This window comes from Acomys minous (genome assembly GCF_964271855.1).
Source record: "Acomys minous genome assembly, chromosome: 10".
Taxonomy (NCBI): Eukaryota; Metazoa; Chordata; class Mammalia; order Rodentia; family Muridae; genus Acomys; species Acomys minous.
In genome coordinates this window covers 10,913,381-10,985,469 of record NC_140491.1, presented here as the reverse complement: position 1 = coordinate 10,985,469, position 72,089 = coordinate 10,913,381, and the positions used below count along the sequence as shown (strand labels likewise).

Sequence of the window (72,089 nt, the reverse complement as noted above, 5' to 3'; positions counted from 1 at the left end):
TTTTGTTTTTGTTTTTCTTAATGAATGCATTTTATTATACAATGTAGAAAAGACGAATTAATACAGATGAAAATTTTATAATTGAAAGTTATCACACCCACACAATTCTTTCTCATACCAGGGAATTCAATGCAGTTTAATTCAATACACACAGAAATAAGATATCTTTAAGGGCCATGCCTACTCTAGGTGGTAAATCCCTAGGCTAATAGACCTGGACTGTATAATTGAGCAGTTGAACCTCAGTCTGGGAGCAATCAGTGAGCAGCAATCGCTCATTGTCTCAGCCTCAAGTTCCCATCTTGCTTGGGTTCCTTTTCCAACTTCCCTCAGTGATAGACTGAATCCTTTAAATTGAAATAAAACTTTCCCTCCCCAAGTTACTTTTGGACAATGTTTTATCACTGCAACTGAAAAGCAAATTAGAACTCTAACAATATGCTCATCAAAAAATGAGAGAAACTCTTTCATTTTTACTCAGTATTAAAAGCTAGGGGGGAAGTTGCATGAGGGAACACTGAAGACGTAATTTTACACCTAAACTCATAGTCTGTGATTGCCATACAGCTTCCTCTAGAGTTAAGAACTATCCTTTGCTGTATGCTGGCTGGCTTTGAGAACTTAATTGAAATAGCTTAGAACTAGTGATATCCATTCAGACTCTTATGGCTGTTATTATGCACCTTGAAGCAGTCACTCAGGGATGGGATTTCCAAGCAAAATCAGTCACAACAGCCACCAAACCCGCTACACTGCAAGGGGCAGCTTTAAGCTCAGTTGGTGCCTTCAGTCCCATGGATGGGTGCAGGAAAGGGTCTGTGCATCTCTGCTGCATGCTGGCCCTGTCTTTTGACAGAGCCCTCATAGCTTCTTTATGAGTCACATTCAGAAATTTAGGTGCAACAAGATAGGAAAGCTGTTCTCTTCAAATCTGCCAAATACAAATAGGTAAAACACTGGGAATGCAACATTTATATAATTCCTGTTTGTTTCATGTATCTTCTTGCTACAGGTAGTTTATTGTATATATGTGTAATAAAATAAGTATATATTTTTAAAAAGAGGCTTCAGGGAAGAGGAGAGGTTTGAGCGTACCTAAATCATGATGCTCAACAGTAGTTGGGAGAGCACGCCGGTATCACTTGGATCCACCCGTCCATTGGACCTGGGACCCTGGTTGACAAGGCAGAGATGAAGTCTGAGACTACAGACCATGTGTAATACAGTAGTCTCAATGACAAATAAAGATTTTCAAGTGGTTAGGGAGATACCTCAGTTGCACTCTCCCAGGAATGTACGATCACAGATACGGGGACATGTTCAAAGTACTAGACCTCACCCAGCCATTGCATTCCTGTGTGCAGGCTGTCCTGTCAATAAAAAGACTGAAAAATATTTACAAATTCACATCACTGAACCCTGGGAAGTTTTCAGTTGAGACTGTCTCAATGGAAGAAGCAGATATGGGATGAAGGAGATGCTGAATTGCAATCACAAGAAGCTGTGGAGGAAGAAATCCTAAAGGGCAGTGTAATGAAAGGATTGTGGAATGCGTATGATGTGGAGGCAGAAACAGGACTCTCTATAGGAAGACTAGAGAACAGCCAGTGGAAGCCCAGGAGTCCAGGAGGTGAGTAGGAAAGAGAGATAAATTAGCATAAATTATAGTGACATTTAAATATGAAAATGCCATAGTGAAGCCTTTACTTTAAATGCTAATCTAAAATATATATAATATAAATATAAATGTATTTGGCACTTGTCACATATGAACTATAACAGCAAGAAGAACAGTATCTGTACTTGTTAGCTAAACTTTACATAGTATAAAACTGTCATTGTCTATCCAACATAATACTGCCCTTGTTGATTGTATTAGTCAAGGTTCTCTAGAATAGAGGAACTTGTAGAATGAATCTCTTTACACACACACACACACACACACATGTATATATAAATAGATTGTGCATATATATGTGGTGTGTGTGTGTGTGTGTGTGTGTGTGTGTGTGTGTGTGTGTGTGTATGGCTTTATTAGAAGCACTTGAAGTTTATGGTCCAATTATTCAAACAGTGGCAGATAAGAACTGAAAGTCCAAGGACTTAGAAGTTGCTGAGTCCACTAGGCTGGATGTCTCAAATGATCTTCAGTAGACGCTGGACCCCATAGTAGTCAGTGGCAATGGCAGTGAGGAATGCACTTCGTAGGAAGACAAGAGTAAGCATGCAAAGAACAAACGCTTCATTCTTCCGGGTCCTTATATTGGCTTCCAGCAGAAGATGTGGCCCAGATTAGACTTGTGTCTCCTTGCCTCATGATCCAAAGTAAAGACTTGTGCAATCCTGCCTCAAAGTTTGGAACCAGAAGTAGAGTCACCCTCTCCACACAAGACAAAAAAGTCTCTCTCATGTGTGAGCTCCATTTTCTGGGCTGTAGTTCATTCCAGATGTAGCCAAGTTGTCAACCAAGAAAAATTACCATTACAGTGCTAAAGATACACAGGTGAATATTAGCTAAGACACGGACTTCAGACGATTTTTATGATGAATGTGAAATCTAAGTTATGGAAATGTAAGCAGAAGATGATTGAACACAGTTTTTATTACCAATATAAAAAGTAAATTTATGTTACTATTTATATTTCTTATACAATGTTAAAGTGTTCCATATTCAATATGTTGACACATTACTTTCAGGAAAAATTATAATTTTAGTAATTGAAAATTTTCCTAATCTTTTAACTGATTTACTTTATTTATTTATTTATTTATTTATTTATTCATTTATTTAATCACTTTACAGCGTGATTTCAGCCCCCACCCTCTTTGCCTTCCAATCCTACCCTCATGTTCCCCTCCCTGCATTCTCCCCTCTCCTTCTTAGAGAATGGGAGGCCCCCAAGGGGTACCAACCCATTTACCATATCATTAATGCATATCCAATATCCAATACCCAATTGTCCTCTTACATACTACCCACCTGCAAACCATACTATAATAAAAATAATCATAATTTGCTTTTATAACAGTTTGCACATTCATTCATTTGAATCATTCAGAGAATAGAGATCATCTGGAATTTTTAAAAACGTCTTTCTGTATCAAAATGGAATTTCTGGTGACAATGCTGCTATTAACTACACTTGGGAAGAAAATTTCTGGACAGAACTAGTCCTCTGTGTTTTATTATAGAGAGCAAAATTATCCTTCCCTTGGAACATTTGCAAAAGGCAGATCTTGGAAAGTAAAGTGTCTCTGCAGGCTATTGAAAGGAAGCACACTGATCTCATGCTCAGAGCCACACAGCTGGTGCCATGGGAAAAGACAGTAAGATCCTTTCTAATGGAAAAATGAAGTCAGATCAGGCTTGTCTTTTTCTTTTACAAAATGTAATTATGTAAACTACAAAGCTTCATTATAGACAATGTTTATAATTAGTATCATTTTCCTCTTAATTTTAAATAAAGCATGTTAGTTGTGAATGTCATGCCAACACATTTCCTACAGATGCCATAAACAATGAACAATCAGAAAACCATTTGGGGTGTTTTTGTGGTTATTATTTCAAATTGTGAAAACTCATAATAAAAATCAATGTAATGAACAAACACCATTATATGTTGATAAACATCACACTCTTTCAATTTCAGACAAAGCCAATGAATATTAATCAGTGTGGACTGTAAAGTGATGACATCAAATGGGATTTCCAATACCTATTAGGTTTCTCCTCACTGTTCTGTTCTAAAATAAGCTCCAATAATGATTTATTGCATTCATATCTCAAAAGATTTCAGAGTAATATTACCATATTTATAAATTACAAAGGGAACTAAAATATCAGTTGATAATGAATTGACTTGATTTTAAGAGCTGGCTAGCCCCAAGGTAGTAATTTAATCTTTCACATTTCATTATAGGAAGTTCCACATTTCCTTCTTTTTTGGAGTTATAGAAATTAGGGTATGGAATTAGACAATGCAAGTTAAGAAGTGATTTATAGGCCTGTAAACGGAGGTGTACATTTAGATTCCAAAAATTAGAAAGCATAATTTGCTTTTAAAAACACTATCCTTGTTTATGCATCCATTCTGTTAGTCTGTGTCCTTTTATTGAAGAGTGGAGACCATTGATTTTTGAGATAAATTAATGACCAGTGACTGTTAGGCCCTTTGATTTTGATGGGTTGTGGGTAGAGTGTGTGCTTGTCTGGTTTTTGTTTTCTTAAAGTGAACTTATCTATTTCCTGTTATCCTGGGTGTAGTTAGCCTCTTTGGGTTGGTGTTTTCCTTCTAGAAACTTCTGTAGGGATGGATTGGTGGATAGAAACCTTTTGAATTCGGCTTTGTCATGGAATATCTTGTTTTCTCCATCTGTAGTTATTGAAAGGTTCACTGGGTATAGTAGCCTCAAGCGGCATCTGTGGTCTCTTAGGGTGTGCAAAACTTCTTCCCAGGACCTTCTGGCTTTGGGAATAGTGGTACCTCAAGAACCAGCTATACCACACCTGGGCGTATACTCAAAAGATGCTCCATCACACAACAAGGAAAGTTGCACAACTATGTTCATAGCAGCCTTATTCATAATAGACAGAATCTGGAAACAACGTAGATGTCCCTCAATTGAAGAATGGATAAAGAAACTGTGATACATTTACACAATGGAATACAGCTCAGTATTAAAAACAAGGAAATCTTGAAATTTGCAGGCAAATGGATGGAGCTAGAAAAGATCGTCCCGAGTGTGGTAACCCAGACCAAGAAAGACACTCATGGTATATATTCACATATAAGTGGATATTAGCCCAGAATAGATGTCCTCTGACAGTTTCCACTCAGTGGGGGATTGGGACAGATGCTAGAACTCACTGCTGGACTCCAGTTGAGAGTAGTATGGAAGAATATGATGATAGGAGGACCCGGAATGTCCAAGAGCCCCACAAGAAGACCATCAAGGCTGGCAGATCCAGACTCAGGTATGTCTGCACAAACTGCTCTACCAACCAAGGACAATAATCCACGCAGTAACCTAGCCTCCCTGTTCAGATCTAGCCAATAGACCACTCATTCTCCATGGTTGATGGGAGAGCAAGGACTTCCTCTGACATGAACTCATGTGCTCCCACTTTGATCACTTCTCTGCAGTAGGGAGGTCCAGCGGAACACAGGGGAAGGGGAAGCAGGCTATCTGGATGTGTCCTGATAGTCTGTGGTCATATGGTGGGTGAGGCGGTCCCCTCCTGCCAGAGGTCTAGGGGGGGAATAGGGTGAAAGAGTGAGGGAGGGGGTACAGGAAGATACAAGTGAGAGGATAACAATCATGGTGTAATCTAAATAAATATAAAACAAAATCAATGAAAACAAAACACAGTCTTTTCGAGTAGTGGAGACCCTGCTATCATTTGACCTGGTCTGTTATACATTGTGAAATTACAAGCACATATTTCATTGCTCTTGATTCTTACTTTCCTCATTTATATGATAAGAACTCACTAATATCAATGATTTTTTTCTATACCATTCCCTCATCTCTATTTTAAAATAGAAAACACTACTTTAAAAACTGATACTGTGAGTTTGAGACCACCAGGCTGGTCTACAAAGTGAGTCCAGAACAGCCCAGGCTACACAGAGAAACCCTGTCTCACAAAAATCAAACAAACAAACAAAAAAACTAAGAACAAACACAAAACTGTGGCTGTGGGTATGACTACACTAGAAGTCCAGCCCTTTAAAAGTTACTTTTACATCACTAGTACAGGAGTTACATACTTATGAAGATAGGTGGGTAATTATAATAGATTCGTGGTTACAATGCCATGAAAATTTTGAAGATTTTTAAAAACACTAATATAAACTGTTTTTTATTTTATAATTTTTAATAAACATTTTACATATACATTTATATTATTATACATATATATAATAAACTACCTACAGCAAGAAGAACCACAAAACAATACACACACACACACACACACACACACACACACACACACACACAGTGTTTTGCCTATTTGTTTTTGGCAGCCTTGAAGAAAACTTCTTTCCTATCTTGGTGAGTCTAAAATTCTGAATATAAATCAATATCTATCATAACTTGTCACTATCAATTGAAAACATCTATATAGACCTGAAAACATCAGATAAAAATTGTTTAAAATATCAAACGACTGTCTGCTGAAAACAATAAAAAACTGTTCAAACATTGTTTCATTCGTTGTTTTCATTCACTTAGACACTATGATGATTATAAGTGATTCTTATTTAAAACTTTAACACGGTTTTGCACATAGACAAACTTTAAATTTTTACTTATTTGTGATACATAATAATGTTATATATTGCATGGATTTATATTTCTCTTATGCTGCATTTAGCACCATTCTCAGGATGTCCTTACAGATAGATAGAAGAGATAAAAAATTAAATCACTCAGTGGTGCTTCTTGTAATAGCAAAATTGACAGATGCAGCATAAAACCACAGGAAATAACTTACTTGAATTTCAACTGTATCAAATGTGTTTATTCATTTTAGGCACATGTTTAGGCATTTACCAGAACATGCAAATAGTTTATAACAGTCCATTTCACCAAAAAGTTCCATGAAACAATAATAGTACACATGTGCATCTTAGGTATATTTACAATTTTGAGGCACTTTAACCCTTCTGTAATATTTCACAAATCCCATAGTGATATTTTAAAACCTAAGGTGTAACAAAATGACTACTCAATAAAATAGTTGTGGGCAGGGTGGGAATTTGGCTGCCCACTGTGAGGAGAACCAGACATTTTGCTACTATGGAAATTGTGTTATATCTCTTAGGCAGTGCTGCAGGAAGAGCAAAAGACGTAAAAGCCATGCTTTACTTCAACCCTTTTGATTATACTCTGCTATGATTTCTGGATTCTTTTAACTAATTACAAGAATGCCTATTTTAAACAATAAAAATAACACCTCACAACCTATTCTTTTGTTAAACCTAGAGAGTGGCTGACACCACATCCATGCACATACTGGCACCACTGGATGGATTTAGTGGCTTAAAAAGAAAAATAGATTGGTATGATGTGAGGGGAGTTACAGGGCAAGGAGTTACATATGAATTTGGTCAAAACATACTATATGCATCTCTAAGATTCTAAAATAATAATTTCCAACATGGCAAAGAAAAAAGTTGAATCCAAATATGAATTTGGAATTTGAATGAAAACTTTGTTTCCCCTTGTAAGCATTTGTAACTAAATAAATGAAATTTCAAAACCAGGGGAAATTAGAAAATGTTAGGTAAGTTATTCCTTTATATATGGTCCACTTATTCAAGGTAACATAAATTGATGAACCTTAAATTTCCACAGGCCTGCACTAGAATATTTCACGGTCCAGATTGGGAGTTACTATGTTTCCCACAGTACCACATACAATCTTGACTTAGTCCCTCTCTAGTGAAGGTTGATGGTGGTGTGACACAGATATAGTCTGGTTGCATTCTTGGGAGAAGACATGTGATTGTTATAGATATGGGAAAGAGCTCATTTGAATGGAGGTGATCCTGAAGAATACTTGAAAATTTTTACACCCCCCGAAAAAAAAAAATCCCAAGAAGTGAGGAGAAAGCAGCTACATGAGCACATAGTCAGCATTGAACTTACAACATATGGTTTTCTCAAATTTTATTTATAAAAGTTGAAAGATGAAATCATTAACTTTCAGGTAATTGGCAAAATATTGTACTCAAAATAAACCTTCTAGAATATAGAGGGATTGTGAGAACCAAAGATGTGGAAGACCAGAACAATTAATTCAAGACCATAGGGTTTGTAATCCTGGACTGGAAATTTGAATTCTTTTACTCTATTATTCTGATTAGCTGACATTAACTTAACATGTTCCTTATTATCTTATTCTCCTGTATCATAATTTATTTTCAGTGTATATTTCTGTTAGAAAGAACATGACTAGAAATATTTTATGTTTGTATTATTATAGAAGTCATTTTAGAATTATTATTGCAAAGTGTTTAATTGTCTCCATGTCTTTCTGAGGATAAGGTGCAAGTGAACGCAAATTATCACCAAGGGTCTGATTCTTCTACTTGTGTGCTGCTTGCTGTGGATGCTGGGAACCAAAGTTAAGTCTTCTGCAGGAGCAATGTGCCCTAAAGTTACTGAGCCAAGGGCTAGATCTATTTTAGTGAGAAATATTCTATTAAACTCTGTCTGTCATTAGTGAAAACAGAAGAAACTTATCACACAGTTGACATTTTCAGAGAACAAATGGCTCCCAAATATGAATATAATTTGAACACGGGGAATCGTTGGATTTTTCCTTCTTGCCTGCTCCTTCCTGTTGCCGATACAATCTCTTTTAAGTGAAGACTTTAATTTCTTATCTTCTCTATTTATATAATGGAATTCATTCCATATCACATTTCTGCCTTCTTATCAATAAAATTGATATAAAATATAATGATGTGCAATTATTATTTCATTCTAAGTTCAGCAGAAAGGTATTGATTGGTAGATCTTGCTCAAAATCATACAACTCTACTTCTTGGGAGCATATATTAAAAGTTACCAATGTAAACCAGAAAGTAATTACTTAAGTTAACTAATAATTACATGCCATAAATACAGAGTCTGATACACAAAAACACACTTGTATTAATTCTGGGATATAAAATGTAATGCATTTGATCCCATAGCTGTCAATTCCTGGGAGAAATTTCCTCACAATGAGTTGCTGCTTGAAGGTAACTGGGTGAGTTTCTGCTCCTGGTAACAAGGTTCTCTGTACTGTAGGAGTTTGATATGTTTTGTATGAAATGCACTGTAAGTACTGTTTACTCCTCAAATTTATATATAAAGGAAACATATTTTTGAAATACCAATAAATTTTTCTCTTTCTTTTATTGTATCTAAGAGATAGGATGGTTTTTAAACAAGCTCTATAGCACAGCATTTTAACAAAGAAAGCAAAGCTAGCTTCACTCCGCATTCAGCTGTGTTATGCTGTGCACTGGAGGGTACTCATCTCTCTAAATGGCATTCTTCATAGAAAAATGTGGAAAGTTCACACCAGAGATTTGGTAAACTGGTTGAGAGCACTTGATGCTCTTTAAGAGGACCCAAGTTCAGTTCCCAGCACCTACATCAAGTGGCTCACAACTGGTTGTAATTCCAGTACCAGGGCATCTAAAGGCCCTTTCTGTCTTCTATGGGCATCCAAACATTCATAGCACACAAACCAAGTCACATGCATGCACGCACACGCATGCACACACACACACACACACACACACACACTTATTTTAATGCTGAAATATAAAATGTAATGCATTTGATCCCATAGTTGTCAATTACATGGATTTCTGGCTATGATTTAGAATGTGGCAGAAAGCTCTGCAAGTCAAGAGAAGTAACAATATATGCACATATCCTAATCACCAAATTGGACTGCTTGTTCTAAGAAAACATGCAACATGATGTGAAATATTTCATGTTAAACAGTGCTTACTTCAGGCATGAGATGGGTAAGGAGAGTTATCTAAGTGGAACTGCTCTCTAGGGTTCTGTTGGAGAAAAACATGGTACTGAGAACCCAAAATGTAAATATTACACAGTTTTCAACCATAAATTCTCATGCTTTAAAATAAATAGTGGTGGTGGTGGTGGAGGAGGAGGAGGAGGAGAAAGAGGTGGTGGTGGTGGAGGAGGAAGAGGAGGAGGAGGAGGAGGAGGTGGTGGTGTGTGTGTGTGTGTGTGTGTGTGTGTGTGTGTGTGTGTGGTGGGATTTTGAAGAGTAATGGTAGTGTTAACAAAAGATCATGTATCTTTTACTTGTGCTTTAAGAGTGCACTTTTAAGATGTCTTTAAAGTGTGTTCAGATATTGTTAAATCTTAAGCAAATATGTTTTATAGCACATGAATATTTATATGTTTTCTGAAAATCAATGGATTATTTAATTTTGTAAATTAACTTACAAGGTCTTTATTTAGGATAACATGTTGTTTTCTATGGTATGATTTTAGAGAATTATAATCTTCCATTTATTTAGTTATGACTCAATTTTTGAAGGTCATGTAGTCATTGAATACTTGGAAATTAGCATGATTGAGTTCTGACTGAAAGATGAAAGATCGTCTTCACTATCAGATTCACTTAAGGAATTTTCCATAGATCTTGCATTCTTTTCCATCTTTAACATATCTGATCAGTACTCTCAAGAGTAAAAATTTAAATAGATATGCCTAATTTTGAATATAAACCATCTGCCTATATATAGACTCAAAGACCATAAATAAATAAACAAGCATTATCATTCATTTTGGGATATATTAAAATCCAAAATGAGCTTGATTTTTTTCAGATCTTAATTACTGAATGTTTATTTTGAGTTAGAACTCTTACAAAATAAAGTGGAATATTTTTGTGTACCTTTTATACAAATTACTCAAATGTGACTGTATACTTGTTGATAGTCTGTGACTTAGCATACTTGTGCATACATATGTTACACAGGTACTTTCTGTATGTTGGAAGTGATGCTCTCCAATTATGATATATTGTAAGTAAATATCATATTACTATAAATGGGGCCAGTGATTTTATGCTATCACTCTCTGGCTGATTTCACTTTGGGGATACTTTTCAGATAAATACTGGCTGTCCTGAATGCTTAGTGAGACAATTCCCACAATTTTTCAGTGTGACCAGGGAAGAGTAACTATATCATCATTGCAGGTTAGATTTGAAGCCAGCTATACTCAACATGAACGTGAGAAATTTTCTAATTCCTTTTTTATGTTAATTCTTTTTAAAAAATTTTATTAAACATTTTTTATTAGTTTACATATACATTTATATTATTACAGATATATGCAATAGATTATCTACGGCAAGAAGAACCATGACACAATCAGGAATTATATAAATGTTACATTCTTAGTGTTTTGGATATTTGTATTTGACAGCTTTGAAGAAAACATCTTTCCTATCTTGGTGCATCTAAAATTCTGAATGTAAATCAATCTCAATCACATCTCATCTTTATCAACTTAAAACATCTATCTAGATGTAAAAATATCTTAAATGTCTAATTCCTTAAATGTGGTTGTCTTTCCCACTCCTGCTATTTAATGAAATATTGTGTGATCCTGCTGTGAATGTCTCACTCAGCCATTTCTGGATAGCCTTTGAACTCAGTAGAAGAAGAGAGACTGCCTTTCACAGGTAGGTCCCCTCTCCACCCAACCTGGGGGACACCAGATCTTCTAAGGAGTGTGACATAGCCCTCAAGGAGATTACAAACCCAACCCTTTCCTGATAAACAAGCACCCGGCACTTGATGGAAACACCCTATGGTAATAAGATATGGTGTCCTGGCTTTCAACCAATGAGCTTTACTGTACCTGGAGTTCTTCCTCCACCCATAGGCTAATTAGGGCCAGTGTTCCCCTTCTGATGATAGGGCTTTGAAATGAAGTGCCCCTAGCCCAATGAATCAAACACATTCACCCTCAAAACCCCTCCCAATACTGAAGGTTTATAAGTACCTTTTCACACAAAATAAAGGGGGCAACATCATTTGTTTTATTAAAGATCATGTGATACTCATCATTTATTCTGGGGAAGGCAGAACATTCCTTTCACTTACAACTTCCCTTTGAGATCCAGCTTTCACCCAACCTGCCTAAAGGTCAACATCCCTGTGACCCACAAACCCACTTAAGGATTTTCCCCTTTATAAACCAATCTTGATTTTCCATTATGTCATTTATATAGCCAGTCTCACATTCTTGTGATAAGCAATGCTATGTATAGGTTGTACTGCATGGAGTGTTTTTTAAATGAAGTCAGTTATTGGTTGGTTATTTCCACTAGCTTTATATTACCACTGTTTTAGTTTGTTCAGATACAGAATCTCAGAGACCACTGCTATATACAGAATGTGACTGTCACCTATGAGGAAGAAGTGATGAGAGACATGAATGTAATTTAATATAATTTGACTATACTAAAAGATGGGCAGTTAAATACAGTCTCAGTAATGTTTTTTTTTATCATTTCCACTTATTTTAAATATACTAAATTAAGTCTATGTGAGATAGTAGGGTCACACTTGAGTTTTTAGTTCATTAATCAAGTCCTTGTATTTAAAGGTACATATAATATCGTTTGCTTTGTAGGCTCTATATAGGAAACAGCTCAGCTTCTCCATGTTCAATGAGTTGTGTAGGATTTCAGCCCTGGGACCTTGCTGTCAGAATGTGGAGAACAACCTACAGCAGGAAAATTGATTTATAAAATGCATGAAAAATAAAATTTACTTTCAATTTTATATTACTTTCTTCTATGTATTCTATAACTAATAAGAAAAGGCAACTACCTTTATGTCAGAAAAATGTTCTGATTTCTAAACATTGTATAGAGTTCATTCAAAATTCTTTGGTTCTAAAGAAGGACCAATGCAAAATTTAGGCACAGAATTTAAGACATTAGAAAAGATGATGCCAGTACTAACATTTAAGAGCTCTAAAGATGTAAACAAACTGTGAATTGATTCTATTCTACTGTGTGTACATGTGCAGAGTATCAGGATACATAGCTTGAAATCTTTTCACCTCATGGGTATACTTAGAAGAAAAGCACATAACGATTCTGGGGGGGGGGGGCGGAACTATGAACATGAAACACAAGAAACAGGGTATGTAAGAAACAGGGTATGATATGATCTGGATGCTAAAGACGACTAACTTCCTAAAAAGAATGTCTAAATTATATAAGAGCTGCCTGCTAACTCCTCCACTTTGTCCCAGAATTGAGGTTCTCTGAGTCTCTTGCCACTTGTTCTATCTTCTTTTGAAGTGCTAATTTAATCCTTCCCATCCCAGGTCCTGTCTGAACCAGAAAAGGCTGTTATTTTCAAGTTTCACAGTTATTTTTTTGAGTAAAAATTTACTCCCAATGGAAAATGAAAATTTTGTACAGGTGGAAAAAATGACAGATTAAAAAAAAAAACTGTTTGGGGACTGCATCTATTTGATCATTTTGCCAGCTGTGCTGGTACCTCTGAAGTGTAAAGCTGTCTGATTACTTTACTTTGTTCAGAGATTAGGGCAGTCTCTTTCCATAATAGTTGAAAGCTACGTTGATGCTAGCATTAAGACCATTATTATGGGCTGTTTTTTCCAAATCAAGACCAATTATTTTCACCTTGCATGCATAATGGAAAGTATAATCTGAGAATAGCAATGTAAATTAAAACTCCACATGAGTAAGCCCATGTTTTCCCATAAAATAGAGGTTGAATATTGCTTGTAGCTCATTAAGTCCCTTGTTTAATCTTCTAAATAATAAAAGAGACTAAAGGTCCATGGCAATTTAGATATGGTGCATTTATACAATATGGAACTTTATTCTACAAGAAGAAAGAATCTACATTTTAAAATCCAAGAAACATATGTTGCTGTATTTATTCATTTAACAAGTTCATTGCCATTTACTCAAACTAAATGAACTGAAGTGAGAGAACAGAATTCCATAAAGAGGAAGTGTAAGCATGACATGATGTGATGCTGCCATACACTGTTGCTAAAGTTTCTGCGAGAACAGAAAGAAAAAAATTAATTTCTTTGATGTTGTAAAAATGGGAACATTTCATAGACCATTGGGTGGTCAAAACACTTTAAGGATGAAAAGAATTTAAAGGTGAAAGTTTTCACTTTTAAATCTTCCTTAAAAGTAAGTGCTAACAATTTTACTTTAGTTGAAAAGTTAGGTTTTTCCCCCACAGGAAAAGTCATTTATTTAAATACAATTTCATGAACCATTCCATAAATGTGTCTAAGAACATCCCAGGGAATAGTATCATATATATATATATATATATATATATATATATGAGCCGACAAGGTCAACCAGCTTCTCTTTCCTTGAACTACAGTCCTATTTAGAACAATTCAAGTTTAAGAGTGTAATTTAATGCATCCTGGAAAAACAGAATTTGAAATGTATTTCTATAAGATTATGAATTTATATTATATTTAACTATAATTTAATAAGATACCCATTATAATTATTTCTCCCTTATCTTTAAAATAATCTAGTATAAGAATTAAAAAATAAAGATAAAAACTAAGAACAGAGATGAGGGATTTAAAAACTTGAGTCAGTACCCTGGATAGAGCTGAGGAAAGAAATTTCAACTTGAAGTTAAGTGAACAGGAATTGTATCAACATAAACATGAAACAAAACAGTAAATTGTTTCTGTTCCTGAAATCCAATCCCCCCACCCCAGTCTGATGCCCAATTCTGTAGCAGGAAACTCACTGTGGTCTCCATTTACTATCTGAGAAAATTCCTAATTCATCACAAAGATCTTCTTCCCTATTCTTCCTTCTCCCAACTCATCCCGTTATTCCAGTCCCTAACACCAGCACACATTCACTGGAAACATACCAGCTAAGCAGAACAGGGAAATAGGTAAGTAAACTGAAGACCCTCACTACTCTCTCTTCACCGCCAAATCAAATACTCTAGTCTCATCCTAAGTAGTGCAATAGAATACCAGCGACAGCCTTACTTTCCCCATGATCTTCTGTGTCTCCTACAGGCTGTCCCTTCCTAACATCCTTACCCTCATGCTGTTGCAGCATTCTAGCCTCAAACTACAACAGGCACACCCTTCTAATCCATAGAGCACTCCAGCCAGAACATCAGGGAGGCTGCCTTTAGACGTTGTCTTTTCTCTTCTGTTCCCTTAGACCCAGTTACCCAGTCTCATCCTCAGAGGTAAAGCAGAACACCCATGCCAGCCATTACTGGGCTCCTGGTTCCATCTTCTATGGACACCACAAATTTTCCCTTTTTAACCCATTCATTGCTTTGCTCCAGACCTGATCCCCAGCAGCCACCACCTCCTAACCCAAGGACCACTCCTCCTAGGGCAACAAGAGGCCTGAAGGTGGACCCACACTTTTCTTTTATTGCTCCCGAGATTCAATCACTCTAGTCTCTCTACCACCTCTATAGCAGGAAACCTGCTGTTATCTTCCTTTCCTCTTAAACCCCATCACCAATGCTCACAAGGACCTTCTCCTGCAAGCTTTCGTCCCCACCCATTCCCAGTATCCCCACCTCTTATACGAGCAGGCATTTCCTGTGAACACATCAGTTGAGCAGGTCAGTAAAGCAGACAGCACACAGCCATCACATTCTCAAACAATCAAAAGAGGAAAAAGAAACCAAGCAACAAAGCACCCAGTGAACAAAGACAAATGCCAAAATCAATACCTAGAGAAATAGTCATCCCAAACCCAGTGGTCCAGACACCAGAGCAATATGTCTCCACTAGATCCCCAAAGCAAACAAAAGTCCTCACAAAGCAAACCATGAATAGCCCAACATAGCTGAAACACAAGGAAAAGGCCTTAAGACCAACTATAGGAAGATGGAGAGGTGCTTAAACATGAAATGAAGAAATACTGAAAGAAATTTAGGAAAACACAAGCAACGGGATGAAAGCCAAGAGAACACAAAGAGTTGAAGGAAATGAATGACTTATTAAAGACCCGAAAGCAGAAATAGAAGCAATAAAGGAAGCAAAAGTGATAAAATTTTGGAAATTGAAAAGTTAAGAATTTGAACAGAAACTACAAAGGCAAGTTTCAGCAACAGAATACAAGAGAGAGAAAGTATCTCAGGCATTGAACACAACAAAAAAGAAATGGATACATTGAACAAATTAAATGTTAAGGCTCTAATCTCCTGACATAAAACATTCCTGGATATCTGGAGCACATTGAAAAGCCCAAGCTTAAGAAAATTAGGGAAAAATGGGAATAAAGAAAGAAGAAACCAAACTCAAAGTATCAGGTTTTTTCTTTAACAAATCAATAAAGAAAATTTTCTTGACCTAAAGAAGGATATGCCTAAAAAGAAAGCAGGAACATAAAAACAAACAAACAAACAAACAAACAAACAAACCACAAAACAGATTGGGCCAGAAGAAGAAAATCATTTGCCATATAATAAGACATTAAACATCCAGAACAATAATACTAAAAGCTGCAAAGAAAAAAGATCAAATTAAATAGAAAGTCAGACCTATTTTATCTATAACTGACTTTTCAAATGGAGACACTTCAAGGTAGAAGAGCTTAGACAGATGTGCTGTAGACTTTATGAGACAACAGATTTGAGCCCAGACTATTACCATCAAAAATGTTATTCAACATAGCTGAAGAAATAAGATTATGGAATATAAATTCAAATTTAAACAAATCTACCAACAATCTAGCCATACGGAAGGTGCTACATGGAAAATTCCAATGCAAGGAGGTTGATAACACCCATGAAAACACAATTAATAACTAATCTCGCAGCAGCAAAATCAAAAGAAGAAACACACACACACACACACACACACACACACACACAGAGAGAGAGAGAGAGAGAGGGGGGGGGGGGAAAGCTCCATCATCACTGTCACCACCACCAGCAATAAGAAAAACAGAAATCAACAATTATTGTTAATTGATATTTTTAAGAAAATATAGATGTCAACAATAGAAAGCTTACAAACTCATAGAAACTGAACAGTTCTCTAATGAATGAAAAATAGATCTATGCAGAAATGAAGAAAGAAATTTAAAGACATTTCAGAATTCAACAAAAATGAACACCTTTTAATATGGTTCCTTGTGCTGTAGTGACTCAAAACATACAACTACTTTTGTTGCTACTTCATAATGGCAATTTATCTACTGTTATGAACTATAATATAAATATTTGTGTTTCCCAATGGTTGTAAGATACCACTGTAAAGGGGTTATTTGACTCTCAAAATGGTCACATCCCAAAGGTTGAGAAACACTGTTCAAGTAAGCACACCTGAAAGAAGTAGACAGCAAGAAATAATCAAACTGAGGGTTGAAATATATGAAATAGAAACAAAGAAAATAATACAAAGAATCAAAAAAAGAGTTGGTTCTTAGAGAAATTCAATAAGATAGAAAAACTCTTATCCACATTAACTAAAAGAGAGAGAATTTTCAGATTAATAAAACCAGAAACATATTCACAGAGTATTAGAACAACCTTAAGGACTTGATTATGTGCATAAACACATGCACACATACTCTTATTTCAGAAAATGTGTACACATATATTTAGCATATATTGAATAACTATTAAAATACATTTTATTTATTTTTAATTTTTAAATTTTTAATTAATTTATTCATATTACATCTCAATGGTTATCCCATCCCTTGTCTCCTCCCATTCCTCCTGCCCTCCCATTTTCCCCTTACTCCCCTCCCCTATGACTGTGACTGAGGGGGACTTCCTCCCCCTTTGTATACTCATAGGGTATCAAGTCTCTTCTTGGTAGCCTGCTATCCTTCCTCTGCGTGCCACCAGGTCTCCCCATCCAGGGACATGGTCAAATATGAGGCACCAGAGTATGTGTGAATGTCATACCTCACTCTCCACTCAACTGTGGAGAATGTCCTCTCCATTGGCTTTAAAGTGAAGCATTAAAATACATTTTAAATGAAAGAAATGTAGTTGCTGTATAAAAATTGATTTTATAAGGTAAAATTTATTATCAGCATATATGAACACCAGAATTATCAAAGAAAGCTTTTCAGACATGGAAATATTTAAAAGATAAAAATTTTAACTATATTAGTGTCGGGTCCCAGCCCGCGGGAAAAATCGAATCAGGGTTTACCTGAAAGAAGGGGTGGGGATTGAAAGTAGGATACAGAGACGCGAGAAATAATGAATCAAGTCAGGACATTTCTGATCAAGATTCACTTTATTGCCGACTAGCAGGAACATATATAGAGCAAGGTCAATAGGATCTATTCTTATCTCACTCACCCTAGCCCTTAGGCAAAAATACAATAGCCTAAGGCGCTCCATGTAGAACTTCCTAGTTCTCTGAGTAGTTCTTTGTAAGAGCTTCCTAGATCCTCTGGGTGGTTCCACGTTGAGACTTCTCTACTTCTTTCAAAGGTAGCATTCCCAGTTTTCTGGGAAAGAGCCAAATTGATTTCCAAATCGGTTGTACAAGTTTGCATTCCCACCACTAGTGGAGGAGTGTTCCCCTTTCTCTACACCCTTTCCAACATGTGCTGTCAATTGAGTTTTTGATCTTAGCCATTCTGATGGGTGTAAGATGGAATCTAGAGTCATTTTGATTTGCAAGAATACAATAGCCTAAATTGCTCCCTGTAGAACTTCCTAGTTCTCTGAGTAGTTCCTTGTAAGAACTCCCTAGATCCTCTGGGTGGTTCCAAGTTGAGACTTCTCTCCTTCTTTCAAAGGTAAATAGTCCAAGGATAGCCTAGAACACAAGACCTCGTGGTGAGGTAAAGGTCAGCAACTTGAAGGTTCACAGAGTACAGCCTAAGCACAGGATTTCTGACATGGCAGAATTTGGCACAGGTCCCCAAATATTAGTACAAAATATCAGAAAATGTAAAAATTACCCTAAAGCTCCAAATCATGTAGTTTATTATGGAAAACTTAAATGAGGGTGACTGAAGGTTTTTAAGTGCACAACAGTTAATATAATTGTATCACTAATGTATGTAATCTACTAAAGAAAATTAAAATGCTTATTTTGAATTCTTGTTCTGCATCTTAAAGGACATGCATAAGCAAATGGGGGAAAAAAAAGAGTACTGACTATGCCATCAGTTTAAAAGTAATTCTCAAGAAGGATAAAATACCATTTTAATTTTTACTCAATAAACAAAGCACCAAGATGCAATGATAAAACTATGTCTAGGAGTATATATATATAAATAAATAAAACACAAAAATAGAGACAGTCTTTGTCCATGGATTGAAGGCTTACATGCATTTAAGATATTTGATGATTAAATTTTATATATAAATTAAACAGAGATCTAATCAATCTCATACTAAGTTATGTTTCAAATAGGTACATCATTAACTTAAAATTTATATAAAGTATTGAGACTTAATTGATAACATAGTATTGAAGAAAAGGAACACCATTAAAGAACTGATAAAGGCATCAAGATACACTAGACATCTGTAATATTCAAGTATTTTTGAAGAATGGATGAATGTATCAATGAAATTGAGTAGAAGGTCCAGAAGTTTCTCATGCAAGAGTCAACACATCTTTAACAATTATACACTAACGACCTATTTTAAAAACTACACTTTATTCTACTCTTCATGGAGAATTAACAAGTACATAAACAGATAGACACATAGACACATAAACACACACACACACACACACACACACACACACACACACACACACATTTCATCCTACACTGAATGGAATTTAAAACTGAACATAAGTTTAGAAATCTGAGAAGATAGTAGGACAAGCACAGGACCTTGAGTCTTAAAACAACTTTTTGATGCCAAAGTCATGAACTATAAAAGAAATAATTGATCAACTATATTCCATTAAAAAGTTAAAAAGATATTCATCAGTAGAAGATTCCTATTTATTCCCATTTATTCTTTATGGTTAATCCTCTTTTTTACCTCTTCTTCCTCACTCCAGTTTCATCCTTCCTACTGCATTATTCACATGTAGCTCTTCACACCAGTGCGTTCTATCTCTCATCACTTGAAAGTTTCCCATCATGGATTCTTTGATGCTCATGATCTTCTTTGAGCTAGGCTGGTTGTACACTCTGTCGCTGAAAAGCTACAGCTAGGTATGTCACAAGCCAAAGGGGATGGCCTACTACTATTATGCTGCTATATGAATATAATAATAAGTGAATTTCTAATGACTTATCTTTATACCCATGTATTAAGGCATCTTTCAAGCTTTAGCAGAGAAACATCTATTTACACTAGTTGATGATTAAGCCAGAAAGACACACACAGAGCTGTCCTCTGTACAGAGAATGACCTCAAAGATTTCTCAGGCATCAAGAGGAAAATATATACCTCACTCAAACTCTGAAGACTTGGGGACAACTGAGGAAGAGGGGAGAGAAAGTATAAAAAGCAGAGATTGTGGATGATTATAAGAGTCTTTTAGACACAGGAAACATATGGATATAAGCACACATCATGATAGGGATTACATGTACAAAGCCTTTGTAGAGCCAAGCCAAACCAAATACCAGCATGAAGAAAAGGGTTTGGCACACAATCCTACACATCCTTAAGGAGCTATTGGGAATGCAAGTGTTGGAAAAGGGAATAATATGATTCCCTAAAAATGTTGCCTCTGGTAAATCAATGAAATTTCAAACGAAGACCATATATTTGATAATGTTTATACAGGAGCAATTGGTCCTAACACATTTTTTTTTTAAATGTACAAGGATGACATTTAGGGAAGCTGTGAATCTTGGAAGAGTTTGGGGGAAATATAATAAAAAAATTTGCATGAATCTTTGCAAACAATGAAAAAGAAAACAACAAAAAACAAAACAAAACAAAACAAAAAATCAAGCATGTTTATCAATGGCTGATGTTGATGGATCAAAAAACTCCATGCAAATGAGATAAACAATTAGACCTAGCCTCAAAGTCTGAAATGTAACTGTGAAATAGATAATTGAACTACCATGCACTATGATTTGAGCTAATCTCCAAGTTTTGAAAATCAAATCAAAACAGCCAAATAAAGGCAACAAAAGTTAAATCAATATATAAAATGAAGACTTAAATTTAAATAAATAAATAAGTAATCTTTAAAAACTCAACAAACTATCAGCAAAGAAGCAATGTTACCAAGCATAATAAGGCAAATTTAAATATTTTTTTATTATTTTAAAGATTCATTGACAATGAGACAGGACAACTCCTGGCAATACCCAGCCTGTGTCAGATAGTTTAGTTTTACAATTAAGGTTAGTTGTTTAGGGTTTAAGATGTTTTTGGTTTAGATAGATGGTTTAAATTGATAATGATGAGATATGATAGATATTGGTTTACATTCAGAATTTTAGATGCACCAAGATAGGAAAGATGTTTTCTTCAAAGCTCCCATACAAATAGCCAAAATACTGTGAATATAACAATTATATAATTCCTGATTGTTTTGTGGTTCTACTTGCTGTAGGTAGTTTAGTGTATATATATGTAAGAATATAAATGTATATATAAGAATAATAAATTAAAAACAGAACAGGCAATCTAATCTATAATGGTAACTATATCATAGATATACAAACAAAATTATAAGTCTATCCTGTAAATAAAATAATTGCCAGTAGTGAAATATCTGCAATGACAAAAGTCATGATTGATAAATTGCTAATGAAACTAATTCATCAAAAATGGTAAGTTTTAGACAAGTTCCTGTTATTACATGAATATAAGATTGGTTTATAACAGTCAATGTAAACAAGTCTACTAATCCAATACTTACACTGAAATGAACTTTAATATGGAGGGAATCTCCAAATATTCTCTCCAAATAACAATCCAGAGTCATGGTGTTGAAATCCACTGAGCAAGCAAGAATATCCAAATCATATGGTTTGTCAAACCAATTAAAATATGCAGCACATATCAGGAGAAGTTTCAGGGTTAAAGTATTCTGCTGAGATATGTGGAGAATCTTGGCTGTATCTTAAGATGGCAAATATTTATATTTTATCTCTAGCTCCACTACACAAATTCCCTTGCGAATAGTAAAGTTACAAAGATTAATATTGCGGTCTGAATGAAGGAATCCAAAGTAAAATATGCTGTTTTCTATATGAGAATGTTAAGAAAAATTACATCCAGAAGAGACTGTATCTTACAAATTAACCTTTGATCCATGTCGGTTTGATTTATATTCATGAACTGAAGACACACTGGGCCAGAAAGATAGCACCACAGAGACCATCTTATGACCCTGTGCATAATGATTGTCTCAGGTTAAAATGTCAGGTTTACTAATTGACCCATTCATTCTCCAAGAAACATATCATCATCTCTGCCAGGTTTGTTACAGTTATTTACAAGGCAGTTCTATAATTCATATATAAATTAAATGATGAAAACTGTCAATATTAATTTAAAAATTAAACATGAAATTTACTCTAATTCATTTAATGACAAAACGCACTGGAAATAACATTTGATCAATTTATCTTCAAAACAAACGTCACCAATTTAAGAGGAAAATTTTTTCAATAAGTTGTAATGTATTTTTATAAAATAGAAGAAAAATTAGTATTTAATGTTTATTTTATAGTAAGAATAAAAGAGCAATTTCAATGTAAATAATCATAAAATATAAAAACAGAGATTCTTTAGAAACTTCAAATATTAATTTAAACTTGAAGATTCAATGTGCCTTTAAGTATGTGTCAGGAAAACTATAATGTTGAAATATATATGTATGTATATGAAATGTATATGAAATATACATATATATCTTCTAGACACATATGAGATATTTGCCTTTTCCATGCTAGACAAATGATTTTCAACTAGATAGTAGGTTTTTCATGCTAGAAAAAAGGTTTACTACTGACATGAGCACATAGATCTCAAATTTTGGACCCTTCATTTTCTGTCTCATAAATGCTGGGTTTAAAGACATATGCCACCACTCTTGGCTCATGTTTTTAAACACCATCGTACCATGAAATTGATTTTCTTTTTTAGTTCTGATTTTTTTTGCCTGGTTAGTTTCCTGGAACTTCCTTAAATCAACTGACAAGATGTCTTTCTGAGCTAGTTTGTATAAAATGAAACATTTTTGTTTTTCTTTGTCTGGCACTTCCATATATGCCACATAGAAGAATTCAGGACAACTGTGAATTGCACATATGTAAAATCATAAAGCAAAGTAAAAAGAAGTAGTGCTTGAGAGATACAAGAAAATTAACAAGTATTTATCTAATTACATAGACATAAAGCTTAAAGGCTAAGAAATGACTAAGAAGGACATTCATGATAAATACATTTTGTTTACTTGCTAAAATATTGGACTATTATTTTATTAATATTGGATCATTAAATTAAGAGATATCTGAGTGCCAAGAAATACCTTATTTAAATATAAACAAATTTTAATTATGAGAAATAATTTTGAGAAACTTGTTATTTAAAAACTTCTTAGAGGAACTGATGCAGGCAGAACATTATATGTAATATGTAATAAATAAATAAATCATTTTTAAAAACAAATATTTAAAAATTAAAACCTCTTAGAATAAAGACTGCATGAATTGTGTGAGATAAAAATGTAAGTTATAAATATAATATATTTTATATATAAATATAAAAGAGGAATTAACTTTAAAATAAAAGAATAAAAAATCAGACAAAAATATATTAGAAAAGTAAGCTAACTAAAGTTTGACATTGAAACAAGAAGGAACCACTGGACAAATTATGAAAAAGTGCTGGATTACCAAAAATTATTGTTACTGAAGATAAAAACTAAAGGAGAAGACAAGGGAAAAATCAGACTAAAATGCGAAAACATTCTGATCATAAAAGTACCACAGGGAACGACATTTGCACAATTGCCCTGGTATAGTCTAGTTAAAAATGTGTGGATAAAAGAAAATATATGTAATGAATTTTTATTTTTTAGAGATATAAAAGGACCCACTTCAGAAATTTATATCAACTTTTAAAAGAAGCAAACAGCAATACACTGATGAGAAAATAGAGATTTTAGTGTGGCGATTTTATGAAATGAGGACATAACTCTTCTAAGGTATGGTTGGTGGTATGGTTCTTATTTACACAAGAGGGAGAGTACAGCCAGCAACATCGGGAGAGTCCAGAGCAGGGGGCAAATGTGGGAGTGTAAACATGACCAGCAGATTAACCCGAGCCATTGAGGAGAAAGATGAGGGGAGAGCAGGAGAGGAAGAGAAGAGAAAGGTGGGGGCGGGGAGGGGGCGACAAGGAAATTTAGTCAAACAGATACCCAAAATGGCAGGCTTATATAGGAAAGCGATGCTTGGAAATTGAAAGCATATGAGCTGGAGACATTTATGGTAGGGATCAGGGTGAAAAGAGCTAACAGGAGTGTCGAGTCCCAGCCCGCGGGAAAAATCGAATCAGGGTTCACCTGCAAGGGGGAGTGGGGATTGAAAGTAGGATACAGAGACGCGAGAAATAATGAATCAAGTCAGGACATTTCTGATCAAGATTCACTTTAATGCCGACTAGTAGGAACATATATAGGGCAAGGTCAATAGGATCTATTCTAATCTCTCTCTCCATAGCTCCCAAGGCAAGAATACAATAGCCTAAATCGCTCCCTGTAGAACTTCCTAGTTCTCAGAGTAGTTCCTTGTAAGAACTTCCTAGATCCTCTGGGTGGTTCCAAGTTGAGACTTCCCTACTTCTTTCAAAGATAAATAGTCCAAGGAGAGCCTGGAACCCAAGACCTTGTGAGGCAAAGGTCAGCAACTCAAAGGTCACAGCATACAGCCTAAGCACAGGATTTCTGACATGGCAGAATTTGGCATGGCTTCTTCCCACACAGGAGCGTTGATGTCAGCATGGACTCTGTAACAGGCACCTGTTATGCTAAGAAAGCCTGGAAGACAGCATGTGCTTTGGTCTTAATAGGCACCACTGTTAACCAGTTTTCCCCAGTTATAGATATGAAAGCAGTCACATTGTAAACCTTAGGGGTTAAATTAAATTACTTCATGATTAAAGAGGAGAATTTTAAGATGACTAGGGCAGAATGTGTTGACTATGACATAGATTTAATATTTTATTTTATATAATATGTACTCACATATATGTACATATATATAATATATATATATATATTGCTCTTGAAGAGTTAAAAATATTAGTATTACATGACTACTTAAAGTTGTAGATGAAAATATCTTAACATACGATACTCACCCTGAAATCACTTTTTAAATATTGTGAAAATACTAGACAAATTGTGTGTGTGTGTGTGTGTGTGTGTGTGTGTGTGTGTGTGTGTGTGTGTATGTTGTGTACTAGCAAGGATATTGGAAGAAGTGAACCTAGACACCCTGTTCAGACACAGTCTATGGACAGCTCATTCTCCTACTCTATTGTGTAAAACTAAAAAACATACAATATTCTGATAAGTGGTAACATTTCAGAATTTTTATCAATATAGCAGGGAGAACAAAGTGTTATGTACTATCCTACCTTACAGGAAAGATATATTGTAGAGGATAAGAAAAATCAAGAATGGAGGGTGAGAAAGTTAGTGGTGCTGCTATAGTTTGGCTGAAACATTTAAAACATTTTCATTACTATGATTTGAGATAATGTTAACTTTCGATGGAATGAGCAATTCACTTTCAATAGATCCAATGATTTCACAATCTCCACCCCAGTGCAGCCTTAACATTTTAAAATCCTAAATGCCAAGAATACTATTAAATGTATTGACTTTCATCTTTACTTAAAATTATACGAATAACCTCAGAAATTGACAAGCAAATGGGGTTAGGGGTCTTCCCACAAGAAAGTGCTTATGGAAAATGTTAAAGTTGCTTTAGCAGAAAACTGAAAATGTCTTTTCCAAGACCTCCATCTCTCTGCAGGCTAGCTAAGGCTCAGCACACTTACAAATTCACAAAAATAATTGTGCAAACAGTCTAACCTTTGAAACAAAATTATTTAGGTTATATGAAGAGCTTTTTTTTTTTTACCATACAAAATAACAACAGACAAAATGCATTTAATGCCAAACATTTATACTAGAATCTCAAGCTCAAATTTATTTCTTTATGCACAATATCAGTCATATATGATTTAAAAATAAATGGTATCAAGAAACCCTAATGATATTATGTCACTAAATGACGTACACCAAGAAAATATGCAGAGACGCAGGTGTATTTTGTTGGGAGATAATGTGATTTATGCACTATATGCCTTAAATATTTTGGGCACTTCATATGTGAAACAGATGGTATTTGAACTAGGAAATACTGCTGTACAGGCTGCTGTGCTTATATGCATTTCACATTGTGTTTTGGGCAGGTTACTGTTGGTTGGTTATGGAGTCATTGGCCAGTTGAAGTTCTATTTTATTTTGAAATTAATGAGCAATGAATCTCTGACTATTATAAGTATGCTTCAACGTCAGTTCCTTTCAGTAGCTGATAGTCTGCGTCCATACTGAAATGCTCTATGTGGTTTTGCTCCACCAAGTCCAGAACTACTTAACAGATAGACATCAAGCAATTTAGTTAAAGATACTACATTACAATCGACGGTTTCCAATTAGGAACTCATTTGAACGGTTTCTTCTTAATTATTGGTCATGTTCATCAAGAAGATATTTATTAACACAGATATCAGAATGATTGGACTCTACCTTTGGATTATTTTAAATGTTTCCATTATTGTTCATTTTCATCAACGACTGTGTTTAAGTCATATATGAGAGTGCTGCAGTTGTTCAAGGAATTGGTGTAACCAGTCGCACAGGTTAAGTGTGTAAGGATTTAGTGAGTAGGAGAAAGAACGGTGTGCTAGGCCTTGGTGCCCTACTGCTGAATATAAATTGTATTTAAAGTAACATTGCCTTCAATTCAATACTAACAGCTGTATAGTGAGATACTGATTATAGTCTGCACAATTAAACTCTTAGTTACTCTTTCAATGCTGGAAAGAGACGCTGTGATCAAGGAACCTTATAAAAGAAATCACTTAGTTGGGGGCTTGCTTACAATTCGAGAGGACCATCATGGCAGGAAACACCGTAAAATATAGAAAGGAAAGCATGGTGTTGGAGCAGTATCTGAGAGCTAACGTTGATCCAAGAAAAAGGAGCCACAAAACGGTGGATGAAAATAGAGCATAGATTAGGGTACAGTATTCTTTACCATTTTGAAATATTGAAGCTAACCCACAGTGACAGTTTTTTTTTTTCAGAATGCCACACATCCTAATCTTTCCTAAACAGTCCCTTGACTGAGAACCAAACATTCAAACACATGAGTTTAAGGGTGGAACCATTGCCATTCAAGCCACCAATTACTACCAATAAGTTATAGATAATGTGGGGAAAGATTTTTAAACTTTAAAGTTGTATTATCAATTTGTGGATTAGCCCTTATCAAAGCCTTTAGTTAGTCTTTATACTCATTAAAAAATTAATATATATTTTTTAAAACTACCTTTGTTTCTGATAGCTGCTATTTTTTTATAATCTTAGTCATAATATTGATATTCCATTAATCTATGTGAGTTGAGCAGCAGGATTTGGCAGTGTCTAAAGTAGCATTATGAGTTTGAAGAAAATACTTAACTGTAAACCTTTCTCATAATCATTGTTGCTTATGAAATAAATTCAATCAGTAGCTACACTATAGTCCATGACTAAGACTATTTTGAAATGCTAAAATGTAAAGAATAATCCATTGCCACTGGAGAAGTAATCTGCAGGTCCTAATCTGTGCCTTTCAATGTCAAGCTGAAAAAGAGAAAGGCCAAAGAGCTTATCGCTAAACTTTGTTAAATATACAATGCTAAATTAGCTGTGCATAAAAATAGTTACAAAATTACTCAATGTCAGTAAAATTATTACTAAGTCCATTCATTTGAGCCAGTTAATTCCAGATATATATATATATATATATATATATATATATATATATATATATATATATATATATATATATATATATACATATACATACATATGTTATATATAAACAATATGTGAATATGTGCAATAAATTCTGTTGTGTACTTACAAGGTTTTAAGCCTTTTGTAAACAACTATTATGACTTCTTTTAAGATATTACACCCCAAAAGAAATTTGTTTGTATCATCTTTTTTCTTAAGTAATATTATAGAATTATTTTGCTTAAATACTTTCAGTTTTGAAAATATGCCAGTATTGCATTATGAAATTTTGAAGAATGTCAGTTTTAGATGGCATGTAAGCTAACAATGTTGGGTAGAGATACTGACAAAGGTGCCATTCGTTCAGGTAGGAGATGTACTTTATTTGGAGTACCACTGAATGCCTGAGTTATTGCTGCACTAGTTACTGCTGCTCTCTGTGAACACCTCTATGTCACCTGTTTGTTACCACATATGCAATGGTTTTGCCCAAGAACTGAATGTAAGTGCCAAGGATATAATTTTTTTCATTAGATGGCTTCAAAGATCTGCTCTTTCTGCAAGTAAAAGAGACACCATTTCTGTTATCCAGTGCATTTTGCTATTCAGATATTCTTGCCAAGACAATGCAGAGCAAAATTAAAAGTGTGACTGTTCTCAATAAATGCAGAATTTTGTGAGACCTAGAATCACTGTCTCCTAAAAGATTATATACCCTATATTATGGAAAATAAGCACGATCGTATCTGAATTTGAATTATGTTCCTGTTTAGTTATGTCAGCAAATATAAATGTACTGAACTACTCCAAAATATTCAATTATATTCCTATGTCCAAATTAGATCTTTCATAGTGGAAGTCACTTTTCTCTTAAATCCTACTTTTGAAAGAAGCAGAGAAACAACCACACTCCTTTTACTTGTCACAGGGAACCACCATTGTCACATTTAGCTTTAAATAGAATGAAAAATAGCAGGCTTGCTACCTGGTGCAAACAATGGTTAACAGTAACGAATGCTAACTCCATATTTGCATAAAAGGAAAAACTAGAAGTGTCATATTGGTAGTAAACTCGGATGTTGAGCATCAATTACCTCAAATGTGACTCCATCATAATGGTCTCTAGAAAAAAATAATAGAAGGCTATTCATCCATCACTTAGGAATAGAGATTCTCTTCTTTGGGAATGAAGAAACTGTTGCTTTTTCACCGGTTGTTTTTTTGTGAAGATGGTGCCAAAGAACTAAAACTGCCTAATGTAGGAGTGTAGAAAGGCTATTTAATGATCAGCTTTTCAGAAAGAATACATCATTCATATTTGGTAACATAATCTCTTCACACTCACAGTCTTCTGTGTCTCCTTCTGTCAGATCTTCTTTCTGCCTATGTAATAGAAATATTGAGAAATAGTATCCAAATATTTCTCTGAGAAAATTGATTTTCAGTAACATCAGTAAAGCAGACTTTTCTTAATCTTTTTTCCAATATAATGAAATTTATTGAACTAGTTAGTCTTTAAAATATAAACAAAGTTAAATATCATGGCAATGAATAGTTGAAAGAGTAAATAGATCATTATTTACCTGATGAAGAGCTATTCTTCAGGCACCAAGAGTCTGTAGTGGTTTCCTCAATTACATCAGACAAGATATAGACAAAAGCCAGGACAACACATTATCTTCAAAGGCATGTCCTTACTAATCAAGTTACTGCAGATAGGCCATGCATTCTAAAGCCTCTATAGCCTCTAGTATAGTGCTCCCCAGGTGGGGATCCTCCATCCAAAACCTGTGAGCACATGGACCACATTTTATATTAAAAAATATTAAGTAATATCTATGTTGACAATTGTCTACATACCTGTACGTATATAGACTTTTAAAAAAGGAATTAGGGTGTGAATGTGGAAAGCCTGATAAACTCATATCTGTAGAGTAGATTGCTATGTACAGGACATTGCAGGTACAGTAAACTACTATAACCTTCAGGGTACAAAGAAGCTGGAGACTCTGGACTGACATTATGGTTCATGTCCAATGGCAGCTTCTGTCCAAGTTTCTTCTTTGACAACAGAGTCAGTTTTTGCTCATTCTTATATTCTAATTAGCAGATTAGGCTCATTCACAGTATAAAGTCCGTTTATTTAAATAGTAATTTTTTGTAAAAGAATAGTAAAATGATGTTTAACAAATGCCTAGCCATCATTACTCACCTAATTAGATAAAATTAACCTTTTCCAGACCCTGTCCCCAGTGAGAAAAAGTGTTATATGTAAAATAAAAGAAATTCCTACTGGACATTGAATGTTGCTGGTAGATTTGTGTTTCCCTGATGCAAATATTGTTGAAAGCTACTTCTGGTTCCCCTGTATAAATCATGATGTCTGAGTAATTTTATCCCCAATTGGATACTGCTATTATTAATGCAGTAAGTCTCTTGGAAAGTGTGAAGTCATAGTTTTCTCTCTGGAGTACATTCAGAGAATAATCTGTAATTTTTTTCTTGTCCCTCATTTTTTCTGATACGAGTCAGAAAAGTTTATGGATGGTTCTGCTCAAAAACAAATATGTGAGATGAACCTGGCACTGTGCTTAGAGTTACTCCTCTTTTCTTATTAGACACAGCCCAACTCTTCCTTCATGCTGAGCTCCCTAGTGGATGCTCACCAGGGGCTCATCATCACGGGCTTCAGGAGAAAGCACCCATTCATACAGATGCATGTCTGCATCCTGTATAATGCACTGACCACAGACTAAATCTATGCCAATTTCCTTTCTCTAAGACATCTCATAGGATTCCCTAAATAGGTTTTGTTCATTATTTTATAAAATGTAAAAATGGATCATGATATTACAAATTCTTGAAAAACTGATGAAATATAATTCTTGGTGTTGGTGCCTGGGTAACAGTAGAGACTGAATGGTGGAGCTTCTAAATCCATTTTAATTCAAATTTACTTTTAAAAATTGATTCACTTTACATCCCAATTGTAGCCCTCTTCCCTTGTCTCCTCCTGGTTCCAGGCTTCACCACCATTCCCCCCTATGCCCCTCCCTTAGTCCTCAGAGATGGTAAGCCTCTCTCCCCTATCAACTGACACCAGCCTACCAAGTCTCATCAGCACTGCTTACATCCTCTTCCTCTAGGACCTGGTAAGGCACTGTGCCAGGAGGAAGTTATGAAAGAGCAGGCAACTTGGAAAGCGTCTTTGAAAATCAACCTGGTGCTTTCTCAGAAAAATGGGAACAGATTTACATCCAGAGCTAGCTATACCACTCCTGGGCATATACCCAAAAGATGCTTCACCATACAACAAGGGCATTTGCATTTGTTAATAGCGGCACTATTCATGATAGCCAGAAACTAGAAACAACCCAGATGTACCTTAACTGAAGAATGGATGAAGAGTTTAATCTGGTATATCTACACAATCGAATACTATTCAGCAATCAAAACAATCATGAAATTTGCAGGCAAATAATGGATACAGGAGGAAAAGTTCATCCTGAGTGAAATAACCTGGACACACAAGGACGCACATAGGATATGCTCACTTGTAAGTACATATAAGTCATATAATGCAGGATAACCATATTACAATCCACAGACTTAAAGAGGCTAAGTAACGTGGAAGCTCTTAAACTTTAATCAAGAGAATAAAAATGTATGACTACTGTACTTAACACCCTTTTAAGAAGTGACACAACAATAAAAATAAGAGTCTGCTTATTGAAATAATATAATTGGGTATTTAAAATCTTTTTTTTTAAATGTCAGTCTGGAAATCTTTCAATTCTTATAATACTTAATATCCATTACCCTGAAATATGGACAGTGAAGAGAATAGTTTCATCAAAATTGGATGAAGAAAAAAATACCAAAACAAAGTGGATGATTACAAATGTTAGTATCAAGTCTGAATACAATGGTATTAGGAGAGGAGTGATGAATACAATTAGAAAATGATGGCTTTAGCATGCAGACATCACCATGTACTAACATCTGTTGTCTGTGAACACAGAAGCATAGCAATCCTAAGGATCACCAGTGTTTGACAGTTGGAAATATTTGAAAATTGGTATCTATTAGGCAGAACTACAATAGAGAATTTATTTTCTATTCCTGGTAATTTTTGAATTTAAAGTTTATTTTTATGTAAGTCAGTAAATGCATAACACAGAAGATAATCATTCGCAGTTCTTTCCAGGTAAAAATGCTCATTTCTTACGTAATGATTTTGCATTGTTGACAAACTGCTTCACTTATGAGCATCATGTTTATTAGTATTTGATTGGGAGAAGAAAATGTAGGTTCTGCAAGACAGTTTCATTTGCCATAGTTTCCTTAAGGGCTTGTACTCCCACGTCCTCTGAAATACCTAATTAACTTTTATTTAATATAAGCACATGCAGATAGTGAATGGAATGCATTACTACTCACTAAAACTCAAATATCTTCAATTAAATAAACATTTGATAAAATGTTAAGAACTTTTTGAAGCTATTTTATGTAAGTACTTAAAAAGCAAGACTCTTAAAAGCCAATATTTAAAAAGAGTCTTAATGATATTAACCAACTGGTATTTTCCAAGTGTCTTTGATGTTCCAAGCTATGTTGTTCAGGTAAGTAAGCAATCTATTATGTCTAGAGTTACCAGAGGTCAAGTCCATTTTCTGACTCCTCTGATTGTTTTCTCGTAGTCATAGTAGATATCTGAGCACAAGAAGATAACAGGTTATGTATGTAATAAATGAGGTAAAAACTCGACTCTGTGCATAGCTACCTTTATAAGAGCAGATTCAAAAGCAAAGTGAGGTCACAAGAAAGACAAGGCAAACAAATAAACAAATAAAAAATCTCGTCCTCATTTCCCAGATTTAGGAAATTTACATTTCTTCAGTTCTCACTGGCTCAGTTTGCTAACAGTAAAATTATGGTTATAATGGAACTCTGCCATTGTTTTTGTAGTTAATGACTTACTGTGCCATAAGAGTGGCAAAGATTAAGTGGCTTAGCAACAAAGACCTGGCTTTGCTAGCTTTCTAGGATCGCCTAGGTGTTGGCAAGGGCTGTTCAGGGGAAGCCTCCCTTCCTAGCTTCTAAGTGTTGGACTTCTCACTGTAACTGCCCAGACTCTTATTTCTGTGCATGTTTCAGTCTTTCTCCAACTTCTCATAAGGGATTCAGAACTACCAGATCAGCGTCTCAAATTTATGTCCTCATTTGTCTTAATGACATCCTCAAAGACCCTGTGATCTCATAAATTCATATTAGGGCTAAGGTTTTAAAATATAATTAGGGCAATGTGTACTGTGTTCATACTTGCTTTGATATACGGACAACTGGGTGACGGGTATTTTTTTTTTAATACATAGTAAAGACTCAAAATTTCTAGCTGTTATATTTCATTGTTAGCACCTCTGCACAAGCCATCTTCTGAATTATCTAAAGGTGATACCTGCTCGATGATTCAGGGAGTTGAAGCATTCTACAAATGTCTTACAACATATTTGGACTCAAACAATAAATATCTCAGTAGGTGAACCAAACTTCAGTCTGTTCTCAGGGGTGATATTCTCGTATGCTCCCTCTAGTTTTCAGGTTTTTATATCAAATCTCAATCTTTTGAAGAAAAAAAAAATAATACTTTAAAACGAAGTAAATACAAAACAAGTGAAAGTGAGTAAAAACATGGAAACAGATTTCTGTACACCCGACCACACCCCTTTCTAAAACACAGTACATTCAGGGACAGCATACTCACACTTATACTTAGATATTTGCCAAGTACTTTAAATAAAAGTCAACTTTGCATTATTGAAAGCTGCAAAGGTTTCACATCTATTATTTTGAGGGAATTTTTTTTTTGATGCACCCAAAAAGCATTAACATTCTATTCTGGACTGTTAGATAGTTTTCATTGTTCATTAGGAAGAATTATTAGAAAAAAAAAGTTCTTTATTTTAAAATGCTCTTATGCAAATGTTGCCTACACATGTAGGTTTATTAATAAACAATATGTGTTTCATTTTCAGTTGCATTAATATTTTACACCTAAAATTGCAGTCATAGCAAGTTTACTAAAAAACGCTTTCTGGTTAGAATATAAATGAAAGAACAAAGGAAAACATTTAACATATTGGCTTTGGAATCTTCAAAATGAATTATATTTTTAGAATAGATATAGAACTATGGAAAATAAGCTCTGTAATTGGAACAGCATTTCATAATAATGTGCATGTTGCTTCAAAACTGACCAAATAATGAGTTTTGTTTACTCATAAAGGGAAAGCAATTTTTATGTCATGTTCATAATGTTAAATCACATATTTAAGCAAAATTTGAGCTAGGATTTTAAATGGTATTAATAATATATTATCAATATTTAAAAGGACCCACTTGAGTTTTAAAATCTGACTCTGCTATGAATATTCAAAATAACTACTGTTGAAAGTTATATCCAGTTTAGAAATACAATCCATTAGAAAGTTCACGATGTATGTTGTAAGCCCTTCCAAAGCCCAATAAGTTCTTTTCTTGTTTTGATTTATTATAATTTATACAGACTACATCCCAATTGCTATCTTCTCACTTGTATAATCATGTTCCCATCCTCCCCCGCTCTTCCTCACTATTCCCCTTCCCTAGACCTCTGACAGAAGGGGACCTCCTCCCCACCATATGACCACAGCCTATTAGATCTCATGCAGATTAGATCTCATGCAGAATGCCTGCATCCACTTCCTCTGTGTGTCTCAGGACCTCCCCACCAAGGGGAAGTGAGCAAATTGGGAGCACCAGAGTTCCCAGGGAGTCCTGCACAAACTGCTGTATCATCTAAGGACAATGCATGCGGTAAACCTAGACCCCCTATTCAGAGCTAGCCAATGGGCAGCTCATTCTCCACAGTTGTGGTGAGAGTGGAGACTGCCTCTCACTTGAACTCTAATGCTTAATAAGTTCTTAACTTGATTGCTTCCATATGACACAGGAAAGTAAAATAGCCATTTGAATTTTCTAGCTATATATTAGGTTATTTTTATCATTTCCTTTCTACTTAAGCTATTTACCTCATCCTATCTAGGGATTTCAACCATCCTTACTGCATATAAGGAGTCAAAGAGGAATCTGAAGTAGGTGAACAGAGTGAATTGGAAGGGAGAGGGGGTGGGCGGTAACAGAAGTGGGTGGGGAGAGAGCACAGGTGGAGAGAGAGACCAGGAGAGAGAATGGAAATTCATGGAGGGCATTTCTGGGACAGGTGATACTCCTGGAAGTCTATGGGGTTGACCCTATCTAACTGAGACTACTATCAGCAGAGGTTAAGGAGCCTGATTTTGTCACTTCTTGTAGCCAGATGGGACTTCCAGTGGAGGGTGAGGATGACACCAAATCACTTATAAAACTTTTGACTCACAATGTGTCTTGCTTACAACAAGTATGTTCATTAAGATGCAGAGATTGAGGGAATGGCAAACGAATAATTTTCACCACTTGAGACCTACCCCATAGAAGAGAGCCAGCCCGTGACACTGTCAATGATACTATGCTGTGCTTGCAGACAGGAGACCTAGGATCACCGTCTTCTAAGAAGCTTCATCTAGGAGCTGATGGAAACAGATGCAGAGACTCACAGCCAAACAATAGGTCTAGCTCAGGTGTTTTGTGGAAGAGTGGGAGAAGGGTTTGAGGGAGCCGGAGTTATGAAGGCTGCTACAAGAAGCCCTACTAACCTGAACCCATGGGGGCACACAGAGACTGAACCGCCAACCAAAAAGTGTGAGCAGGCACAACCTAGACCTCCTATACATACGTAACAGATATGCAGCTTGGTCAGCTTGTGGGTTCTCTAATCACGGGAACAGGGACTCTGACTCTGCTGCTTGCTTTGATCTCTTTCCCCTAGTAGGTCAGTGGGTGAGGATGCATTTAGTCCTACTGTGACATCATGTGCCCGGATGGGTTGCTACCCACTGGGGCCCTCCCTTTCTCTGAGAAGGGGAGATGGGAAAGGAGGGAGGGTTGTGTAAGGAAGCAAGGATAGGAAGGAGGGGGTTGGTATCAGGCTGTAAAGAGATTAAATTTAAAAATAATCACCTTGACCTTCATACATTCCAGGCAGTTACCCTGTGCTAGGTTTTCACATCACCAAGGAAAAGCTCACCAATTACAGCTTTCTCTCCCTTCAGTGTTTTCATCCACTTCATCTTTTCCCTCCCTCACTTATCCCTAGCTCATATCTTTACCCACTGCCAATCTGCCTGTAAAATGTAATGTAATTCCCCTTCCTAGAGAGATTCAAGCCTCTCCACAAGACCTTTTCTCTTTACCTAAACTCTGAATCAATGGGCTGTAGCTTAGTTATCATTTACTTAAAGACTAATATATCCTTAAAAGTGAATAAACAACATATTTACTTTTCTGGCTCTGGTTTTCTCACTTAGGAAGATTTTTTTTCTAGCTCCTTCAACTCACCTGCAAATTTCTTGGTGTAACTTTTTAATAGCTGAGGAATAAGCAATTGTGTAAAGTGTACTACTCTTTAAAGATCCACTCTTCACTTGAGGGATATCTAAGTTTTTTTCCCTGTCTCTGGTTAATATGAATAATGTCACAACATACATTTTTGAGCAAGTGATCTTATGGTAGGAGGGAACATACTTTGGGTATATGCTTAAAAGTCAGGTGAATTGATTCTGTGGAAACTCCATATAAATTTCTATAGTGACTATGTAAGTTTGCATTTTGACCACCAAGGAAGGAGTGGTCCTCTTGCTCCATATCCTCACCAGCATGAGATGTCACTCGTGTTTATGATCTTAGCCATTCTGAGAGGTATTTTGACTTTGATGTCATTTGTCCACTTAGACTTGAAGTTTATTACCGGGTGATAAGAATGGATCTATTTGAATTCTTCTACATGTAGACATCCAGATTGATCAGCACTATTTGCTCAAGATTTTTTTGAAATAAAGTTCTATTAATTGAGAGCTAGTATTTTTATTGAATATAACAGAGATCAAACTTAGAAAAATGAAATAAATGCTTATATATGTGACCACATTTTATTTGAATAAATATACTTAAATTTTCATTACCTAAATTAATTATTGTACCACTAACCAGTCCCTTACAAATCTCTGTATTTTTTTCATCATAGGCATCTCAGCACTGGTCTTTGAACATAGCATTTTCTATATGTGCCCTTTGCTTCATGTGCTGCTCAGTTTTCTGTCAACTGGACACAAGACAGAGTTATGTGGAAAGAGGGAACAAAACATATTTTTGATTGAACATTTCTTTAGTTTCCATAAAAAGCTCTCCATGTGTCTAACCTTGATTATTTTGTTTGCTTGTTTTATTGCTTTGGTTTATTTTGACTATCTTAAAAGGTATTACTCTGTAGTTCTGGATGGTCTGAAACTCACTTCATACACCAAACTGTTCTGGAACACACAAATATCAATCTTCTTCTGCATCTTGAGTGCTGTATATTCAACGCTGATACTTCCCTCTGATCCTACAGCAAACCTTACCAAAAGAAGGAAGAATGTTTGACGTACTCGTCAACTCAACTAGGACTTTAAGGAAGGTGGAAATCCTTAGAAACATTCCTTACAGAAGCTAGTTTTGTTTTTGTTAATTTTTTTTCCATTAAGCTAATCATACATACCACAATTTCCAAAGTGGAAATTGGAGATCATCAGACTGAAAATTTCTAATGTAATTAGAGTAGCCTGGGAAAAAGTAACAGTTTCAGATTAATTTTCAAGATCAGTTCTAGGCAAGGACCCTTTATGAAGACTTACAATGCTGCCTTCTGCACAGGCTGGTCTAACTTGCTATTACTACAGCACATGGTGTACTAGGGAAGAATCAAAGGAGTATGATTCTTGTGCCATTACTACAGCACATGGTGTGCTATTATTACCGCACATGGTGTTCTAGGGACGGATCAAAGGAGTACGATGCTTGTGCATGAACTCTGTTTCTTCAACTCTATGGAATATATTTGACTTGCAGAATTCATTTACTTTTTTAATAGAAAATGATTTAATATTCTTAAAATGTTATGTAAGTCATTATCCCTAATGATTTAACCAGCTGCTGTGCTTAACTATATTCCTCTGTATGAAAACTTGATGATTAATGTGACTAATGTAATGGTACAAGTGCCACTTACCTACTTTTAAAGTCAAGAAACTATATTCTCCATTCAGGCACAATTATAATTTTCAAACATTAGCTTTCACACTCAGTGTTTTTTGTAGCCCTTTTCTTTAGAGATCTCTGATTAACAGCACCATCCTCACAAAGCTTAAACATTAGTTTTATTAGCTGTATTTTTAACAGCACCCAGGAGTGTTGGAAATTATTTTTAAAGTTAAAAATGAGTGTGTTTACACACCTGTTCATTGGAGACCTAATTAGGTAGGTAATTTAGGTAGCAGCAATAGAGTTTTATAAAATAAAGGAAACCAGGCTACTTTATAATCATTTTCCAAAAGAAATAGCGTTGAAATCATGGTTGATTTATGAATAAAGTGCTGCTTGACATGTGGATTTAAATAGAACTTCTGATGCCTTTTTAAAAAGAGTTTGTAAAACTAACTTCAGAGGAAAATTGTAATATTACAGTTTATTAGACATTATTGCGTATATTTATATTTAATAATTGATTTGCTAATCCTATTACTTTGTTAAATTATATAGATGTACAAATCAGTAGATTTCACCATCATGTTCTATATTTGCACAGATTGTGATGTATCAGGTCTACCCTTCCTCCATTTTTTTCTCTTTCCTTTTTCTCCGGGGCTTCTTACTCTCCCTAGGGCTCCCTCTTCTACGTTCAGTTTGTTTTCTTTCGTTTCTGCCTATGAGAGAAAACATATGTCACTTGCCTCTCTGTTCTTGCTGTTTTCTTCAGCATGACTTTGATTCAATCTATTTTCCTGTAAATGATGTGATATAGTTTTTCTTGTTCTTGGTAGCTGAGTAATACCCACTGGATGTATAAACCATATTTTCTTTACTTAGTCATCTGTGGACAAATGCTCAATCTGATTGGCTATATCAAATATCAGGAAAAATGTCACAATAAGCCTGGGTGTGCAGGTATCATTTTGGAAGTGCCTTTATTTTCTTTAGAGACACTCGGGAGTAGCATAGCAAATAGCTGCTGACTCTTTCAAGGATCCTGCTTAGAGCTTTACATGATCCCTTCCAATTTCTATTCTTACCATAAAGAACACACAGGTCCCTTCGACTCCTACTCTCTGCCCTTTCAGTAATATTGTGTTAGGAGAATTCCATACAGGAATTAGATAGGATCATAGTTGAATTTTGATTTTCATTTTCCTTTTTCTTTCTGGTATATGTGTAGCCATTTATGCTTCTTCTTTTGAGAATAGTGTATCTAAGTTCTCTGTACTTTAAGATAAATTATTTCTCTTTTGTTGTTGTTGTAAATCAGCATTTTTGTGATTATTTATTTATTCTGATTATTAATCAGGCAGATGAACTACCAGTGATAGCATTATTTTAGTCTGCAGCTTGTCTTCCAGAGTTTCCTTAGCTTTGTAGTTTTTGTTTTGAACATTATCTTCCTTTTTCCAGGTCTTGATTTTGTTTCTTGAGGTCCTGGAGTCTTATAATCACTGCCTGAACTAATAGGTTCAATTTTTTTCTCCTTTATTTTCTTTCAGTGGCAGTTTACATCTTACCTTAAGGTGTTTGACCAATGTTGAGTTACTATATGACAGAATGAGAAACATTAATATACCTTTAATTTTTTACTCATGGATATTCATGTGGACAAACATCATTTATTGAGGAAGCCATCCTTTTCTCTAATATATGTCTTCCACCTTCACTAAAAAGTAATGGGTTTTGTGGATTTATTTCTTGTTTTCCTTTTCTGATGCATGGTCTTAGTATTAATTTCTACTCTTTAGATAGCCATACTATGGCATTGCATTATGACTTTCTATACTGTAGCTTTTCAAGCTATACTCATGATCATGCTATAGACACACATTCTATGGAGATTCATTCCATGGGCATTCACAATACAGTTGTGCATACTATTGATATTCATTTTACAAGTGTTCATATCCTACAGGCATAGAGAATGTCCTGAATTAGACCTGACCATTCTGGTTTTCTTTAATGGGTTATGTCAACCAGCTAATTCATATCCATAGTTTAGGTCAATAGCATCTTTCATTCCATCTGTAAAATTTTATTAAAGCTAACATCCCCAATATACTGTAAAATAGCACTTTTCTCTTACAAAAGTATGAGATTAATTAAAGGTTGAAATTTTAGTAATTCATAATAACATGCGCACATGTTTCCCAAAGAATTTCTCTGGGCTGCTTACATGAAGATAAGGACTTTTAAAGGCATGCGAGTCAGTCAAACACAGATCAAAAGATCATCATTTCTACCAAGGCCTGTGAAGAAGGTGGTTTTGTGGCAGCAAAATGGGGTTATGCATTTATGCTCCAGGTGAGTTGCTTTCCCAAATATTCTCTACAATTGCACTCCCTGTCATGCCAAAATTACAACAATCTGGAGAGAAAGACAAAATTGGCCCTTTGTTGCTGGCTTCAGGGTGATGAATTACAGGTACAGAAGTTGCTGAATCATATCTTTTGGATGAATTTCCTGGGAAAGAATCTAAGGTATGTAAAACCTAGATGCTAGTTCAAGGAATTTCCTCTGCAGGGATAATTGAGATAGATGAGCTAGCCAATATTCCTGATGTCTGTTAAGGATTGAATGCAGTGGCATGTTCAATCATATTTTCCTCACTAATATTGTTTTACGTGAGTAAATATAAAATCCTGAAAAACTGAAACCAATATCTTCTACTTGAAATAAATATGACATAAGTAAATGTTTATTTAAATAACTCTCACTATTCTCGCATTCTTTGGATTATTATATAAAATATCTGTTAGTAAGAATCAAACTTAAGGCCAGGGCAACTCTCCTATCATAACATATTTTTCCTCTTGGTCTCTAAGGAGGTGGGCTGGAAAGTTATTTTTGTACTTTAAATTATAGACATGGTTTGGTTTTTTTTTTAAATGGTGTCAGTGGAGGCCATCATCTCATTTTGTTTAAAACACCAAACAGCTATTTAAAGTTAATGAACTTTCTTTATTAGCACATCAGGAACATTTAAAATAGTGATCTTGAGAAAGAGTGTTGTGCACACCTCATCATAAATTTTGGAGTTCCCAATCACCTTGATTAATATTTTCTTGAAGATTTGAAGAATATTTTCAAATGCACAAGCCTAAGGGTGGCTTTAGGGGAAACTCCTTTCATTATTGTGTTTTAGAAGTGAATCTGTAAATATTGCTCAGTATTTTTATTAGTGTAAATTATTTTTAGCTACATATGCTATTCGTTGCCTTCTAAAATTATACATATAACACATTTTATAATGTATGGTGGATATATGTGACTATAAGAAAACTATAAATCTTATGAGATTGTATGCTTACAAACATACAAACATGCACATATTTGAAGATAGATATTTAATCATTATTCATAGGTTGTCATTATACATAGATCATTATACACAGATTGTCAATATATTTAAGTGTATTAACCTTCACTTCAATTTATTTTTGTTTTTTTAACATTATGGATGTCTTGTGTATCTGTATGCCTGTATGAGAAAGGGAAGGCTAGATGTATATATACATATACATACATATATATTTTTCTGCCTTGGAGGCAGCGACACATAGAGTGATCTTGTGCTCAGCTCCAATCTCTGCAGTCAGAAAGGACTGCAGAATATTCCTAGGAGCTGTTTGACATCTCCAGATGCCTTACTTTCTTCTAGTAGTTTCTCCTGTCAGTCTTTTAACGTGAGTCATAGTGTGGAACCACTGGAATATATATATATATACCATCCATAGAATGAAGCTTATTCCAATTTCATGTACCAACTACCATTAAAATATTGTTTCTGGGTTCTACAGATTTAAATACCTCTTTCAAATTATAACTAGTTGTGTTTTGATTTGTGTTAAATATTTGAATCATATCTCACCTGTATCAATAGAATGACCACCTTTGCTAATACTTCTATTTGGCTATTTTATGATGTTTTTAATAAAGATTACTCATATCATTCATAAGAATATATATGTATATATATATAATTCTATTCTATTTAATATTTTACAATAGTTCCTAGAATTTTATTTTTCTGATTTACCAATTTTGACAGATTTCCAAAATATGTTAATGTGTTCACCCTGTATGTTTGTGCTGAATGTATAAGTGTTGTAAATACATCTCCATTTGTGAGTTTTCGTGACTTGTAATAAATTCATGGAGGGCAGTGGACTGTGCTGAGTGTCCTGCTGTGTTATTCCTCCTTTTCTCCCTTGAGAAAGGGTCTCTCATTTATGATACGTGAATATATGTATATATATACATTTATATTTGAGTATTTTTTCTAGCTAATGTAATAAAATGTTCCTGTGATACTTTCTGATACCTTTATTGATATTCATCAGAAAAATGATTTTGTATATACTTAATGTAAGATAGATATATGGCTTATTATTTTTACAAAAATAGAATATAAATGCAATCTGTCTAATATATAACACCTGACTTTTTATTCATTTTTAAATGTCTAGTATCTTTAATTCCTTCATGTCTATCTCTTCATCATCTCCTTCCTCCATTAGTATAGTTTTACAATTATTCTTGAGTTTGTCCATTAGAAGTTCCCAAATTCATTTTTATTTAAAGACTTTTTTGTTATTAATTTAAAAATCCTATCCGAATTTAGCTCTTCAAATTGCATATATGAAAATATACACCTTAGTAGTTTTGATTGTATTGGATTGCATCTTTCTATAAATGAATGTGCTTTACTATCTTTACAATATTATATAAAAATAATTAGTCTTTGTCAATGATGCATATACTTACCTTTTAATAATATGCATTATCTTAAATGTATTAAAATAGCTATAACCATTATTCTATCGTACTTTTCATACTTATGTCATTCTTTGAAATTTTAAAATACTTTTTATTTATTATTAATGCTCTCATTCTCCAACATAGTATTTAATTTTTTAAAAAAATTCAGTCTTCTAACTTTATTCAAAGTTGAAAGATTAGTATTCTCTCAGTGAGAAGACATGACTGCCTTCAAACCTGACAACCTGAGTTTGCGCCCTGAAACCCACGTGCCTGAAGGAGAGACCTGACCTTCGCGATTTGTTCGCTGTCTTCCATAAGCATACCATGGCAGAGGAGCCCCACTAATCCACATAAAATACATTTGCAATATAATAAACATCAATGGTGTGGTTATTTATACTGCCCATAATGCCAGCATTAATCCTAGTATACCATATTTGAGAGCTGGAGAGATGACTGCATGTTTAACAAGGATGAGTGAGTGTTTGTATTCAAATTCCAGCATACATGGAAACATCTGGATTTGTAAGCACAAGCTTGTTACTCTAGTGTTGTAGAAGGAGTGTACGTAAGGGATGCTGGAGAAACTGGTCACCAATCAATCTCTAGATTCACTGAGAGATCCTGTGTCATAGGAGTCAGTGAAGAATGACAAAGCAGGACAGTGTCCACTACTGGTCTCCATGAGTTTATACCTAGTCATGCACACTCACAAACACAGATGCATGTCAAAACAAACACACACACGCACACGCACACACACACACACCAAGTATATGAGGCAGTGTCAATGTGTCAATAGCATATTTAGAAAAAATATTTTAAAATTGATAAATTATAAAAATAAAATTATAGAAAAATATTGAAAATATTAAAATACTATATATTCCCATCATGTGCTTTAGAATATGATGAACCATTATCAATTTCTGCATATTAGTAGAAAAAGTTATAATGTGATTTTCAATATTGTTTCCACATTTTCTAACCTATCATTGGGTATTATACACTATAGTGGTTTGTTTGAAGATATTTTATTCTCTCTCTTTCTCTCTGTATCTGTTTCTCTCTGTATCTCTGTCTGTCTGTCTGTCTGTCTGTCTGTCTCTCTCTCTCTCTCTCTCTCTCTCTCTCTCTCTCTCTCTCTCTCTCTCTCTCTCTCTCTCTCCTGTGTGTGTGTCTCTCTCTCATTCTCTGTGTGTATGAATGCATGTTTCTGTTTCTGTTTGTACAATGATTTCCCCTGTTGTCTGGTATGGGCAATCTCATTAAAAGAGCTAGTTGTAATACACTATGGGAACCTGGAGCCTTGCACACGGACTTCGCTCTAAGAACTCTAGCCATTCTTGAGAGATGCCAAACATGAACCTCCCAAGTTCCATCCATCCCAGTCCAGAAGCTCACAGAGTCTTGACTGGCCCATTGGATTGTGTCACCAGAATGGTTAGAAGATAAATCTCTATTGTTTAAGTGACCTGATCTTTATACAATGCCAGGCAAATCTTCAAACTAACATATATTATAAAGTACCTTCTCAGTCACTATTGTAATCAATATAGAAAAATAATCCAGTCAGAGTTACATAAACAGATTAAATTATTTCTCAAACTTCTAGTTAGTCTCATATTAGGCTCCTAATCAATTCACCAACAGAATGCCTAAACTCAAACTGCTTGCAACACTATATCTCTATTTCATGGCAATAACTATCTATGAAACATAAGCTGCTACTTTCCTAATAGTTTCTTAAGGCTTCTTCCTATTTTTAAGTCTGTGATTTTGTGATTTTTAAAACTGTAATTATAGAAATAATTTTATTTTGCTAACCTATTTTGAAGGATCAATGCAACAATGAATAAAAATATTGAAAAGACATAGAAATAGAAATCTCATTATCTTTGGGTGTTCGAAGCTTGACCTAAGAGATCACTGTATTATTCTAGACTCTGAATAGGAAATGGATTTGATTGTAGCATGTAAAGAGCTCGTGATATAATGTGCTATAAACTTAGGCCATAAGAATAAATTCTATTTGATAAAACATTTTTTAGAAATGTTTTATTAAAAACACAAAGATTTTGTAAGTGAACCCAAAGTGGAAATGCTACACCAGAATAGTCCATTGCTCTATCAAACTCTTGTGAAATCGCCATGGATCAATCAGTCACATACTTAAGGAATGAGATGTATACAGCTGTACATTCCTACACATGTATGATATGCATGAGTCTTCCTCTTACCAGTGGCTTGGTCATAAAAGGATTAGTCATATATATTAGTTAGATGCATATTTTAAGGAAATAACTAATTTTTTATAAGACTATAGACTGAGACATTTCTAGTTTATGCCCATTTTTCCTTCTCTGTGCTGGGATTTTTTTTTCTCTGACTTGAATTTATGTAGATTATGTGAATACTTCATATCTTTGTGGTTTTGATATAGACATCAACTTTGTGTGTAGAAGATGTTGTTTTGTTGAAGACAGCCACCATCTCTGGCTTTTAAAATCTTTTTGCCTCATCTTCATGGACCCCCTAGGAAAGCTTTGACAAAACATCCCATTTAGGGCTGGGTGATCAAGGTTACTATGTGCTTATTGTCAAGGTTTGAATTTCTATATGAATTCACAGCAGCTGCAAGAAGAAACTTCTCTGATAAGGACTGAGTCATATACTGATCTCTGTTTTTGTTTGTTTGTTTGTTTGTTTTAGTTTGATTGATTTCTGTTTAATTTTTTAGTTTTTCATTTTAAAATTCATTTCTGCTTGGTACCTAGTGATTCTATTTCTTTGACAGATTCTGTTTTGTTCTGTATTGTTTTTAAATCACTCATCTGTGCCCACAGCCTTCATTGGAGCATTTATCCATATCCTCTTTAAGTTCCACGAACATATTCAAAATTATTATTTTCTAATATTCATCTGATGCTTCAGAAAAATTAGTGAAATTGTTTTTTCTTGGGAAAAATTCTAAAAGGATAACTGGCTTTTCAGGAACCATATTCTCTTGTTTGTTCATGTTTTCAATGAAGCTTAGGCATTTTCAGTTAGGATGTTTGTGATGTTTCTTGGTGTGGTTCTCTAGTCTCAGCTTTGTTGGGTGAGTGTTCAGTTCGTTGGTTGCTCTTTTTCCAATCTGTCAGTTTCTTGACCAAAAGAATGGTGCCTTGTTTTCGGTCATGGGACTAGCATGTGCTTTAGGATTCAGACCCTGACTGGTCCCAGCTTTTAACATCTCAGTGGAACTGTGGGTATAGACTCGAAGAAGTCCCTCGCTGGTGCAGTGTGCGGTGTTAGTGACAGGCCAGCAGGCGCAAGAAGTCCCTCGCTGGTGCAGTATGCAGTGTTAGTGACAGGCCAGCAGGCGCAAGAAGAGAAATGGCATCGCAGGGCACCTAAGCAAGACAAGGAGAACAGTTCCACGAAGGGGTATCACACAGGCAGAAACCTAGATGTCCTGGGTCTGGCCACAGATGACAGTGAGTTCAAAGGTGATGGACAGTAGCTAGGAAGAGGGTCTAGTGAGTTTAGGTACTCATTAGCGAGACTATGGGTGCCCTAGAGAACAGAATCAAGGACGGAAGTAGAGCACTGGTGCCTACTAGGTCCCAGCCAAGTGGAGTAGCTTTGGGATACCTGAAGAAAGACCAGTTCTGCACTTCGGGGAGTTTCTACTATTGATCCGTTCAAATACCTTGCTTTACTGGTGTACAGAAGAGAAAGTCTTATTTTCTAAAACAAGGGTGTAAGGAGAAGTTCTACATCGGAGTTGTGTTGGTGGCAAAGAAAGAGTTGCTTTCCCCAGAAGGAGGTGGTTAGTTCACATGAAGTAGGTATTCACTTCCCAAGATTAATGAATTACAAAGTATAAGACTTGAAATAATAAAGGAGTAAGAAAGACGACCCTAAAATAAACAAGGAAAGAAACACATCTGAAGTTTGGATTCACAGTTTATATAAAATTCTTCCAAAACGCTAGAGGGTATCTATATGTACAAAGTTTTTAAAAAGTGTATTATAATTTATTCACATTACATTCCGATTGTTATCCCCTCACTCTTATCCTCAAGTTTCCTCCCAGACCCTCGATGGAGGCTCCTCCCCTGACTTTTCATCACAGTCTATCAGGTCCTTTCAGGGTAGCCAGCACCCTCTTCCTCCGTGACAGCTCAAGGCCGCCCTGGCAAGCGGAAGCAATCAAATCGCAGGCACCAGAGTTCATGTCAGAGGTGGTCCCCTCTCTCCCCACTCCCCATAACACGTGGAACATGAGCTGTCCACCACCTACATCTGAACAGGGATTCAGTTACCGTGCAGGCTTTGTGCTTGGCTGGTGCATCAGTTTGTGCAGGCCCACTGGGTCCAGATCCGCTGTCCCTGGTGGTCTCCCTGTGGGGCTCCTGACCGCTCTCAGTCCTTCCATCCTGCCTGTATCCCATTCTTCCATACAACTCTGAGCTCTCCTCCCAAGGCCCTAATTCAAGTCCCAGTATCTGTCCAGAACCTCGCTAGGTGGTGTTTCTCAGAGGACTTCTATGTTGGGCTAATTTTTGACTAAATCAGTTTTATATCCAGGAAGGATTGTCAGCATCCTAAACCTATTCTTGTCACTTCACATATGAGACTATGAGGCTCACATCAGCAGAGGCTGGCTTGGAACAAATTGTTATATTATTTCTATGATTTCTGAGTTGGATTGACAACGACAAACTTGTATTTGTGAAGGGGTAATATCTGGTTTGGTAGAGCAGAGTAAGATATTGTTCGGCACTCTTAAAACTCAAGAAGGATCAGACTAGCCTGGTACACGGTGAGGCACTGTCTCAGGTAAATTTTATTTACGTTTCTCATTGCTTTGACCAAACATTTGAATGGAAGCAGTGCAAGAAGGAAGGCTTGGTTTTGGCATACAGTATCAGGGCTACAGTCTACAAAGCAAGAGAGACGTAGCTTCTGAAACCAGGGCATAAGCAGCAAGGAAGTACAGCAAAGCTACAGAGCCTCAAGGCCTTCGCTGAGACCTGCTTCCTTCAGAGGGTTCACCTAGTGGTTCCTCTGTGGTGCACACAATGCCATCATCAGAAGTCTAAGGGTTTAAAAAATCAGGAGCTAATGGGGATATTTCATATTCACCTGTAACGTTTTTGACCTTGCCTCCGAGTCTAACTTCTATTTTATAATGCAAAATGGCAGCGTACATTCACCTACTCTTCCCTAAGCTGCTTCTGTCCAGCTTTTTGTTACAACAATGAAAAAAGTGATTAAGGCACATGTCACAGGCTTTCCTATTTTATAGGTATGCAAAAGTGGATGCTTTCAAAAGGGCGGACAAAGTAACAAAAACACTGATTGCACTGACTTTTTTTCATCACTGCAGTGATCAGTAATTCAGTCTCAGGAATTTACAGGGATTTCAACAGATAAGAAAGTTTGCAGTAGAGGTCATACTATCATCTTGAACAAATAGTTGTTTATAAAATATCTACTAGAAAGGAAAACAGATTGGAAGGCACAGGTATTTGAGTAAAGGAACAGCATCCTCAGACACCAAGAAGAGGCTTTTAATGGCCCTGAACCATTGCAGACAGAACCAATAGTAAACACCAGAGCGAGGAATGGGAAACACTGGCATTTGTATAAGGGGCTCTCTGAAGGAGTCCAACAGGCTATTGACAAGAGTTCTTCAAAGTTCATATTACAGGTTAATTTTTGACTCACAGAATTCCCTATGCCCTGTTTCTCCAATGTAATCTGCATCTCAATTTAGCTTTTATTTCCTTGGAGGTTCCAAAGAGCAGTTGTAGTCACATCCCTATCTCACTTTATTTTTCTCCTTCTCCTCCTTTTTCTCATCTTCCTTATCCTCTCCTATTTCTTTAACAGTGTTATAATCCTCAAAGGAAAAAAATATTGGTTCATTAAGCCTCAAAAATCCATGAAGCCAATTAAAACCAAAGGTGCTACACCGAGTTAACAAAATTTATAGCTTGTTACAATTTTCAACTTTTCTCCCTCCACTTTGGGAGAAATATATAAATATGTGCTAGATAATCTTGAGAACGATTTTGATTAAAATAGAGTTAATGAACAATGTTTATTTTAAAATGAGCATTCAATTTGAATATTATTTATTTGAAGGGCAACGATACAATGACCATCCTCTATTATATGCATAATATTATTTAAAGAGATTTACTTTTCTATGCTCATACAACAAAGTGCTACTAAGTGGCTTAAAATAAAACCTCTGAGTTAAGTGGAAGTTATGTATTTCTACATTTCAGCTACTTATATCTGATAGTCAGAATACTCATAGACTAGAAAGGACACAGCTTAATGGTTGGACATGTAAGTATAAGAAATAAATATTTATGCCAAATATAATACATTGTAAATATAACACAGATGAATATGTGTGTATATATGTACATATATATTACTTATCACATAATTAATTGTAGAAGAAAAGGTCATGAACTTGAAAGGGATTTTCTGGGAGAAATGAAAGGTGTTGGATGGAGGAGTAAGAATTAAAATGACATAAGATATATATATATATCTGAGAAATAAATCTTAAAAATACTCAAATAAAATGTGAACAAAAAAGAAAGAAGGAATAAGAGAAATAAATAAAACTCTTTTGCATAATGGTCTTTGATACAGCCATATAGTGAGTAGAATCTCTGCTCATTCAAGGTCTGAAACTCTGTAACCCGCTCCTTACAGAAACTCTGTACCTATACATTTGTTGGAGTTTACTCACTATTTTGATGTGACATTTCACAACTGACTTAATAACAGAGAGCTTATGTGTAGGATCTATCATAACTAAGCATATATTTGAAAAGACAGCACACACACACACACACACACACACACACACATCTCTTCACAGAAGGGGAAGTTTCACATATTTCAAATATAATTTAACTATTATGGTTTGGGTCTAAAATCATCAAAGAGCATGTATTTCAAGTCTGGCATCCAGGCTGTATAGCGCACTCATGGTTGAGGTTGCTTTAGGATGTATGGTTGTATTAGAAGACACAGGGCATTTGGTCTACCCTGGAAAGCAAATTGTGACCCTGCAACTTTATTTCTGATCCTTCTCTTCCACCTGCAGTGAAGTAAACAATTTGTCTTCCATAGCCTCTTGGTCTTTATGCTGAGGCTATAATGCAGAAAGATGCAAAATTATGGATTGAAATCTGTGAAACCCTTCTCCCAAACAATTGTAGTCTCTTCTGAGTTGAGTTGAGTAACGTGTGTGTTTTTGTCATCCTTACAATAAGTTGACCCATAAGCTTTAAAGTTTTAAATCGCAAATGCCATGTGTTAAGGACCTGAAAATATTCCATGTAACCCATTTCCAACCAGTAGCTACTAAAACAAAGAAGACCTCTAACCTAAAGGAAATGGATCGCACCCTGAAGAGTTAGGAAATGGGTTGTACTCAAGATTTAACTTCTAAATGATGGGCTCTGTTGACATGTGAGTCTGCTCTGTTAAGACCCTAAACAGAAGATCTAGACTAAATGTTTTGAACTCTTGGGTGCAGACGCAATTAGTTAATAAATCTGTTACTTCAAATGTATGATAACGAATGCTTGTTTTGATAGTTTGAACATGGCTTGCACACTAATATTCATCCTGAAATTTAATCTCCTTTATGAGTTATTAAGAAGTAAATCCGTGTGGGACATTTTTAAAGCAATTAGGGATCTGACTTAATTAATTTTATTGATGGCTTAATGGAATAATGAGATTAATAATTTATCTTGAGGAGGCTCTGTCATAAATGTGTGGGGGTGGGGGTGAGATACACTTCCTGCTTCTTGCCTCTGATTCCTTGTCCTACCCTGTGACTGTTCCTGTAAGAAAGATATCAGTAAATAGGTCCATCAACAATTTCCAGAGCAATGAATGGAACAAAATAAACCTCTTTTCTTTTAAACATTGGTTATTGCATCAAGAACAGCAGCAGAAGAAAAACAAAACTAAACAAATCAAAAGATCAAACCACTCAACAAAGGAAGCCCAATCAGAATATGACAAATCGTCTTTAACCTGTAGATTTTTCAATATTATGGTTTATGACTTCAGTAGCCTAAGAGTGAATGTATAAGTGGACACACAAATACTAATACTAGATTCTGACCTCTAAACTTGGTTATCTTATCAAGATGCTTTGAAGGGCCATACCTTTAACACTATATCTGTTTAATAGCCATGAGGAGAAATTTCCAACTGACAGTGTTTGATTGGCCACAGGCCAGTTTTCTCAGGTTGACCAAAAAATGTTTTTGTATTTGTCAAATACTTCAAGACAATAGTTGATTTGTCAGACTCCTTGCTGTTGTTATAGATACTTAGAAATAATTAGAAAATTATACTGATAGAATGAAACAAGTAATAAAATAAGCAAGGGAAGAAGTTAAGAAAGAAAAGGAAATATATAATGGGATCCTATAGTTGTGAGCCATATCCTTGTTGCTAACAAACAACTGAAACCACAGGAGGAAAAGAACCTATATATAATCTGAAGCCACTATCTGTTGTTCTGTTGTTTATTCACACAAAAGTACTTTCACTTATAAAGCTCTTAGACACATCTACTGTGAGTTTGTCTGAAATGATCATAATGAGTGAGTTAAGCCAGAAGCAGAAAGAGTCAAATTGTATATACTCACTTATATCTGCATAATAGCCCAAGGGGCATGTCCCATGAAAGCCTTCACTTACCAGGAAAATGGGACAGAGGGGAGGATATTCCATTGAGACTCTGGATGAGAGAAGCATGGGAGAATAGCAAAGTAGAAGGATCCAGAGGATCCTAGAAACCTACAAGTAGAACATTATGGTAGGCAGATTTGGGCCCAGGGGTCCTGCTCAAACTAAGGCACCAGCCAAGGACAATACAGGCCGTAAAACTTTAAACCCCTACCCAGATCTAGCCAATGGTCAGAACAGTCTCCACAATTGAGTGGAGAGTGGGATATGACTTTCTCACATACTCTGGTGCCTCACATTTGACCATGTCCCCTGGAGGGTGAGACCTGGTGGCACTCAGAGGAAGGACAGCAGGTTACTGAGAAGAGACTTGATACCCTATGAGCATATACAGGGGGAGGGAATCCCCCTCAGGAACAGTCATAGGGGAGAGGAATAAGGGGAAAATGGGAGGGAGGGAAGAATGGGAGGATACAAGGGATGGGATAACCATTGAGATGTAACAAGAATAAATGAAATAAAAAGTTTTAATAATGTATGGCTTTCTCAAGGCATCATTTTCTAAATTTAACAGTTTATTTCATTTAAAAAAAAACTGTTATTCCAAAATGATGTGTGCCTCTTTCTCAAAAGGAAATGCCTATGAGCAGCAGTAGCAGCAGCAGCAGCAGCAGCAGCAGCAGCAGCACTAATAAAAATCATGATGAAAGTTCCCTTCCTGTAAGTCTACTATCATGAAATACCGCTATTTCCCCACATGTACACATTCTCATGAGCACAGGTATGTAGAAACCACAATCTCATACTTCTTGCCCTTCATCTTTTTCACTGGTGTGCATTAATTTTATTACACAAGCACAATGATGTCACTTTTATTATGTTTACATTAGTCTGTATCATCAGTATTACAACCATGCCAAGAATGTTTTCTATTGACATTTGCATCAAAGCACTTTAGTCTTAGAATATACCTCTTGGAACCAGAAAGAAATATGGTGGGAGTAAGTATCCTCATTTCTTATGAAAAGACTCAGTCATTATGGAAGAAATTCATATGCTTAAACACCTATTGAAAACACTTTAACCCCAAACACTCAGCCATCTTTTCATAGTGATGAGATGCTCAGAGACCATGGCTGCAAAGTTAGAAACCTGATTTACAGGGAGTGCCTCACAGTGAAAAACATGGGTCAAACAGGCACCTGTATTTCTTGTAAGCTACAGGCATACAGACTTGGAGAAAAATTAAGAAACTAAAAAGCTTCCAAACTATTAAAATTACAACAAAGTACTCTCTAAACATTATGAAGCACTGGGTCACTTAGTCTTTCTGGTTATCTATATTGCATGGTCACACTTACAGTTAGAAAAATACTATTTATATGGTTCTAATGCCTTAAAATTTCATTGTAATATGTAATTCATATTGATTAATCAGTAAGAATGAGACATGAATAAGAACCCCTACATTTCTATCTTCAGATTCTGTTATCTAGGAGAAGATGGCATGTTCATCTATTAGTTGACAATTTATCTCATATGTCTTGCTTTTTAAAACCATAGATCAAAGTTAGTAATTCATATTAAATGTTTATGAATTTGAGGAAAACTATAAGTAAATGAATGATATCTATATTTATAAACATACCTCCATAAAAGCACAGATAATAAATATGTATCTAAGAAAACCAAAAACCAGAAAGACAGGTGAAGAAAGACAGTGTTACATAAAAATGGAAAAGATGTGGAAATCCCTGCTCCATATATTCATAGTAATAGAAGGTCAATGATTGCTTACTAAGTGCAAGCACCTTTGTGAAAAGACTTTGGCAATTCTCCATTTTTGGTGTTTCACATAATTTGTTTGTGCTTCCCATTAGTGGAAGAGGATTTGGAAAAATAAAATACATTAGTCCCATTTGCATGTTAAGTCTTTTTGTTTTGTTTTGTTTTTATTTTTTGGTTTCTGAGACAGGTTCTCCCTGTGTAGCCTTGACTATCCTGGACTTGCTTTGTAGATCAGGCTGGCCTCAAACTCCCAGTGATCCACCTGCTTCTGCCTCCCAGGTGCTGGGATTAAAGGTGTGTGCCGCCACCACCTGGCTAAATCTCTTTAGTGTTTGTTTACTTGTGTCATGAAGTAGAGAAGATGGTGATGCCTTTCCACAATAAATGAGCTGAATTTTTAAAGCTAATTTATTCATTTTCAGGAGATGCGCTTTATACAGAGAGTAAATTGTGAATTTAATCACTTTCCAGAGTGGCCACTCTGTTGGGCCTCATGTGGTATTTATTTCATTAAACTTCTCAGATTATCTAGAAACTTGGGGAAGCCTGTATTAATCATAATCAATCCATATAATACAATCTGACTTGAAGAAAATGCATGGAAGACACCAACTTTGATGGTCTTAGCATGGAACCTGGCCTGTGTAAAGTTGCTTTACCTTGCCACCTTCTACTGAGTGTCCATGGTGCTGGTGTTAAGAATAAGAGGAGATGCAGTGCCTTATGGGTTCATAAAGTTATTCCTCCCCTATGTGACTTTAATAATACGTCTTGAGTATGGAATAGTTTCTTTTATCCTTTGCTTCTAATTCTGAAGCTTCACAGAAAGATGGGCTCCGCTTCCCCATCAAGGAAAATTCTAAGTACTGCTTTTAAAATACTTTGACAAGGACATTTTCTACACCTTGACTCAATTACTCATGCACTCTATAATTTATTTATGAATAGACACTTAGCTATGTATCATAATGCTTTAAAATAGTGTAGTACATCTCTCTTTTGTTGTAAGTATACTCTAGCTTTGGTTATTTGTAGAGGAATCTAATCCAGCAACATGACTGCTCTGGGAATGGATCACGTCCAAAGACCTTCTAGGTCTCTGACAGTCAGCTGGCATGCAGACATGCTTTGGATTACAGTATGGTCTAGCCAGAATACAGACAAACTCTCAGTGCTCACCTTTAATCTCACATAAATGAAGGTAAGGTTAGGGTATAGAAGGAAGCATCCATGTTTGAAAGTGACATCCAATTGTGAGGCAGACAGTGATAAATCAGAGAAAAAGTTTGACAGAATGAGTCAGAGATAGAATAAACACAACTCTCATGAAACAGAGAAGAAAGGGGGGCTACTAAAGAGCAGAGCAGACAAGGGGGCAGAGAGTTGACTCAGAGCTGATTACAGGGATATTTTTATGGAGCTGCGGTACAGAAAGAACAACTAGGCAAAGGTGAAGACAGACTAAGCCAGAGAATGAGAAGGAGACAAAAATTAAGACAAAATTAGTTTGAAGTCAGGCAGAACAATTCAGTCAGAGGCCAAGAGAAGCCAAGGGATTTTAGTTTTCATTAGTCAGCTTCAAAAGGAGTTTAAGCCAGAACAGCTGAGTTAAACCTGACAGTAAAGGTTCAGAAAGAGATAGATAGGCTTAGGAATGGCGTTTATCTCATCCCCTCATCAGAGGAAATAAAAATACATTGACAGTTATTAGCTATCTCAGTTGCTTCCCTTGGCATGCCCCTTTAATGGTGGTGGCAATGATGAAGGCATATGAACACTTCCTTGTTTTCTGGTAATACAAGATGCTCTGGGGACATGTGGGTAGAGTCTACGTGCTTGCTTTCCAAAGATGTTTCTTTTGATATGTAAATGAATTCATAAGTTATGCATGCATTGTAACTTACTGTAGTATTTGTACTATATCTCTGATTCATATGGCATTTCTAAGTCTGAAAACAGACAGGCTTCTCTGTGATGCACTGTTATTCTGTGTAAAAAAATAATCTAAAATATATAAAATATAGCTTTAATTTTGATCCAGTATGCACTCGGATTATTTCTGAAAATTTCTGTGAGCAAAGAAAAGTATTCAATTTTCCAGAGGGTCCTAGAAGCCTACAAGTAGAACATTATGATAGACAGATTTGGGCACAGGGGTCCCACTCAAACTAAGGCACCAGCCAAGGACAATACAGGCGGTAAACCTTAAACCCCTACCCAGATCTAGACAATGGACAGAACACTCTCCACAGTAGAGTGGAGAGTGGGATATTACTTTCTCACATACTCTGGTGCCTCACCTGTGACCATGTCCCCTGGAGGGGGAGACCTGGTGGCACTCAGAGGAAGGACAACAAGTTACCAAGAAGAGACTTGATACCCTACGAACATATACAGGGGGAGGAGGTCCCCCTCAGTCACAGTCATAGGGGAGGGGAATAAGGGGAAAATGGGAGGGAGGGAAGAATGGGAGAGTAGAAGGGATGGGATAACCATTGAGATGTAACAAGAATAAATTAATAAAGGAGAAAAAAAGAAAAAAATGAATTATTTAAGTTACATTACTCTGAGTCTGTGCTCCATTTCTATCTGTCAGAAATTTATAAAAATCAAGACTTTAGCATTCCCCAGTGTCAGTAAGTACATTAATCTTTGATATCATAAAGAAAACCTCTGCTTTTATGAAGTATATACACTTATAAGTCCCCCAAGGCAGGGCAGAAAACCAAAATGAGTAAAATGACATATTAACAGTTTTTACCATCCATTGTGTGTATCATACTGTTAAATGTTACATTTCAATGCTACCATGACAATTCACCCAGTTACAGTAGAGACTCTGAGCTTTAATGTCTTTTTTTAATTTGTATCAGATTTATTAAATTTTATAATATAATCTTGGAAAAAATCAGTATGAAGTATAAATTAATTTTCTTTAAACTACTAAAGTGATGATGATCAGCTATTAGCCGTGTCTAACCACCACAAAAGGCACGTGGTTTATGGTCATGGGTGTCAGGATGCTACTATAAGCATATTTAGAACAAGAAATATGAATCAATTCTTTGGAAATGTCCTATAATATATTTTAAACAATGTTTGTAATATAATAAAACTTGTGTTGGGCATTATAACACAATCCTGAAACCCAAAAATGTGGGAGGCATAAGCATAAAAAACAGTAATTTTAAGGTCAGTTAACTAGTGAGTTGCAGGATAGCCAGGATAATAGTACAGTGAGATTCTACGTAGCTGGCTAAATAGAAGAATACACACGTAAACCTATTAAAATGTTCTGTCTCACATTGGTTTCTTACAACAAAATGCACATATGATTCAAGTTGATGATGAGGAAGTGGAATCTAAAGTTTTTACATTATTTAGAATTTGTTCTCTTGTTTTTTCTCACAGGGCTCAGCAACAGAACTTAGGAATTTTTCTCTTTTTTTAGTAAATGGTTAATCATCAGCCCTAAGGGTTTTCTTGTTTTCTTTACATTTCATTTGGAATTTAAACAACTTTCATTTTTATCCTAGCAGCTATATTTCAAATCATGTGAAACTATTACTTTTATCAAATCCAATAAATATCTTATTTATAAATAAAATGATTGTGCTTTTATAACACTCTTTGCACAAGAATGCCATTATTAATATGCAGCCTTATTTTTAATCTGAACGTTCTAAAGCACAACTTTATTTCTGAACTTATCATAGTTAGTGCTTATTTCAACTAGATAATTCAACTGTCAGTGCACTATTTAGAAATATGAAGCCATTAAAAAGTGGCTTCAGTCAAATATTATATATCGATTATTATATTGGTTAATCATTTGTAGAAACTTCAAATATTCAATTTAAGACATCAACAGCATCACTAATCAGATAAAAACCCTTTCGGATAACATAAAGAATATAAGATGAATAGATTTTTAAAATTAATAAACATATTAGCTACTTAATCTTAATTGTTGCAGAGAAAAAGTAAGAAAATATGGCAGGTAAATAGGTTATGTAAATAAGAATTTATCTTTTACTGTAGTTGCTTAACTAAAATGGCTGCTTTTATATAGTACATAAACTCTATGTGGCTCTTCCTTTCTCTGTGTATCACATTTAATCTATTATCTTGTTAACGAAATATACTTGTGTCCTTCAACTGAAATATTTTGAAAACTTCTTATTCAGGCATAGTAGCTCAAACCTGTACAATGCTGTACTCCAGCATTGGGAGGCTGAGGCCAGGAGATAGTGTGCCTAAGGCCAGCCTATGCTACACACAGAATGTGAGGCCAGAGATAGTGTGCCTAAGGCCAGTCTATGCTACACACAGAATGTGAGGCCAGAGATAGTGTGCCTAAGGCCAGCCTATGCTACACACAGAATGTGAGGCCAGGAGATAGTGTGCCTAAGGCCAGCCTATGCTACACACAGAATGTGAGGCCAGGTGGACCTCATAATGTCACTCTGCTTCAAGCAACAAAAGTAATCCTGATTACGTGTGGTCTATGTAAACTGCCTCTCAATTACTGGGTAGTCTCCAAGAAATCATTTGCTTCTCTGGGAGTAGTAACAATTCCTCTTCACGGACTCTTGCAGGGTATCCATCTAACCCTAATATACAAATCTACAAGCTTGCTTTCAATTGTTACATTCTCCTGGTTTTCAGCATCTTGACAGTTAAGGTAAAAAAAAAAAACAAAAAAAAAACAACAAAAAACAACAACAACAAAAAAAAACAAAAACAAAAAAAACAAAACCAACCAACCAAACAAACAAAACAAAACAAAACTCTGTCTGTTATGTGTTTGGAAGGATGTCTTCAATGCTCCCCTTTTCCTATTGAGAGTACCTGTCATCTCTGTCTTCTTTGTGGCAGGAGTTTGCCTGGGAGTTACAGATTCATAGTTTAATTTCACTCTGTTGTGCCTAACTTCAATTTCTAGTTTATTTATCTTAGCTTTGTCTTGGTCATGTCCATTTGAGTGGGGTCCAACATTTGGGTATCACTCAGGTTTCTCTATAATCTCTACCATAGTGACCTCTTTACCAACTCAGAATATCAGTATTTCTAATACCTCTATAACGTGGACATCTTTCAATTCATTAAAATGACATCTCTTTCTGGTGAAAATTGTATTTTAATATGAGTGCTTAAATACAAATTTTCACTTTCAGCATCACTTTAAATTATACTTAAAGAAATGCATTGAATTCCTCTGTATGCCACCTCTCCCCCTGCCAGTTTGTCTCCTACATAGGCATAAATGCCATAGAGAACGTGGATGAGGCCAGGTATAGAATATATGTGTGTGTGTGTGTGTGTGTGTGTGTGTGTGTGTGTGTGTGTGTGTGTTTTAAACACTAAAAATTATGATTGCTTTTCTATAGAATTTAGAATAATAAGTCAACTCCCATCATTTTCTACTATATAATTAGCAAGAAAATATGCTTATTATTTAACTTTACAACAGTTTGAATTTTTAAACGCAGGAATTAAGTATATTTTCAAAAGCAGAGATAATTCACCATATTTCACATGCTCATACATATTGTACCAACATTGTACAATAATTTTATTAAGACTAGAACCATTAAAATTGCCTATTTCAAGATGAAATTCCAGATTAGATTATCATTAGAGGGTAGAAATACTACATGTTACATTGCAAAACTCATAAAAGTCTCAAGATAAATTTTAAAGAAAATTATTTATAGTGCTATTAAAAAATCCATCTCTAAAGCCAAAATTCTTGTACCTAAATAAAATATTTATCACAGAAAAATTTTAACAGCATGCTCACAATAAAAAAAAAACACCTCTTTTTTTTTTTTACCTTTTTCAGGGAGCGCAAATAAAAGGATCTTTCTTTAATTCTTCTTCCATCTTTTCCATATCAGTATTTTTGGCATTCATGTATTTTCTTCTTGCAAAGTCATATTTTGGTGACAACTTTCTAATATCTGTCTCTTTTTTATGAAGGCAAACTTCCTCCTGAAAGTGATAGACTATTTTTCCCAACATTTTTTATACATTTTCTTCTGTCAAGGACGCAGTGCCTGAGCTTGGCTGGCAGGATTCCAATAGTCTCTCAGAAATCCTGACATACATCAGCTTACTGGTGCTTTCCAAATATTCCAGCTAATTATATCCATTATATTATATCCAATTATATCCATCTAATTCTCCACCCTCTCACATAAAACAGAGAAATTCCCTGACCAAAATCTTCTTGGCTTTATTTTCTTTTACCCATTGATCACGGTCCATAGTAGTTTATAATCCAAACAAATCACATATTTACCACGTTTCTACTTCCTTCTGATTTCTGAATGAAATTCGTAACTTCCTTACTCTTGTTCTGTGAGCAAGTCATCCAGCAGAATGCTGAGAAGAAAGCAAGATTAAACACCTACTTATTTGTGAAATTAAAAAACAAAAGTGAATAACACTCTTTATCTTTGGGGGTTACGTAAATTCTAGGATTCATTAGAATCAGAAGTAACTCTTAAAATATCCAAAGAAATAGGGAAATGATTTCTGCCTTAACACTGACTCAAAATGAGGAGGTGATATGATAGCTGAGGCGCTAGGGAAGTTGAAGACCACTTTATGTAAATCACTGAGGCTCAAACTCAACCATTCATATTCATTTTATTTTTACTCTATGACCTTCAGGAGAAAAATCACCCCACCGCTCCCCATGATGCCTCAGCACAGAAGAAGTAAGCAGCCAGGCAAGGCTCTCATTTGCTGTATACGTCACTTACCTGTGGTTTTAGCATGACAATGTTGCCAGTATAAAATGGTTGTCAAGATAATCAAGATCTCCTATCCTTACTTCTCTCATCCTTCCTGATTTTTTTGGTTCCTTTCAGTAAAGAATAAAGTGTACTAAAGTGTAGTAAAGAATGAAGTGCATGTTATCTGAAATTCCTTGCTGACTTTCAGTTTGGCAAGTTTACCTAAGCAGTATTTGAAGGGCGGCACCAACACTTTGGAAGTGAATGAGAATCTTCGGTTGTCCACGCTCAGCTTTCCATCACAGCACTCCTATCTGACTGGTACCAATGGCTTAAAGAACTCATGCAAGTACCACTCAGTTTCCTGAGAAAGCTATACCAGGGCGTACGAGAGTCAAGAATACACGGCTGCTTTGTGCTGTTGTATTTTTAAGTATTTTGATTATACAATAAACATAGACAGGAAACTTACAAATTTATGTCGCAGAAGAGAACTAAAACAGGGTTTTCAAACAGAAGAGGTTGTACTGTGAACTGTTTCTGCACAAATTTCAATATCATAACTCACTTAGGCAAAACAATGCAAAGCAAAAAAAAAAGCCCCCCAAGCACAAACAAATATATTTTAGATATTCTGAACTTAAACAACCAATTATCTTAATGCAAATGCAAGAATTTTTAAAAATTATCTTCAGCTAAACAGTTTTGGCTTTGTATGTGAATGTATGTGAATGTCTAATAAATGAACTGAACTAAGTTGAAATGAAAATTTTATTTTATTTCTCTGTAGAAGTTCTCATAATTTGTTATGGAAGAACAGAATATACACCAACTGATTACCTTGGTGGTAAAAACTTCATATAGTCAAGCCTTGCCTTTAAGACCTGCTTGATGACTCGTAAGGAGAAAACATCACTATTGTGGGGCAGGGGTGGTTAACAGAAAAGTTGTCATGCTCTATTGGATGGCAGAAGCTCTTTGCACAATTCGACAGAACTAATTCAACTAAGACGATTATCAAAGGAATAAAAAATAAAACACGGGTGTTTGTGGAGGAGATATTTTGGAGTAGAGGTCCAGGGAAGTTGAAAGGAAGAAGTTTTGAATGAATATGACCAAGATAAACTCTTTACATGTATAATTTTTTCAGAGTAAAAGGAAAAATAAAATTTTGTATTATGAGACCAAGTAAGAAGAAAAAGTTTGAACCTTGAAAAGAAAGTTATAGGAAACTAAAGTTTTAGAGTGTTTTTTACTAAGTTATGTTTTGTTATATTTCTTTAAAAGCCTAATGAGTTATTTTGTTTTCTTTGTTCCTTTAATTTGTATAGTCATGTGCAATATATACAAAAGAAAGAAAGTGCCAGTGTATAAATTTGATAAAAGAAAGTTGACAATTTGATTTCTAAACAGACACAAATTTTAATGCATAAACATTAAATCATGATTTTGTTTTTTCTGGTATATATAGACAAATAGATAGATAGATAGATAGATAGATAGATAGATAGATAGATGCATAGATACATAGATACATAGATACATATATAGATAGATACATAGATACATTGATAGATAATGTGAACTTTTACTGTTAAATATGGTAGTTTATAATCATTTTATTACTTGCATGATATTTCAACTTATGAATGTACTCACTTGTAACTGGATATTAGCCATTATGTCAGGATAGACATATTACAATTCATAGACCCCAAAAAGCTAAGTAAGAAAGAAGGTCCAGGTAAGGGTCTTTTGAATCTCACTCAGATGGGGAAAGAGAATAGACAGCGAAAGTGGATGAAAACAGAGAAATGGATAGGAGAGGGTCTAGAGAAGGAAACAAGTGGGGAGAATCAGAAGTGAGAAAAGTGGGGTGGGGAGGTAAGAGAGCTTGGAGAAAAAAGGAAAACTGAGGGTGGGGCAGCTCTGAGACAAGCTGTAGACCCGCAACAGGGTCAGCTCTGGGAAAGATACGGGGATGACGTGAACTGAGCCTCCTAGCAACGAAGGAACATGGAGTGTGGGAAAACCACCTTCTAGCCAGGCAGGGCTTATAGCGGTGGGATGGGAACATCAATCCAGCTACAAAACCTTAGACCCCAAATTTACTCTGATTACAAGATGTGCAAAGATAAAAAGATAGAGCAGGGATTGAGAAAATTTCACACCAATGCCTAGCCCAACCTGAGACCCACCCCAAGGGAGAAAGCCAAGCACTGACACCATTAATGATACTCTGCAGTATTTACAGGCAAGAGCCTAAGTTCACCTTTCACTGAGAGGCCCCACCCAGCAGATGACAGAATCAAATGCTGAAACTCACAGCCAAGCATTAGGTAGAGCTAGGAGATTCCTGTGGAGGAGTGGGCTTGCGGGACTGGGCGGGGATAGAAGGACCCTAATGGTACAAGAACAGGACACCACCAACAGAATCAACTAACACAGGCCTGCGAGGGCTTATAGAGACTGAAGGACCAAGCAGCAGCACCTAGGCTCCCTACATCTATGTAACTGATAGGCAGTTTGATCTTCATGTGGGTCACCTAGTAAGTTGAGCAGGTGCTGCCTATGACATGGACTCTATTACCTGCTTTTTGATCACTTTTCCTTAATGGGGCTGTCTTGTCTGGCCTCAATGGATGAGAATGAGCTCAGTCCTGCCTCAGCTTGAAGTGCTGAGGTAGGTTGTTGGTGCGGTGCGGAGCTCCCCATTTTTGAGGAGAAGGTGAGGGGGAAAAGGAGGAAGAAGGTGGGAGGGTGGTATTCGGAGGAGAGAAGGGAGGGGCTTATGATCAGGAAGTGAAGTGAATATATAAATTAAAAATAAAATGTAAAATTTTGTATAGAGCGTATTTTAGAATAGAGTAAATTCAGCTTTTAACTTTCACTTTTCAAAAATAGCCCTAAGCAAAAAATTAACTAATCTTGTATTATACTTTAAAAAAATAAAGATAAAAAATAGCCAGGTATTGTAGACCATATCACAAGATTTAGCTATGGAGCCTTCGTTGTCCAAGAACTCTTCCTGTAAAACAACAGGCTAGCCTCAACTTTAGACATGACCCTGCCTTTGTCTCCTGAATGGACTGCCAATATTAAGGGCATGCTCCACTACACCCAGTTCATCATAAGTCCCAGAGCTTTAGAAACAGACGTAGGGGCATTTCTTTGAGTTTGAGGCTAGCCTTATATATATATAGCAACTCTCAGGCCAGTCAGCAGTCAGGATTACACAATGTGAGCACGTCTCAAAAACAAAATAATACCTGTCATTGTGTACCTGGTTATCATCTATTCCCTTGCTCTAAGAATATAAAGGATACACTTGTTAATTTAAAATTAAATTTGCTAGGCTCCTGTCTGTAAGCATAGCAGAGTTAATAGTAACAGTATCAGGGATGCTTCTCTCCCATGGAATGGGCCTCAAGTAGGGCCAGTATTTGGTTGGCCCTTTCCTTAATCGTTGTTCTATCTTTGTCTCTACACATCTTGTAGGCAGGATAAAGGTTTTTTTGCGGGGTGGATTAGTGTCTTTATCTTTCCACTGGAAGTCATGCCTGGCTACAGGAAGTGGCCACTTCAGGCTTCATATCCTGCTCTGCTCAGAGCCTCAGCTAGGGTGACCACCCCATAGACTTCATGGGGCCTCCCCTATCCTAGGTCTATGGGACACCCCAAAGAGGTCCTCCCATTTCCGTTCTCTCACAGGGCCCTCTCTCCCGGTTCTCCCTACTCCTAATTGCCACCCTTGTTCCTCTCCTCATCCTCTTTCCTACCAAGTTCCCTCTCTCCATCCGTTTCCAATGCCTATTTTATTTCCCTTTCTGAGTGAGATTCAAGCATCCTCCCTTGAGCCCTCCTTGTAACATAGCTTCTTTGCATCTGTGGATTGTAGCGTGGCTAATATCCACTTATAAGTGAGTACATGTCTTTGGGGGTTTATGTTACCTTACTTAGGATGATTTCTTTCTGATTCCATCCATTTTCCTGCAAAATTGAAAATGTCCTTGTTTTTAATAGCTACTAGGAACACAGTTGAACAAGTGTCCTTATAGTGTGGTGGAGTAAAATTTGTGTATATGCTTAGAAGTGGTGTAGCTGGGTCTTGAGGTAGAATTATTCCCAATTTTCTAAAAAAAAAAAACCCACCAGATTGAATCCCAAAGTCACTGTACATATTTGCACTACCACCAGCAATAGAGGAATGTTCCCAGATGGCTAGCAACATTGAACATGTCTTTAAATGTTTTTCAACCATTTGAGATTCACCTGTTGAGAATTCTGTTTACTTCTGTATCCCATATTTTAATTAGATCACTTGGTTTATTGGTATCTAATTTCTTGAGTTCTTTGTGTAGGTTAGATTTAGGGTTGGTGAAGTTCTTTTCCCATTCTGTTCCTCTGCAAATCTTCACCCAGTAGCTAATGAAAACAGATACAGAGACCCCCATCCAAACATTAGACAGAACTTGGGAAGTCTTACGAAAAAGAATTGGGGAAATGACTGAGGGATTTAGAGGGGTCAAGGACATCACATGAAAACCTACATAAGTCAACTAACTTGGGCTTAGGGAGGAGTTCACAGAGACTGAAACCCCAACCAAAGATCATGTATGGATTGGTCCTATGCCCCTGCACATACGTTAGAGAAGTGCAGCTTAGGTCATGAACCGCCCAACAACTGGAGTGGGGCCCTCTCTGACTCTGATGCCTCTGTTTGGATCGCATTCCCCTAACCAAGCTGTCTTGTCTGGTCTCAGTGTGCTAGGAAGCACCTAGTTCTGCAGTGTCTTAGTGTACCAGGGTGTGTTGATGCCGATGGGAACTTCCCCTTCTCTGAGAAGGAGAGGGGAGAATGGGAGACAGGGGTCTGGGAGGAAGGTGCTGGGAGGAGAGGAGGAGGGTGCCATTAGGATGTAAGGTAAACAATATAAATTTAAAAAGCAAACAAAAAGCTAAAATGTTTGCTACACTATGCATGTCATCAAATTTATGCATTTTACATTTAAGGATAGTTGATATTAAGCACACTCTAACTGTTGGACAGCTATCACCTCTACCCATCTCCAAAATTTCTGCAGATAAATGCACTTTGATCTAGCAAATATAATTAAAATACTTTACCAAACAACAACAAATTCTGGCAGTACAATGAACCTTTACACACCACTGATGGAAATGTAAATTATTCCAATCACTATGGAAACAAATCCTGAGATGCCCCCAAATAAACAAAAAAATATATTTAAAAAAAAAAACCCTAAATCAAAAATCAAATTTGTTAACCTTCTTTTGCCGACTATGAGAAAATTTATTCTGTTGATGAAGACAAGAACTATAAAGGCGTATTCTGTCAGCCTCTTTCACTTAAAAGAGAGGAGAAAGATGCTGTATTTATTCAGCTGAAATAAATGGCACAGAAAAGAAGATAAGAGAATTGTTCTACTGCAAGAAATTTTATAATGTGAAATTACTGTTGAGTTGAATGCACATTTACTGTTAGTTTGCCAGAAAAATACTGAATTGAAATTTATATCTGGAAAGGTCTATAAGAATAAGAATTGAGTCATTTACTAAATTATTAAATTGTACTCCGTGAGTCATTAGCTTAAAAGTTTATAATTGCATTAATCTGTGCTGTCACAGGAATCTGTCTACATTTAAAATTCTCCCAGACTCTTCCACATAGTCTCTGAGGGCTATAAAATGTTTGGGAATTATCTCATAAAAGGTCAGTCCCTCATTTTTTCATGTTGTTTTAACCATAGGGGAGCACACACATGCGCGCATGTGCAAACAAATGCGTGCGCGCATGCGCGCGCACACACACACACATGAAACTTATATCTCAGGCAGCAGAAAAAAAGAAAATTTCTCACTTTAAAGAATTATTTTAAAATATTATATAAAACCTGATATTTACTCTCATACTTTTGTGCAAAATTTATGTCTTAGTTACATTTCTGTTGTCATGACAAAACACCAGGAGCAAGGCAACTTATAAAAGACAGCAACTTTTCTGTTCTCATCATATAACATCTAGGCTAAGACCACTTATAAAGAAAGCATTTAACTGGGGGCTCATGGTTCCAGAGGGTTAGTGTCCAAATCCACCAGCAAGTGCAACGTGAAAGCAAGCACACTGGCATGAGGTTGGAGTAGGAGCTAAGAGCCATGGCGTACACACACACACACACACACACACACACACACACGAGAGAGAGAGAGAGAGAGAGAGAGAGAGAGAGAGAGAGAGAGAGAGAGAGAGAGCGCACAATTATTATAGAACGGGCTTTTGAAACCTCAAAATCCATCTACAGCTGCTCACCTTCCTCAATTAGACTAAATGTCTTAATCATTTCTGAAGGTTTTCACCAATTTCAGACCAAGTATTAAAACCTATGAGCCTATTGGTGGGGGGGGTGGGCATTCTTAGTCAGACCAACTAAGCCTATTTAAATGGCTTCATCAAGATGTAATGAAGCACCAGATATTCATCCGTTAAGGGAGATAGAGAGAGTTAAAAGAGAAGCAAGATCTGTTTTGGTTGGCACTTGGAGTTTCTTCCTCTCCACATATGTAATCTAAATACATAGAAGATTTCCTTTATAAATACACTGTGTTGTTTCTCAGTGTCACAGAACTTTGAATATTTTTTTCTGTCTTTTTGTAGATAATTTTTATTTATTCCACCCAAGCTGCTAGAGCTGTTCTCAGAACTTTCTGCAAAATTCTCACAGTTAATTATTCTCTAGTGCCCTAGGTATATCCACATTGTTATTACTTGTCATTCTACCACATAATTACCATAAAACATTTGTTTTGCTTGGAAAAAGAGATATTCCAAAATGAAATTTTTGGTTTTAATGTCATCGTTTGCTTGCTTTTCTTAAATTTTTGTTGTTTTACATTGAGACTCAAAATCAAGACAGAAGATTTTTCAGAAACTTAAAGCCATATGATACAAATTTTTGAAATTCTCAAAACTGTTAATCCTTATATATATCTTCTAGAAACCAGTAACCAAGACGGCCCAGTCTCTTAACAGACTAACTTAGGAAAAGTGTAGATATACAGTTGTACATATACAACAGTTTTAGTGTTGCCAATATTAATAAGCCGACTTGTAAGAAAATACCTATCAATTCTTAATCCCTTTCTGTATTAAAAGTTCAAATCAGATGCTTTATTTTATCTTTAGTTCAGTAACTGGGATGTGAAATTAATCATGCCTCATTCCAAATTAGAATATATAGATAACATGAAAAAGCTCTGACAGGGGCACATGTTTTTAGCCATTGAACACATTTTAAATGCAGTTGAACACATTGAACACAGTTTTTAAAAGCCCAGCTGAAGATAATAATTGGTTATGGATGATTGCATAGTATGTCTTCTGGAGGTGAAGCTATTACACTGCCATGGTTGACCATTCATAAAAGGCATGGTCCATTCTGGCCACAACAGTGAGACACACTGGACTAGATATAGAGCAAGCCTGTGTGTGTGTGTGTGTGTGTGTGTGTGTGTGTGTGTGTGTGTGTGTGTCTGAGAGAGAGGGAGAGAAAGGGGGAGAGAGAGAGAGAGAAAGAGAGAGACAGAGAGACAGAGACAGAGAGATAGAGAGAGACAGAGAGGGAGGATATCTCAAATAATCTAAATTATTAGATTAAAGCTGAAAAATGTTAAACTATCACCCTCCAGAAGTGAACAAACAGCTTTGAATGGTTTCTTAGGTGACCAAAACAAAGGAACATGGAAAGTATCTGATTTATTCTTTAAAAATTCGACAAAGAAGATGTACATACATCACAGCCTTTTATGATATAAGAAACTTATATTTACCTAAAGGTAAATAGCAATCGGCCTTTATTTTATTTTATTTTATTTTATTATTGTATTTTATTATAATTATACAGCTGTTCTGCCTGGATGTATGTCTATGTGCTGTGTGTGCCCCTTTCCTGCAGAAGTAAAAAGAGGGTGTTTTATCCCCTGGAACCAGAGGTAAAGATAGTTGTGAGACATCAAGTGGGTGTTGGGATTCAAATGTGGGTCCTATGGAAAACCAGATAGTGCTCTTAAATATTGTGTCATCTCTCTAGCACACTATTGATCATCCTAAAGGTTAGGTTAAAATTGAATTTTAGTGAAAAATCTATGTATTTTAGGTGATACAAGATATTTTACAAACATCATATTGTATCTTCACACTTTTGGTTAAAAATAATCACACTTTTTGTAGAAGTTCCTGTACCATACCATTTTTATAATGTAGTGCCATTGTTTTATATCTCAAGTGGTCCTGAATGATGGAGTAAGTGTTACCATAAGAGCTTTATGCTATAAACTCTGAAAATAATTGTGGGTTGATTTTCTTATATATTACAGAAGCACTGAAATAATCCCACTGCTGAGGAAAATGTGATACTCATGTTTTCTGGCATAGATTTGCATCATGATTATTTAAATCATCCCTGGTATAATATAGGATGGCATGCAAAAGGAGGGCAGAGTGGTAAAATTTCATATTGATGTGACAATTAGGTGCCATGGTAACAAGGATAAACACAAAGGCAGCATTTAGTGACATTCCCAGAGAGCATATACAGGAGAAAAGGAGTCAATGTTATGAATAATGTACCAGTAGCAACCTATGTGGAGAGTCAGAAGACTCTAAGGAATATTCAAATGTTTTTTTTCTCACTTATAATTAGCAGGGAGATGTGCCTAAGGACCCATACAGTATCTAAATGTAGAGGTGCAATATTTTTCAGTTAACAGTTAAATTTATTACATTTCAATTTCTGTATCAAGAGATGGTAAATTCTTAGGTAACAACTGTGATTTTTGTTAATAAAATTATTTGTATATAGCCACTATATTAGTTTATATCTATGTGGTTATGTTAGCATGGCTGACTCTACAAAAGTCGATGGTCCCAACAGTCTATCATTCATAATACCCAAAGTAGTTCCCAATCTGTCTATAAAGGACAATCTTTACTTTAATGCCATAGAAATCATATCTGTACAGAAACTGAAGTGTGAGATACAGACACATAAAATGGTGGCTTTAAGCTAATACAGAAGGCGAACCTTAGGGGTTTTTTTAGAAGATAATTTTAAAAATTCATGAGCTAACATAACTGTTAGGAGAACAAAGTAAACATATTTCAGAAAATCATCATATTTCACCCTAAACATAGGGATAAGAGAACAGCTGTTTTAGGAAGCATTCCTACTGCCTCTCATATAACAAGATTTATGAAATCATAAACCAGCAGCATAAAGAAACTATGGCTTATAATCTAAAAACAACTCAAAGAATATTCCACTCAGTATGTACATGCTTCTGTTGTTTTTGAAGTGGGATAGAGGTTGCAGATTCCGTCAAAAGGAAATAAAGCTGTATTCAACTAAAAAATAAATGCAGTCCTATGACAATTCCTTAGGTTTCAAGATTTTCTATCTTGATGTGATTTGGTAGGGGTGTTGTTATTCATTCCACTGCATTAACTTAGTAAAGACTAAAGTCAGTAGTAACTTGGAGTTGATCAAGTAAAAGTGTTTGAAGTTAAATATTAGAGAGAGGAGTTTGAAGATTCAAGGAATGACAATTTTTTGAATTAATCTGTTTCACACAAACTGTAGAAACACCTGGTGAAGATAACTCCTTACAAAATGCAGTTCTTTGGTTTCAAAAAAATGTTGCATATTATGATTTTACATTTTGTGTTTCATGGATTTTATTTGTGTGTTCCTGAGTGTGTGAATGAAATCTTTTACTTTCTTTGTCTCTTTTCTTGTTTGTTCTTTTAGTTTGTTCATTTTTTTTTTAAATTTGTCAGTTTGTTTTATTAAAATATAGGGAAAGAAGGCATAGAGTTCAAAGGGAGGTGAGGGGAGGATTTGGAAGGAGATTAGGGAGAGAAAATTGTGCTCAAAATATATTTGATGTAAAAAATATTTTTAGGATGGTCATTTTTTATTAAATTTCTTTACATATATGTATATCCTCACACTTTTGGTAAAAAAAAAAAAAAATCACCCTTACCATAAACTACCTACAGGGAGATGAACCATGAAGCAATAGGGAAATATATAAAGCCAACAGAACCAACTAACTTGGACTCATAGGGGCTCACAGAATCTGAACCACCAGCCAAAGAGCATGCGTGGGATGGATCTAGGCATCCTATCCATATGTAACAAATGTGCAGCTTGGTTCTCATGTGTGTGCCCCAACAATTAGAATAGGGCCTGTCTCTGACTCTGTTGCACACCTTTGGATCATTTTCCCCTAACTGGGCTGCCTTGTCTAATCTCAGTAGGAGAAGATGTACCTAGTCCTTCCTCAAATTGATATGCCAAGGCAGTCTGATATCCATGGAAGGCCTCCCCTCTCTAAAGAGAACAGGAGGGTAGAATGGAGGGAGAGGAGAGGAGGTGAGAGGGAGGGACTGGCAGAAGAGGGAGGTGAAGCTACAGTCGGGTTGTAAAGCAAATACTTAATTAATGAATTTAAAATAATCAGTTTACAGCAAACTCAACATAAAACTGCTTTGTCTAGTTTAGCAAATTTCATTATTATGCAGCTAAATCAAGCCAGTGCTCATGAAAGAAAAAGTTTATCGAGCATATGTAATATTGAGGTGTTGATACATTAAATATTTTAATTTAAGAAATAATTTAGAATCTCAAACCTAAATTGTAGCTTTTATGTTCAAGGAATTCCAGTTGAGAATTTCATGTTGAGTGTAAAGAAGTTTGTCTGGTTTTGGTCTATGTAATGAGGTTTGTGATGCCTAGAGGTAGAACAGAATGCAACAGAAAAATCAAAGGTCTAACACTGTCTTTATTGTCCACAGGGAGAAAGGATAGAAAGTGAAACATGTGACTTGATATCTCTGTAGTAAGGTGAAAGGATCAAGCAAAAACAAAACAAAAAAACAAAACAAAAACAAAAAAAAAGGAAACAAACAAACAGGTGATCAGGAGCTCAGACAATTTGAAATACAAAATCAATAGTGTTTTATTCATTTTATAGTAGGCCTTATATCTAACAAGCTAATTATATGCAAATGTTTGGAAGTAATAAAAAATGCTGTACATCAACTAAATGTGTAAACATTTATTAAAGCAACAAAATATATTCAATTCTTCAGATATAAGAGATAGTTGGGAAAAAACCAACCACATTCTGATTAGATTTGAGATCATTTCAAGGAGTTGAAAAACATACCTGGCACCAATATGAGGTACAAAAATCTGGATAATGACCTCTGATACTATGGCCAAATGGCCTTAGTAGTAAACCAGTTCCCAATGATGTATTGTTATATCCAAAGATCAGAAAATCACACAGCCCTTATTAGAGAAGCATATTTTACCACTATAGTTTCACACAAATACTCAAAACTAGTCAACATTCAAAAGATAATAGAACACAGAAAGCTCTGCCTTAAATAGAGCAGCTATACCACATCAGATCTTTGCAAGTATCAAAGATCATTGCAGAAGAAGGGGCAGGCAGATTTTAGGAGTCAAGAGCAGTTTATGACTACAGGAAATCATTTTTTCAGAAACACCAGCGGAGTTAGACATAGGACCTCAACAGTGGTTATTTTGATGTCATTCACAAGCCCTGTGCAAGCACAAGCCACAGCAATCTCCCCAGGTGGAGCAGAAGTAGGCACAAAGTCCCTTTCCTAAGGCTCTATTAGCAACTGATAACCCATGTGAAAGGAAGACTTAGGGCTTTAGGAGTGTGATCCCTGATAAGTTTGAAAGCCACACATCCAAGAGTAAATGGACAGCACAAAGGGTAAGTAATAGCTTTGAAAAAAAAAAAAGGTAGGAGGAGGGGAAGGGAAGTCAAGCCAGAATATGTTGGAGAAGTGGGTGATTATCATCAAAAAACACTCTATGAAATACTCCAAGAATGAATACAAAATGGGCAAAACACTGACAGGGTGTTTTGAGCCACTAAATACAGAAAATGTGTTGTTTTTCTTGACTAACTTAGTCATCCTTTTCAGTTGTCTTTTCAGTTGTCTTAGGGCAAGTGCTTATACATCTCCGCATTTTCTTTTTTCTTTTTTTAATCTCTGCATTTTCATAGCAGCAGATGCTATTCAAAGGGCAGTGCTTTTGCTTGTAAGGAAACAGCAAGGGAGATACAATACAATATACTTTTGATGTTTCTTGTTAAAGTGATGAGGCATTGTCATCAATAAGCTGTCTTTGTATGGCATGTGAAACTGAGAGAAAAATAAACAAGACG

At 35.6% G+C, this 72,089-nt stretch overlaps 1 long non-coding RNA gene across 1 annotated transcript; it reads right to left on the bottom strand.

Moving 5' to 3' along the window:
• Window positions 1-33,033: 33,033 nt before the first annotated feature.
• LOC311607020 lies at window positions 33,034-61,745 on the bottom strand. The gene is made up of 3 exons (XR_014782500.1): window positions 61,461-61,745; window positions 58,895-59,445; window positions 33,034-33,189 (listed from the first exon to the last, which is right to left on the bottom strand). It is a non-coding gene; the product is annotated as an uncharacterized lncRNA (long non-coding RNA).
• Between the last annotated feature and the right edge of the window lie 10,344 nt (window positions 61,746-72,089).